Source organism: Mobula birostris, chromosome 16, assembly GCF_030028105.1.
Source record: "Mobula birostris isolate sMobBir1 chromosome 16, sMobBir1.hap1, whole genome shotgun sequence".
NCBI lineage: Eukaryota > Metazoa > Chordata > Chondrichthyes > Myliobatiformes > Myliobatidae > Mobula > Mobula birostris.
The window spans coordinates 13,912,978-13,985,066 of NC_092385.1; the positions used below are offsets into that span (position 1 = coordinate 13,912,978).

Consider the following 72,089-nt stretch of genomic DNA (forward strand, 5'->3'; position numbering starts at 1 on the left):
TTCATAGCAATTGATGTCAGAGCCACAGGTCGATAATCATTCAGGCATGCCACCTTGCTCTTCTTCGGCACTGGGATTATCGTTGCGTTCTTAACACACGAGGGGATCTTAGACTGAAGCAAGGAGCAGTTGAAGATGTCAGCAAATACTCCAGCTAGCTCGCTTGCACAGCCCCGGAGAACCCGTCCCGGGATGCCATCTGGGCCCGTCGCCTTCCTTGGATTTATCTTCATTGATAGCTTTCTTCGCTGTCCACTGTCTTGGTGTTATCCATGTCATCAGTTCATTTGATATTTCTGTGCTTAGCCTTTGAAAAGCTAACTATTGGATGCATAAGAAGGGGTCAATGTAGTCAGTCACATATGCACTGCTTAAAGGAGGTCCAGACCGAGAGGAGCACTCTAGTAAGAAATAAACCTGATTCAGGAAGCAGTGAAGGGTTGCCTGAAGACAAAGAGAGTGGGCTCAAGATATTCAGACGCTGCACCGAGGTCTAACGAGAAAAGTTTAAAACTTGGAAAGATGTGACTAAACAGGGGGTCACTGAAGCCAGACAGAAGGTGTGGATAGATAAGGAGGCAAGATAAAAGTCACACATTCAGGATGTGGAGTAGGGCCTGAGAAATTCAGTGACCTCAGATCTGTAGTCACGATCAATGAAGTCACTTTGAAATGCCACATCAACCCATCTGCAGCTCATTCTCCACCATTCACCCATCATCAGTCAAGAGTACTCGAACCGATATGCTCCATTGCACCTCCACATACTTGGCAATGCTGCAGTCTCACCCCTACGTCTCACAGCTAATCACGTATGTCATCCAAGCTGATGACACACTTCCTTAACTCTTGCAGGGCAGTGAACGTTCAGAAGCTGATGGACTGAGGGCCCCTTTGCTTAATCTCTTGGAGGTAGTTCAAGCCATGACTGGGGAAGCCATTCTGGAGGCTGTAGTTTGGAATGGAGCTGAAACTATTAATAATGATATCCTAAGCCCAATTGTTCTCCTCATGCCTAATTTCCTTTTCATTTCATGCTTTTGTGCTGATTGCAAAAGATAAAAGCCTGATGTAATTTACGTACAATTTATGTTCTGTGCATTACCTGGTGGGTGATGGGGTAGAGATATGTCACTACCAAAGGAGGTGTAAGGCACTCTTTCCCTTCACTAGCCTGCAGATCACCCTTGGGCAAGGTGTAGCACCGACTCAACACCCCAAAGACACTGCCTAGAAGGCAATGGCAAACCACTTCTGCAGAAAAATTTATCAAGAACAATCATGGTCATAGACCACGATCGCCCACATCTTTAGACATGGCACGTAATCATGATGGAGGTCTATTATCCAAATCTGAATACCTGTGACATTGGTGCAATTGTACCGAGACCTCACTGGACTGTGGCATATTATATTAAAGTCAGCTTGAAGCTTGGAGCCTGAATCTCTTCACTGCATCTCTTCCTGTCACCACAATTGTGCTTTCTTCAAATAGCCAAGAACCTCCAACAGATCAGCAGTACAGAAACGCAAAAGGACATTGATGATGCAGGCATACCACAAAATAGTTTCAGACTCTCTGTGCCACTTACTCATCTGGGTGTAATCTATACAATGGATTAGATGGAAATCTTCAAAGCAGCATCTGTGGTGTGAAATTGCTAGCTCTGGAAAGCGTGAAAGCCTTGTAGAATTGTCACAACAGCCACAGGAAATAAACCATTAGCTGATCTCTAAATAGTTGATGATGTGATCGAATTGCTTTGGTAAGATCCTTCCTGCAGTGCGTGTTCAGCCTTGTGAGGTATCTGAGGCTTAGCTGCAGCACACCACTTCAGCATGCCAGTACTGGGATCACGTCATCTGTGCATGCCGGTGAGCTCAGGGTCTCCTGCTCTCATTACTTCCCATGTTGTGCATCAAGCTCGTCTCCCTTTTGCTGACCCTGTTTATAATTCCTGCTGCCTCAGGAAAGAAGCTAACACGATCAAGGACGCCTCCCAACCTAGTCACTTTCACTTCTCCTATCCCCTCACCCCACCCACTTCCATTGGATAGAAGATACAAAACCCTGAAAACACACACCATAATACTCAAGGACAGCTTTTACCCGCTGTTAAAAGACTCTTGAACAGACCACTTCTACAATCAAGATGAAATCTTGATATCTCAGTCTACCTCACTGTGGCCCATTGCCCTGATTTGTCTAACTTCACTGCACCTTTACTGTAAGTGTGTCCGTAACACTATGTTCTACAATCTATTAAGGCTTTGCAACTTTGTTTAGAATGATTTGTACGGATGGCATATGAAAAGAAGTTTTTCACTGTATTGTGCTACGTGTGACAATAATAAAGACCATAAGACTATAAGGCATACAGTAGATGCAGAATTAGGCCCTTCAGTCCATCGAGTCTGCTCTCCCATTCGATCATGGCTAATTTATTATCCCTCTCAACACCATTCTTCTGCCTTCTTCCTGTAACTTTTGATGTTCTTTCTAATTAAAAACCTATCAACTACCGTTTAAAATACACCCAGTGACCTGGCTCCACAGTCATCTGCGGCAATGAATTCCACAGATTTAGCAACCTCTGGGTAAATAAATTCCTCTTCATCTCTGTTCTAAAGGAATGTCCTTGTATTGTAAGGCAGTGCCCATTGGTCCTACACACTCCCACTATTGGAAACCTCCTCTCAATGTCCATTCTGACTAGCCCTTTCAATATTTGGTAGATTTTAATTCTTTTGAATTCTAGAAAGTACAGGCCCAGGGCCATCAAACACTTCACAGGTTAGTATAACTATAAACAAAAGTTTACAAAAGTTTTGTCAAAGTTTTCACGAAACAAAACATACTGGTGCAATTCAGAGGATGGCTGGGTGAGAAAAGAAAAACTGCCTATTCTAACGTGCAAGTCCATGGCCTCATCTACTGCTGTGATGAGGCCACACTCAGGTTGGAGGAACAACACCTTATATTCCATCTGGGTAGCCCCCAACCTGATGGCATGAACATCAACTTCTTGAACTTCTGGGAATTGCCCTCCTCTTCTCCTTCACCATTCCCCATTTCCCATTCCTGTTTTCCTCTCTCACTTTCCTGTCTATCACCTCCCTCTGGTGCTACTCCTCCTCTTTCTGTTTCTTCCATAGTCTTTGATCCTCTCCTATTAGATTCCTCTTTCTTCATCCCTTTATCTCTTTCACCAATCAACTTCATCCTGCTTCCCTCTCCCAATTTCACCTATCACTTGCCACCTCGTACTTCTTCCTCTCTTCCCCCCACCCCCCAATCTTCTTACTCTGACTTCTCATCTTTCTTTCCAGTCCCGATGAAGGGACTTAGCCCAACACATCGACTATTTACCCTTTTCCATAGCTGCTGCCTGATCTGCTGCATTTTGTGTGTGTTGCTTTGGATTTCCAGCATCTACCGATCTCCTCGTGTTTGTGATACATTGCTCAAGTCAGTTCTGAAGATATAGTTAACACATTGCCAATTGATCGATTTTGTTTTTGGTAACACTTTTTCATTGCACTGCCCTTTTACTGTGGAGTAAAATCTACATCAACAAGGATTCAGAAATTGTATGACCTGAATTCTTGATGCTAAGTTGTTGCTGTTTTGAAAACACGCCTTGATACTGTTTTAAAAAATATTCTGTATAAAGGTTGCAACATTCAACAATGCTGCTTAAACAGTGAATTATTAGCTTCCCCACACAAATTCATGCTGTTTCAGAAACATCTGGTGTTACTGTAAAGCTCCAATTGAACCCCTTGCAGCTGTCAGCACTTAAACATGCAACTGGAAGTTCATGAACCAGCTCATAGAGGCACAGAGGTATATCACCCTCAGAACTCTTCCATATAGTGGAGAGTGTTGTTTTACTCTTACTCAATGTCATGAATCTGATTATTGACTTCAGGGAGGAGGAAACCAGAGGTCCATGAGCCACTCCTCATCAGAGGATCAGAGTTAGAGATGGTCAGCAACTTTTAAATTCAATAGGTTCAGTAGGTACATTTAATGTATATACAATATACATCCTGAAATTCTTGTTCTTCTCAAACATCCACGAAAACAGAGGCATGCCTCAAAAGAATAAATGACAGTTAGACGTTAGAACCTCAAAGACACCCCCAACCTCTCCACCAGCAATAAAACATCAGTGCCCTCCACTGAGCACTCAAGCATGCAGCTAAACACCGATGTTCCTCAGTGTTATCATTTCAGAGGACCTGTCCTGGGATCAGCATGTAAGTGCAATGATGAAGAAAGCATGGCAGAGCCTCTACTTCCTTAGGAGTTTGTGAAGATTTGACATGACATCTAAGACTTTGACAAAGTTCTATAGATGTGTGGTGGAAAGTACATTGACAGGCTGCATCACAGCTCGGTATGGTAACACCAATGCCCTTGAATAGAAAATCCTTCAAAAAGTCATGGATGCAGTCCAGTCAGTCACAGGGAAAGCCCTCCTGACCATTGACAGCATCTACATGCAATGTTGTTCCAAGAAAAGCACATCCATTATGAGAGAGAGAGAGAGAGAGAGAGAGAGAGCAATGTGCATGTGCAGACAACAGATCAATACATAGTGCTAAGGAGGGTGGTCATTTCTCTAAAAGAAATAGATCCATACATTACACAGACCATGCTCTCTTGTTGCTGCCTTCAGGAAGAAGGTACAGGAACCTCAGAACTTACACCACTGTATTCAAGAACAGATACATCAGGCTCTTGAACCAAAGGCGATAAAGGCACCTTCACTTGCCCCACCATTGAAATGTTCCCACAACTTATGGACTCACTTTCAAGGACTCTATATCTCATGTTCTCAATATTTATTGCTTATTAATTTATTATTATTATTATTTATTTCTCTTTATGTTTGCACAGGTTGTTGTCTTTTGCACACTGTTTGAATGCCCAAGCTGGTGCGGTCTTTCATTGATTCTATTACTGCTATTACTCTATTTTGTATTTATTGAGTATGCCATAAGAAAATGAATCTCAGGGTTGTATATGATAATATTTATGTACTTTAACTTTTAAACTTGGAGATGGTAGCACCAGTGGGGCAGGCAACATGGTCCGAAGTTTACTGAGAACGAGCTTGGGAGGGTGGTAGACGACATAACTCTAAGGAGACATGTTGATAGGTCAATTGACCATGGCGACCCTCGAATGATAGATAGATAGCGTTGGCAGGAAGATGCCGTGGGGGGGGGGGGGTTCATAGTGCAATGACGACAAATGCCATTGGCCGTAAGGCTGTCTTTGTGGGCTGATTGAGAAATGGGTGAATTCTGGAACAGAGAGTGTCAATACATAATCAGTAAGTAATCAAAATGATTGCACCATAATCATTAGCAAACTGATATATGGGTCACTATTGGGAAATGCATGCTGGAGTGATCCTATCACCAGAGAGTCAGAGATATCTGGACTTAAATTGTAAGAGCATTTAGCCATGCATGTGAACTTGCATTTGTGGTTTTATGAGGTCACTGTTTCAGATTCGGATACAGATTTGTTTATCATAAGTACATCAAAACATACAGTGAAATTCGTCATTTACGTTAATAATCAACACACCCAAAGATGAGCTGAGGGCAGCAGTAAGTGTCACCATGTATTCCAGTGCCAACATATAACACGCCCGCTATATTTGGTACAACAACCCAGAACACAACAAAACAAAGTACACAAAGTGTCAAAGCAACCACAGCAAAATAAAAGCAACACACATCAAAGTTTCTGGTGAACGCAGCAGGCCAGGCAGCATCTCTAGGAAGAGGTACAGTCAACGTTTCAGGCCGAGACCTTTCGTCAGGACTAATTGAAGGAAGAGTTAGTAAGAGATTTGAAAGTGGTCCTCCTTTTTTAAAGAAAGGGGCTTCCCTTCCTCCACTATCAAATCTGCTCTCAAACACATCTCCCCCATTTCACGTACATCTGCTCTCACTCCATCCTCCCGCCACCCCACTAGGAATAGGGTTCCCCTGTTCCTCACCTACCATCCCACCAGCCTCCGGGTCCAACATATTATTCTCCGTAACTTCCGCCACCTCCAACGGGATCCCACAACTAAGCACATCTTTCCCACCACTAAGCACCTTTCCCTCCCTCCTCCCCCCCCCACTTTCCGCAGGGATCGCTCCCTATGCGACTCCCTTGTCCATTCGTCCCCCCCATCCCTCCCCACTGATCTCTCTCCTGGCACTTATCCTTGTAAGCGGAACACGTGCTACACATGCCCTTACACTTCCTCCCTCACCACCATTCAGGGCCCCAGACAGTCCTTCCAGGTGAGGCGACACTTCACCTGTGAGTCGGCTGGGGTGATATACTGTGTCCGGTGCTCCCGATGTGGCCTTCTATATATTGGCGAGACCAGACGCAGACTGGGAGACCGCTTTGCTGAACACCTACGCTCTGTCCGCCAGAGAAAGCAGGGTCTCCCAGTGGCCACACATTTTAAATCCACATCCCATTCCCATTCTGACATGTCTATCCACGGCCTCCTCTACTGTAAAGATGAAGCCACACTCAGGTTGGAGGAACAACACCTTATATTCCGTCTGGGTAGCCTCCAACCTGATGGCATGAACATCGACTTCTCTAACTTCCGCTAATGCCCCGCCTCCCCCTCGTACCCCATCTGTTATTTATTTTTATACACACATTCTTGCTCTCACTCTCCTTTTTCTCCCTCTGTCCCTCTGACTATACCCCTTGCGCATCCTCTGGTTCTGCCCCCCCCTTGTCTTTCTCCCCGGACCTCCTGTCCCATGATCCTCTTGTATCCCCTTTGCCAATCACCTGTCCAGCTCTTGGCTGCATCCCTCCCCCTCCTGTCTTCTCCTATCATTTTGGATCTCCCCCTCCCCCTCCCACTTTCAAATCTCTTACTAACTCTTCCTTCAGTTAGTCCTGACGAAGGGTCTCGGACTGAAACGTCGACTGTACCTCTTCCTAGAGATGCTGCCTGGCCTGCTGCGTTCACCAGCAACTTTGATGTGTGTTGCTTGAATTTCCAGCATCTGCAGAATTCCTGTTGTGTGCGCAGCAAAATAAAGCCTGTTCCTCCCTCCCCGTGCATATCCACATTCCTCTAATCCAGGACAGGCTGCCTTCAGTCAATTTTAGTGAGGGCTGCCTTATAAGGCTGTAAGAGCATAAGATATAGGAGCAGAATTAGGCTATTTGGCTCATCGAGTCTGTTCCATCATTTCATCATGGCTGATCCATTTTCCTTCTATAAGACCACGTGGTAAATCCTCCTTCTCTGAGAAGTAAAGGTGACTTATGTGATGCTAAAACACCAAGAAACATGTGCATTACTCTGCACTAATGCAACATTCAACATCATAACATGTTTATTTTTAACACAGGGCTGACAAATTTCTAGGTGAGATCTATCACCAAATAATCTAAAGTATGTTTACAGTTAGCTTTAACAATTCTTAGGTGATAAGATCCACAGCTCGCATCTTTTCAAAAGTTTCTCAGTTTCTTACACCAGGGATCCGTTGTAATTTTGCCTTTTTTACTCTATTGCTTTGTTGGCCTGGAATCATGTCATTGAATGATAACTCATCTGGATGTGGTATTGCTCATTTGCCAATGGAGGTGGGAAGGAAATAATATATTTGACAATAATTTGACTTCATTTTAGTGGTTTAATTTTAAAGAGGACGTCTTAATCTTTATAAATATATATAACTTTACCTATTAACATGTGAGACGAGTTTATTGCAGAAAGTTTCACAAATACGCAATTCTGTATAGTTCAATGAAAATGGAAGAAAATGACTCAATCTACTAATAAGAGCCATTATTACAAAATAAAATGACTTTTGGCTCAGTTATTAACATTAAAGGTAATCCTGTTTTACATCATATTTTAAAATAAGATCTGATACTGTTTCACTTTGCTGCAGTGAAAGATTAGGAAAGAGGGAGTACTCATTATAGGCGGGGGAAATATGTCTGTCGGCATTAATAGCAAAAACACTTCCTTTTTTTGGTGATTCACTGGCCTCTCCTCAAGTAAGAGCCAAATGTGAACTATTAAACTCATTGTTCCCAAAGGCAAATGAAAACTTGGCTCAACCTCAAGTTGATTTAACCAATCCTTATTTTTAACTTTTTATTTCATCCTATCCGATTACTGCAACATGGTAGCGTAGTGATTGCAACAATGCTCCTGCACCCCTGGGCGTTCTGGAGTTCAGAGTTCAATTCCAGTGCCATTCTGTAAGGAGTCTCTGAACATCCTCCCCATGGAATGTGTGGGTTTTCCCCGGCTGCTCTGGTTTCCTCCCACAGTCCGAAGACCAGGTAGGTTAATTGGTCATTGCAAATTGTCCCGTGATTAGGTTAGGATTATTTGGGTTTGTTGGGGGTTGCTGGGGCAGCATGGCTCGAAGGACTGGAAGGCCCTACTCCGTGCAATATCGCTAAATAAATAAATTTAAAAATCTGAGTAGACTGCGAAGAGGATTCTTACTTTGTTTGAAAAGAAACTTGAAAATCAATTTGTGGTTTTGATGTCTGTGGATATCTCATCTGTACCATGAGATAATGTAATCAGGAAGCTTTTTACTTCAAGATCAACTGTGTGTATCTCATCAGGAAGTAGGAATGGATACAGCCATTGTTCTTGATACAAATAACAAAGCACTAAGAATGTTTGGAACTTCACATGGACAGATTTTCAAAACAGGTGATGTTACGTTGATTGACTGGTACAAATATGATCTGATATTCAGTCAAAACTCTTCGTCGACGATGCCACATAGAGGACAGCAAATGTGCACCTGCCTGTGTTGTGACCTTGGGCATTTCCAATATCACTCCCACTGGTTCTCTTATATCCCTTATCCATTACAACATATCAACACTTTAGTTTTAGTGCTTCTCTGGTCTGTTTGTTCTACATATTCTTCCTGCTCCCCACCCCCACACACTCTTTTATTCTGGCTTCTGTCCTCAGCCTTTCCTGTCCTGATGAAGGGTCTCAGCCCGAAACATCGGCTGTTCATTTCCTTTTATACTCTAGATGCTTCCTGCATTCCTCCAGCACTTTTTTCTCGTGTGTTGCTCCAGATTTCCAACAATTGTGATCTATTTTGGAGCCCATCGTTAGAAAGACTTAGCTCCACCAAATATCAAGCAGTAGTAAATCAAGGCAAATGGATTCACTGTGCTGTCTAGAAGACATTTCACCCCTCATCTGAGAGGCTTCTTCAGTTCCATTTTGAGGGTGATCTCCCCAAAGTGCATAGCACTATGTCTACGAAGGTCCTCAGTCATCCTAGTCATTGTATATTGAAGAAGCCTCTCAGGTGAGTGGCGAAACGGCTTCTAGACAACACACCAAGTCCAGTTGCCTTGATTTACTACTGCTTGATATACAATGACCTGGATGACTGAGAGCCTTCACAGACAAATTAACTCCACCAAGTTGGTCAGTAAACTTTAGATTTTAGACAACACACACGAGATGCCTGAGGAACTCAGCAGACCAGGCAACATCTATGGGAAAAAAGTAAGTGGCTGACATTTTGGGCTCAGACCCTTCATCAGGACTGTACTCACCTGGACGGTTCACACCAGCTGTGTGGCAAAAAAAAAGCACAACAGTGTCTCTTCCGCCTCAGGTGACTGAAGAAATTCGGCATGAGACCCCAAATCCTCAAGGCCTTCTACAGGGTCACCATTGAGAGCATCCTGACTGGCTTTATCACCGCCTCTTATGGGAACTGCATCAACCTTGATCGTTGGGCACTGCCAAGAGGGGTATGGACAGCCCAGTGCTTCTGTGGACGTGAACTTCCCTCCACTGAGGACATTTACAGCAGCGAGTGCGTAAAGAAGGCCTGGAAGATCATCAGGGACACCAGTCACCCCAACCATAACTGCTTCAGCTGCTTCCATCTGGCAAATGGTACCGCAGCATTAAAGCCAGAACCAACAGGCTACAGGACAGCTTCTTTCTACAAGCCATTAAACTTTTAAATTCACGTGTCTGTACACTGCAACAGAGCCATAACACAAAGATTTTTACTCCCTCATGTTGCGGGACGGATGTAAGATTTAAATAAATTCAAATTTCAGAACTAGGTTGGAGAGGCACAGCAGCCTGATACTGTTACACAGAGTGCCAGGGACATGTGTTCAATTTCCTGCCACTGTCTGTAAAAAGTTTGTATGTTCTCCATGTGACCACATTCCAAAGACGTATGGGTTAGGAGGCTAACTGGTCACATGGGTGTAATTGCATTGTGCGGGCTCGCGAGCTGGAAGGACCTGTTACCGTGCAGTGTATCTACATAGAACCATGTCCCAAGTTTTATTGCACAAATATCAAAACTCATTTCAAGATGGACACTTCTAAGCTGAGGTTATATTACACCAGGACTTGATGGCAGTAAATGACCATGTCTATCAACTGCTGGCTTCACAGGATTCAGTGTATTCCTGCATTCATCCTGAGCTAGGATAATGAAGCTTTGTGTACTATAGTGCTGTGTGTGGTTGAACCAGAACAAACCCCGAGTTATTGCATTACTAAGACTGCACCCAGCATAGCTGTCATGAATATTCAAGATAGTTTACTGTCATTTCCAGTAGGCAAGTGCATAGGGGAACAAAATAATTGTTACTCCAGATCAAAAGAAAAACACAATAAGGTAAATAACACAATAATAAAATAACACAATAAATATAATTGCATAAGATAGTTTATACACAGATTGTCTCACAAATTTCTACAAATGTACCATGGAGAGCATGCTAATTGGTTGCATTATTGTTTGCTCTGGGGGGCGGGGAGTGGAGGTGGCTACTGCACAGGATTAAAAAAAGCTGCAGAGAGTTGTAAACTTAGTCAGCTCCATCACAGGCACTAGCCTCCGTAGGATCCAGGAGCAGTGTCTCAAAAAGGTGGCAACCATCATTAAGGACCTCCATTACCTAGGACATGCCTTGTTCTCTTTGCCACCATCAGGAAGGAGGTACAGAAGCCTGAAGGCACACACTCAACGTTTCAGGAACAGCCTCTTCCCCTCTGCCATCTGATTTCTGAATGGACATTGAGCCCATGAACACTACCTCATTACTTATTTAAATTGTTTGCACTATTTATTGAACTATACATATATACTTACTATAAGTCATAGCTTTTATCTCGCTATCATTTTGCATTGCATTGCATTGTACCGTTGCCGCAAAGTCAGCAAATTTCATGACAAATGCTGGTAATATTAAAACCGATTCCAATTCTGATTGTATGTTCATAAAGTGATGCCAGGCACAGGACAGTCTGTACACAAGGTGACTGACAAGAAATGACAAAGTAGTGATGTAGTGGTGGTGGGGGCTGTGGAAGACTGGATTACTGGGTGGAGGTGTTGATCAGCCTTACTGCTCGTGAAAAGTAACAGATTTTGAGTCTGGAGGTCTTGGTGTGAATGCTCTGTAGCCTTCTCCCCGAAGGGAGTGAGGCAAACAGTCCATGAGCAGGGTGGGTGGGAGCCTTCATGATGCCATGCATACTTTTAATTTAAAGTACTTAGAGTTTGTTACTCAGCATTTGATAGCAAGATCAAGCTGGAAATACACAGGGGAGCTTGATATTTACACTGAGTAGGAATATATTTTTCTGCTTCATTTTCAACCTCTAAAAGTGATGAATATTAAATCACTTGTGCACTAGTGTGATGAATAATATTTTTAGAACAGTCCTAGTGTGGGTTTTAAGTGTTCCTTGTCATCGCCATCTTTAGTTAGGGAATGTGCTTGCTATGTGTCATTCAGGAAGTCTTCCTAAAGTTGATTGCCTTGTGTTTTTGCCCAGTAATCAATAGGCCTTTTGATCCATCAACCGTATATTTGTTTTCTTGTAATACATCCAGTGTGAGTGAAAAGATCTGTGACTCTATTTCAAGATCAGAGCAAATTTTAAATGACACTGATCTAAAGGAAGTCAGTTTCTGATTTATATATTCCACAAGAACCCTAAATGTCATTTTCAAAGTGATTTTCAGTCATCTGTGTACTTGCTGTTTATGTAGACTCATTGTGGACTGACTAAGAGATTTCTCACCAAGAACAAATAGTTATAAAAGTTCTTTCCATTAAATTACATATCCAATCATTTTCCAAACTATAATAAAAGTTGGAAAATAATTGCAACTCAATGCCAATGGTGAAATATTGCTCTGTGGTCTTGTATCACTGGGCAAAATTAACCATGTATTGAAAGTGAGAATGAATCCCGTCGAATGGGCGACATGTCAGTGTAGTGGTTGTTACAATGCTTTACCATACCAGCAACCTGGGGTCAATTCCCGCCACTGCCTGCAAGGAGTTTGTATGTTCTCCTCATGAATGTGTGGGTTTCCTCTGAGTGCTCCAGTTTCCTCCCACAGTCCAAAGACAAACTGGTTGGTAGGCTAATTGGGTCATTGTAAATTATCCTGTGATTAGGCAAGGGTTAAATTGGGAATTGCTGGGTGGTATGCCTTGAAGGGCAATAGGGCCTACTCTGTGCTTTATCTCAATATCTAACTAAACAAAATAAATAATTCTACACCTGAATGTTGTCTGGCATTTCCATCATTCTTTAGTACCATGTTCAGAAACTGTGGGCTCATGGTAACCAAATTGAAAATACTTTGATTTTGGCTACAAGATTTTCATAAAAGGTCACCGGATCACGGAAAACTAGAGATAATGCAAATGCTACTGGTGTGTTTCAGACAATTATTGAAAAGCATGAAAGCCAGTGGTATATTTTCCATCCGTGAACTCACTTTACACTGCGCGCTGTCGGAGCAGTGTTGCCAGGATAATCAAGGACACAACCCACCCAGCCAACACACTTTTCATCCCTCTTCCCTCCGGGAGAAGGCTCAGGAGCTTGAAGACTCGTATGGCCAGATTTGGGAACAGCTTCTTTCCAACTGTGATAAGACTGCTGAACGGATTCTGACCTGGATCTGGGCCGTACCCTCCAAATATCCGGACCTGCCTCTCGGTTTTTTTTTGGCACTACCTTACTTCTCATTTTTCTATTTTCTATTTATGATTTGTAATTTAAATTTTTAATATTTACTTATTTTAACTATTTTTAATATTTTTAGTATTTAATATTTGTAATCCAGGGAGTGTGAAGTGCAGAATCAAATATCGCTGTGATGATTGTACGTTCTAGTACCAATTGTTTGGCGACAATAAAGTATAAAGTATTTAAGATTGCTTCTCTTTACTGAAGTCTTTTGAACATGCATTTTTCAAATTGTGTTTCTCCATGGATGTCACTTGCAATGCCATCAATTTCTTCGACATTCCAAAGATGTATGTGCTGCATTTCCTAATAAATAAAAAAAACTTCACTTTAGTGAACCAAATGGTTTTTTTATGACAATCCGATCATTTCATGACCATAATTACTGCTACTAAAGCAAAAGTAAAACAATACCGGAAACACCCAACTGACCAGGTAATATCTGTGGAAAGAGAAACAGAGCTAATGGTTCGGGCTAATGACACTTCTTCAGCTTTCCAGCATCTGCAGCTTTATTTAATTTTAAATTGCTGGTACTAATCAGTAGATGACTTGAATTAAAAGAACCCAGCTACCATTGTGGTATTCAAACATATGTCGGTACTCAGCTCATGCACTACTGGGCAGCAGTATCCACACCCTCCTGAACATCTTAGGGACATGAACTATTTACAGTTGGCATCAGCAGACACTGGAGGGATACCACTAATGGTATCGCTGCAATATTAGCACCAGCCTACCTGCCGTCACAGACACATATACAGATAAGTGCAGGAAAAAGGCCTGCAATGTCATAAATGATTCCAACCCACCCAGCTCAAAAGTCCAAACTTCAGAGCAAATTTATTATCAAAGTACATCTGTGTCACCATATACAGCCCTGAGATTCATTTTCTTGGGGGCATACGCAATAATTCAAATAATCGTAATGGAATCAATGAAAGTCCGCACCCCCAGGACAGACAACCAGTGTGCGGTAGGCGACGAACTGTACAAGTACAAAAAGAAAGAGAAAAAAAAAGACTGTCCTACTCCATCAGGAAGGAGGCTACACAACATCCACGCCAGGGCCACCAGACTGAAAAACAGTTACTTCCTCCAAGCTGTCAGGCTGATCAACACCTCCACCATAAACCCACCCCACCACCCCTACTTTATCATTTTCTCACTTCATGCACAGATCACCTGGTGTCACTTTAGATACAAACAATGTGTCTATGTATATAAGTTTTAAAAATATTAAGTTCTGTGCATTTATGCCATGTCTATGTCACAATACCATATCTAAAAATGGACAGGAAGTACCAGAAGATTACAAATGAAGCAGTAATTGTATGTTGTAAAACCAATTCTTTTTTGGTACCTCTAACAAAAGAATTAAACCTGTTTAAGATGGTGCTGGTGAAGCTTGGTGTCTGCATGCTGATCGCAAATAAAACAAAGAAAACAATTAAATACTTCATTTGAATCACACTTCTTCTGCTAAATGATCATTGCAAACAATAGACTGTAACTTCCCAGTTGGAGTTGAGCTTGTGAGCCGCCTGTACAACTTGGCATTTTTGCAGAAAGAAATGAAGTTTCAAAGGTGCAGGACGGCTACGGTGTGGTGTGTACTGGCTGAATCAAGGCGGTGATATCTGGGCCGGAGAGCGGGGAATGAGCAAATGTTTGGCCATTCCTGGAGCAAACGTGGAGGCAATTTGATTCAGCAGAACTGAGGTGAAGAGGACGGAGGCAATGCTTAGTTGAGGTGGCAGGGCCCGGACCTGGGCCTGAGAGTGAGGAAAAGCCCAAGGTTTGATCAATTTCTGCGCCAGGTTGAATTGGAAAAGTTGGTTACTGGCTGAATTGAGGTGGCAGGGCACCGGCCCAGGAAAGTATCGAATTGACAAGGTCCAGGTCTGAAAGCAAGGTCTGAATGATTTAAGCACCAGGCCAGATTGAAAAGGATAGGGTGTCGGGGCCGGTTCAAATCGCTGCTCCGCGAGGATTACCCATCTCTGCGCCGAACTCTCACTGTGGTCTGCAACTATCACAGTGTGAACTCACTTTTGTGAACTTCAGTTCTGAATGTTATTTGCTTACTTTTATTGTTTGCACTTTTTTTCTTTCTTTTTTTTCTCTCTGCACATTGGGTGTTTGACAGTCTTTTGTTTTAATGTGTTCTATTGGATTTCTTTGTTTAATAGCTGCCTGTATGGAGACGAGTCTCAAGGTTGTATAAAGTACACACACTTTGATAATAAATATAATTTGACTTGACTTTGCCTTGAAACCTAAATGAATACTAAAATCAAAAAATGGATCTGCAGCTATTAGGCAGCTCTATCTCCCTTTAGGAAATGACACAGCTCTAGAGAGGAATTACGTGTTCTTCAGGAAGGCTAGTGCTGAGTTTGCTGTCTCCACCCTGGTCCCACTTGCACTCCGATCACATTTCAAATGCTGTGAAGTGGATCGCCTTTCCCTAAGCCTTGAATGTCAATTCTGAAACGACTCAATCCTCTATAATAAATTTAAAATGTTGTGATGGTCAGTCTCTGCAAATGCAATCCGAAATTGATGCATCTAAAACCGTCCAAAATACTGGAGGAACTTAGCAGGCCAGGCAGCATCTATGGGAAAAAGGTGCAGTTGACGTTTCAGGCCGAGACCTTTTGGCAGGAAGTTGTATGTGTTACAGATTGTTTGTATCTAAAACCATCTATTATTTTTATACCTTCAGGTTAAGGGAAAACCGTAGGTGGTTACCTCCTCTATTTCAGATAGTTTAACCCCTGCTCAACAAGCCTCTCACCTCCAATAACGTTTTCTCCATACCCTCTCTTCCCACAGACTTCCTACCTATCCCAATTGATTCCCTTCCTGGGACAAAGTAGAAATCTATGGAAAACTTGGAAATTCTCAGAATCAAGTCTTCTCTGCTATCTCACAGTATTTTTCTGGCAAGGGTCAACTATAGATTTTCCTTGAGAGATTCTTTATCTTTCAGGTGAAGAACTTTTTTCATTTTCTAAAGTTCTATTCACCTTCCTTCTTCGGACTATGAAACGTTTATTCCATACTTCTTGTTCTAAAGATGTCCAAATTAAGGGATTACAAATCCATTATCACTTTCAGCCCTCAAGTGCCCAGTACAATCTTTGCTGATTTGATTAGGCACAAACAACACATTTCACAGTATGTTTCAATGTTTCAATATACATTTGACAAATAAAGCTAACCTAATTTCATCAATTGTATGATGCCTGTGTCTTTAATGATTAGTAGCATCATTACTTTCTTTTTAAGCCTCTGTCTTCTCATTGAAGACCTGGCTGGTGGCGTATGGGCATTAGCGCCAGACTTCGGGATGGAAAGTCCTGAGTTTGAATCCAGCTCCAGCCGGCTCCCTTGCACGCTTTCCATCCGTGCTGGGTTACGAGCTGGTGATCTCTTTGGAAACTCACCCGGCAGAAGGCGATGGCAAACCACTGATGTAACTTGCCTCGTACGCAGTTCCCCACTACGTCAGAGAGACGTGGAGGGAAATCGTCCACTAACCGGAGAAACTCCAGATGTGATGATCTTCCTCTCTGAATAGTCTCAATACCCTACCATTTTCCTTCTCGTTGAAAACACATTATATTTTGGGGTGAGGTTACTGCACTAGTTCAAAAGTCATAAAGATTTTGATGACGTAGGGTTGTGGAAGAGAGGGTAAAAAACTTCAAAAAGTAGTGGATATGGCCCATTCAGCAAGGGTAAACATTGAGCACATCTACATGAAACAGTGCAGGAAAGTAACATCCATCATCAGGGACCTCCACCACCCAGGCCATGCTCTCTTCTTACTGCTACCTTCAGGAAGGAGGTACAGGAGCCTCAGGACCCACATCATTAGGTTCAGGAACAGTTACTACCCCTGAATCATCAGGGTCTTGCTCCCAAGTGGGATAACTGCACTCAACCTCCCACAACGATCCCACAACCTACGTACTCACCTGCAAGGACTCGACATCTCATGTCCTCGATATTTATTGCTAATTTATTTATTATTATTATTATTTATTTCTTTTTGTATTTGCACATTTTATTGTCTTTTGCAATCCAGATGAGCAGATCATGCAGCCTTTTATTAATTCTGGTATGGTTACTAGTCTATAGATTTGCTAAGTATGCCTGCAAGACAATGAATCTCAAGCTTGTATATGATGACATACATGTACTTTGATTATTTAACCCCTGAAGGGCTTGTTTGGGATGAGAAGCAAAAATGAAAAGATATACTGAACCCAGACTGCCCTATTCCTTCCAGTTTCCAGAGATGGGGCAAGGAATGTGAGACCAATTTCAGAAACTTGGGATACTTTGAGAATTTTTGCCTTCATAGGTCCAATTATTTTGTTTTTTCACTTTTGTTGCCTTAGTTTTCACAGTTAGAGTGGCAAGGAGCCAAAGAGGGCTGGATTGAAGAAAAATAGTTTTACTGACATATTTGATAGATATGGATGGAGTATTTCCTCCAAGCCCAAATAACAAATTCTTGCTGCACCAGTTCACCCCCTATTTGCCCTGCGAGCACACTGGCACCCTGGCTTTCTGACCTTTCCATGATCAACAACACATGCAGAAAGCTTGATCCAAACTCATCCCCTCTCTTCGGTGGGATCACTGACCACATCTCCTTTGCAATCGGTCAGTTTCGTCTAGAATCTCTGGAATTGTACATTCCTATGGGTTTTCAATGGTAAGGTATTGAGAATATTCAGAGAGGAAGAACACACACTTTTGAAAGGTTGGGGCACGGAGAGCCCGGAGGAGCTGGGAAAGGAGAGGAGATGTGGCCTGAAGCACATCACCCATGATCATATTGAATGGTGAAACAGGCCCAAAGTGCTGAATGGCTGAATTCTGTTTGTATGTTTTCTTATTCATTTGCTATGATCACCACCAATGATCAATCAATCAATCCTGACTACATCTGTGGAACACCCATAAATTTCAGATCCCGAGTCTCTTGTAAGGCTTTATTCCATGCTGGCTGGTTTTTGCTGGCTTCTCTGCTCATCGCATACATTGCATTCACCCTTGATTCCTCAACAGCCTCCATGATCTCTGCTTTCCTTACCACTAGTCCTCAGCATCACCCCTAAAATTACTTCTAGTCTGTAGAATTTTACGAACATTCTCTGGCCAATAGACAGTTCATTTTTCCAATGGGGCTCAGATCTTATTGTGGAATCCTAGAGAGAAAAATAAGTTGTATCATTCCTGGAATGATAACCCCAGGGCATTAGGAAAAATCTGGAAGTCTGGGTTTGCTAACCATCACTTCATCACCCTTCTCTGTAACTACATTTCAGCACAGATTAGGGCCAAGCAATGAAATGGCAGTAAAGAATTTTTGATCAAGAAAGAAACAGGAAAGCACAAAATGTCAAAACTTTTTTTTTAATACAAATAACAAAACCTGGCATAATGCAGCTTCTTTGGTATACTAATATGACCCAAGACAGCTCACAGGGACGCGACAAAAATTGACCAAATCTCATTAAACTTAATGAAGAGGCTCCAATATGTCTTGCCAAGAAAAGCTTGGCTACACTTACTCTGTGATATGTTTCTCCACTTATTTAGATGTTGTTTAGTGTGATTTACAGTCCTGTGTTTAACGAAAAGCTGGAGAGCTTTAAGGTAAGCGTTCCCCTGCTTATTTCAACAGTCACTGGGCTTTTGTCCCGTGCACTCTGTGGAGATTCTTTGCCTCAAGGTTCATCTGTGTGCTGCCCATGGTTGACTACTATGAATACAAAGTGGACTCAGTTTGGCAATCTATGTATTCAGTTACATGCACACTTAAGGGCTGAGTTATGAAGTTCAAAAAGTTCATTAAGCCCAAAGTGCAAAGTACATTTTATTATCGAAGTATGTACACTTTGTATGTACATCAGATATGCTGATGACATTGTACTAATAGCTGACTCAGAAACAAAACTTCAAGAACTACTCACTATAGTGGCAGCAGAGAATAATCGCAGAGGCCTCTCAATCAACACCAAGAAGACAGAAAGCATGGTCATCTCCAGAAAGACAAACATCCCACAATGCGTGATCAAGATCAAACATCAAACAAGTCAACAAGTTCAGATATCTTGGCAGCGTAATAACAAGTGATGGCAGGTGCGATATCAAATACAGAATAGCAATGGCGAAAGAAGCTTTCCAAAAAATGAAGACCATATTAGCAGACAGAAAGATGAGCACGTACACTAAAAACAGAATACTGCAGTGCTACATTTGTTCTATCCTGACTTATGGAAGTGAATGCTGGACCATTTCTCCAGCAATGGAAAAGAGACTAGAAGCAGCTGAATTATGGTTCTACAGGAGAATGTTAAAAATATCATGGACCACACACACATCAAATGAAGAAGTTCTCAGAAGAGCCCAAGCAGTTCAATCACTCATACCAACAATAAGAGAAAGACAACTCAGATTCCTAGTACACATCATGCAGAAAGATGAACTAGAAAAACTCATACTCTCTGGAAAGATGGAGGGGAGTAAACCTAGAGGAAGACCTCGGCTTATGTACGTCAAAAGCCTAGCCAGGTGGCTACACATCAAGGAAATGGAAGTCATCCAAAAAACGATCTATATGGAAAACCATGGTCACCAAAGTCCGCATCGGATATGGTTCCTAGACAGACAGACAGACATGTACACTTTATACTTGAGATTCATCTCCTAACAGGCAGCCACGAAACAAACCCAAAAGAACGTATTAAAAACAAAAGTAGGCTGTCAAACACGCAGTGTGAAGAGAGAGAAAAGACACAAATCATGCAAATGATAAAAGCAAGCAAGCAGCATTCAGAACTGACGTTCACAACACCGGGCATCAGAGCAGCTGATCCAGATGTCCACTAGTTGCAGGCCACAGCCTCAGTCCAGCACAGAGTTGAGCAAACGCCACAGAGTAAAGAGCAGAACTGGCCCGTCTCCGACCCCAATCATTTCAATCTTGCCTGGCTACTGTTTACTGAGGGTGCTTAAGCAAACCAGAAGTATGAAAAGCAGGCAAATGATGAGATTAAATAGAGAGTAGTGTTGATATGATGTCAGGATGACCAACCACTAACTCCCATTGTTAACTGTGACCAGCTGACCAAACACTCGGCTGCCTGGAGGCAGCACAACACCCTCGCCGGGGCCTTGAATGAGATTGACAAACTACTTGCAAACAACTTGCTAATCGATTTCATTGATGTTTCTAAATTGCGCAAAGGGTTGATACTTACTAGAGTTCCATAATTTTACTGAAGTGTTACATATCTTTGGCCCTGAAATTTATCTACACAGAGCCCAAAAACACATTTCTGTGCAGACAAATCTTGTGTTTATGCAGCATTAACCAATTGTGCACACACTCAATACCAGCTGTTAATGAAGTTGGTCTATCTGAGCCCAGTGGTGCTTATCTGGCATCTAATGTTCTCAAGGGATATTAATATCAACGTAAACCTAAATGTAATTTCTGACAAAATTTTAAGCACATTGACCCAATTCTTTGATGGGATAATACAAGTTTTTCCAACTCTAATCGTCAAAGTAAGCATTATTTAAAGGATCAAGCAGATATAGGTGGGGCACTGCATTATTCTCAGCACCCGACACCCATCACCACATTTAGTGGAGGTTGATAGGCTCTTCAAAGTTTAAGTTCAAAATTCAAAGTACATTTATTATCATAGTATGTATACATTATACAACTTTAAGATTTGTCACCTAACAGGTAGTCACGAAACAAAGAAATCCTAACAAAAACATTAAGAAAGAAGATCATCAAACACTCTACGTGCAAATCATGCAAGCATTAAACATAAGCAAATAGTTTTCTGAATTGAAGTCCACAAAGAGTTTGTCCACGAACCCTTAGTTCAGTGCAGAGCTGAGTAGATGTCGTGGAGCAGTAAGGTGAACCGGCCCGATTCCGGGCTCTGGCCTCGACACCCTGACTTTTACAATCTGGCCCGGTGCCTAAATCATTGTCCAAACATTGGGTTTTGTTGCTTTGGTACACTGTGGGGCCTGGACCCTACTGCGTCAATTCAGAGTGGCTCTTGATTAGTACTAATGTCAATAGCAGAAGAATGGCATTGAGATGGATAATAAATCAGCCATGATGGAATGACAGAGCAGTACCGATGGGCAGAATGACATAATTCTGCTCCGATGCCTTATGATTTTATGGTCTTATGGTATCAAGCATTTATAGACCATAGTAAGACCATAAGATATACGAGCTGAATTAGGCCATTTGGCCCATCGATTCTGCTGCATCATTTCACCATGGCTGATCCAATTATCCAATTTTTCACTCAGCCTCAATCGTCTGCCTTCTCCCTTTATCCTTCATGCCCTGAGCAATCAAGAATCTATCAACCTGTGCCTTAAGTATACATAAAGACTTGACCTCCACAGTTGCCTTTGGTAAGGAATTCCACAAATTCGCCACTCTCTGGCTAAAGAACTTCCTCGTCATCTCTGTCCTAAAAAGATGCCCCTCTATTCTGAGGCTGCCCTCTGGTCTTATACTCTCCCAGCACAGGAATCATCCTCTCCACATCCACTCTATCAAGGCCTTTCACCGTTCGATAGAGTCCAATGTAGTTACCCTTCATTCTTCAAAATTCCAGTGAGTACAGGCCCAGAGCCATCAAGCGTTCTTCATATGACTAGCCAATCAATCCTGAAATCATTTTCGCGAACCTCCTTTGACACCTCTCCGGTTTCAGCACACCCTTTCTAAGATTTAAGTATGACATACATCAGCAGAGCTAGCCCGCAGTGATCCTGAGGCAAGAATAACTGAGAATGGAATGGGGATGTGCTTGATGCTGGACTTTGGTGGACCTAGGGAAAGGATTGAGTAGGGTACCAAGGTCAATAGGTCCGAATCCTCACCAAAGCCCACTATGGTTATTGCAGTCATATGGGCGTCACCAGTGGTTAGCTGTTGCTATCAATGACAATACATCACTTTGCCCTGCAAGAGAACTGTAATCACTTTGCTGAGTCATACTCTCCTGTTCAATTTTTAAATGAGTTCACAGGATGGGAATATTGTTGTCAGGTCTGACATTGAATTGTCCCTGAGTGGGAGAGACAGCTAAGAGTCAACAGCAGTGGCAGATCATATACAGAGCAGAATGTGTAAGGATTGGTAATTGAACTGAATTGAATTGAATCGACTTTATTTCTTACATCCTTCACATACAAGAGGGGTAAAAATCTTTACGTTATGTCTCTGTCCGAATGTGCAATGTGCAAATTATAATAATTTGTAATAAATAGTCTGTACGGTAAGATATACAACAGAACAGTCAATATAGCTTAGAAGTACAATAGTGGCAGTGTGAATTAATCAACCTGATGGCCTGGTGGAAGAAGCTGTCCTGGAGCCTGTTGATCCTGGCTTTAATGCTACGGTACCGTTTCCCGGATGGTAGCACCTGGAACATGAGGTAGTTGGGGTGACTCGGGACTCCAATGATCCTTTGGGCCCTTTTTATGCACCTGTCTCTGTAAGTGTCCTGAATAGTGGGAAGTTCACATCCACAGATGCACTGGGCTGTCCAGACCACTCTCTGCAGAGTCCTGTGATTGAGGGAAGTACAGTCCCCATACCAGGCAGTGATGCAGCCAGTCAGGATGCTCTCAATTGTGCCCGTGTAGAAAGTCCTTAGGATTTAGGGACTCATGCCGAACTTCTTCAACTGTCTGAGGTGAAAGAGGTGCTGTTGTGCTTTTTTCACCGCACAGCTGGTATGTACAGACCAAGTGAGGTCCTCGGTGATGTGTACGGGGAACTTGAAGCTGTTCACCCTCTCAACCCCAGATCTATTGATGTCAATAGGGGTTAGTCTGTCTCTATTCCTCCTGCAGTCCACAACCAGCTCTTTTGTTTTTGCAACACTGAGGGAGAGGTTGTTTTTTTGACACTAGTGTGTCAGGGGGATGATTTCTCTGTAGGCTCCCAAATGTCAACTCCCAAAGGACCTTAGTGATCTAAAGGATTATTATGACAGTACAACAGTTCCATGGTGATGGTTACTGAAACTATAAATTTTTCCAATTTCACATTTATCTAATAACTTGAATTTTAATTTCCAAGCTGACGTGGTGGCCATTGAACTCACACCTTGGGATCAATGGTCCAGGACTTCATTCTAGGCCACTGCCTCTTCATGAAGCCATATTGGTGGATTGTCTTGCTGTTGGTGGCTTTAGTTTTGGGAAATGCATCGGCTGACTTTGTATGAGTTCACTAAATTTAATGTGGTATTGCATTTGGGCGCCCAGAGCTTGACTGCTGACTTCAGCTGGCTTTGTCCCACCCCTCCTCTTCTCTAGACCCGAGGGAAACAGAATATTTGTCCTCCTCCCATCGTCTGCAGCAAACCACCCCTAACCTTTGTGAAGGTTGGAACGTTGGGAACAGTGTTTCCGAGCCAAGGCTGAATATTTCTCTGACTAGCTTCAGGTGTAGAAGCCAAGTCAATATCTGCTGCAGTCACAGTGCCTGCCTTTCAGGAAGCGATGCAGCTAGCTTTAAACAGCACCGTCCCGATGTGAAACTGGGCCTCCAGCGGAGCTGTTAAGCAGCTGTACAGTGTGCTACGCACTGACTGGGCACTGAAACAAGTTTAATAAATCAGCAACATGAATGTTGCATATGGTCTAGATCAGGAGCAATGGTACTTTGTTAGGTGTTAAGAGATTTAAGGTATATGGGTTTAGCTCAAGGATCAGTCACATTGAATACTTTACTTGCTAACTTGGGCTCTTAGCTCCCAGTGGAGAATAGGCCATTGATGACCTCTCCTCCGCATTGTCCTCTGAAATCGGTGGTAGGGATGGAGTTCATCAATGTTTCTGCAATCCATTGTATTCACTGCACAGGGGATTGGCCTGTACAGCTTCAGCAGAGCCTGGTTGGCCGGCCTTACCCATTTCCACCTCTCACAACAGGGACGTAGAGCTGGACTTTGACAGGCCATCACATTGAATGGCAGAAGCCTAATTGTCCACTTCGGTTTTCATTTCTTATGTCAGAGTCATAGCGTCATACTGCATGTGTCCTTCAACAAAACTGGTCCGTGCTAACCAAAATTCCCATCTAAACTAGTTCCATTTACACTCATTTGGTCCATATTTCTCTAAATCTTTCTTATCTATATCCCTGTCCAAGTATCTTTTAAGTTCCTGCCCTCCAAGTTTTCCCAAGGCCTGGACTCCTTGCGACAGATTCATCATAAGGATTTGTGAGCAGTTTGGGCCCTTTGCATTGGCATTGGAGAGAATCCAAAGGAGGTACATTCTGGGAACGAAAGGGGTAATGCGTAAGGAATGTTTTAATGGCGCTGGGCCTGTACTCACTTCAGTTTAGAAGAATGAGGAGGGATCTCATTGAAAGCTATTGAATATTGAAAGGCCTAGTAGAGAGGATGTTTCCTAAAGTGGAGGAGTCCAGGACCAGAGGTCATGGCCTCAGAATAGAGTGACACTCCTTTAACACAGATATGTGGAGGAATTCTTAGCCAAAGGGTGGTGAATCTGTGGAATTCATTGCCACTGACATCAGTGGAGGCCACTTCATTGTGTGCGTTTAAGGTGGAAATTGATAGGCTCTTGATTAGAAAGGGCATCAACAGTTACAGGGAGAAGCCAGGAGAATGGGGTTGAGAGGGACAATAAATCAGCCATGATGGATTGTTGAAGCAGCATCAATGGCCCAATTCTCCTACTATGGCTTGTGGTCTTAAAAGCAAACATATATCATTGCCCTCTTGCCAGCCATTTCACATCATTAAGGCCCAAGGTACATTCATTCAGACACAATAGGTAAGCTAAGTCATCCACATTCTCAACACTAGGTTCACAGAACATACCATTTGGAGAGAGGTTACTAGGCCAACAGAAAAAAAGGTTAGAATGATGTGCCAAAAGCCTCCTTAAGAAAATTCCATTGACTCATAAGAATCTCTGCGCTATGACTCCTCCACATAGAGAAAGAGCGTTAAGGATGGTATTTGAGAACCTGAGTGCAAGTGTATAGCTAGAAGAGTCCAAGGGAGTGGTAGAATCTGGAGACATTAATGTGACGGAGGACTGATTGGGTTACAGGGCCAATAGGCTGAAACGGACTTTGCCTAAAACAGAAACAATAGAGCATAAACGTGTTTTGGGATGTTCTTGTGTTCATTATGATCCCCATATGTTATTCAATTTAAACCCATCCTGCTCCACTGATTATAGGAATGCTTATTTCTATATATATATTCCCTTTCAGCTGAATAAAATTGCTCTTTGTTCTTTCCAGTTGTGACTATAGAATGACCTCATCAGTATGACCGGAGGTAATCAATGGACAATCTCTCTCAGGGAACATGAGGATGTTCTTATTTACAAACTGCATTAACCACAGGAGCCTATGTACTATATAAGGTGCAGTATTCCTAGCCAATCTCCAAAGGTGTTGTACACTCTGAAGTTCAATTTCAGATTTACCAATGATGATAACAACTTGGCAGCACTTCCTGAATTCTTGTTCTCTTAATTTGTCAGAGATATCAAGGAATCAATGACTTCTAAATGACCTAAAAAGGTAACTCAATTATACTTTTGAATTACAAACATTTGTATATCTTGGTGCCTAAAGAGGGAGTCACCAGATTGGAGATTCATCCATGGACATAACAAATTGTAAGTAGATCTATTTTATAATCAACTTTCTGCTGATCAATTTCCCTTCAAGTTTCATTGGAATAGCTCCAAGCGTAAACTGAAGAGAACTGAGCAAGCATTCGAGAGAGTAGGCGAGTGTCGGACAAATTTCGTTTACTCTCCCGCGATGTTTACTCCTCTCTCTGTGACGCTGAGGCTGTGAGACTGCCCCGGCTGCTGTGCTTCACGTCTGCGAGATTCACAGTGATTTACCCTGCTATATGACGAACTGAGACTGAGGCTTTGGGCCTACTTTGGGCTGCTCCGGGGATTCGGATCTAAGGACCCAATTTGATTCGGAATGCTGTGCTCACTTCTGTTGTTTGCATCATTTGTGCTTTCTTCTCTTTCTCTGTGTGTTGGGCGTGGATTTATTTTTTTTTAATTGGGTTCTTTCAGGATTCTTGCCTGTAAGCAGACAAGTCTCATGGCTCTATAATTTATACATTTTTTGATAATAAGTGTACTTGAATCTTGAATACATGTCTCTCCTCTAAATGTTTTACCATGCAAGTTTCAGTTTTTTAGCTCTCCATTCTTCAGCAGTCAGGCAGAGCATGTTAAAGAAGCAGTAGTGGGAAAACATTCCAATTATTAAGGCAAAAATGCCAATGCCATGAAAATGCATTCGAAGAAGCAGAAAGATAATTGTTTACTAAATGCTCAAAAGCTGGCATCAATGTGCCAAAAAATTACTTGTTTATATGTAAGAAGTGCAATTGCTCGAGGCGCTTTAGTACCTGGAGCGATTGGACCAGGCTAATGAGAGGTGTGACCACTCTGAATAATTTTGCACTAAAATAGACTTTTTTGTTCTAATTGTGCTTTATTTTTGTAAAATTTCTGTGTAATTTGTGTTTTATGGTGAACAGTTCTTAAGGATGCTCTGTTCCTACAGCAAGTAAGATTTACATTGCATCTGTGCTTATGGGAATAAGATCAACTTTGTCTTTCCATTCAAGCGGGGAATTGACAATTAACCATTATATATTAAGAAAGTGCAGATAAAAAATTGTAGTAGTACCTGTAACATACCTCAGGCTCAAATGTCGTTAATCTTTTGGCTGTATATTTGATTTGAGGCTCTGATCTGTGCATAAGTTCATGGCCTCTATGTTATATACTGAAATGTGCTAGTGACAGAACAATGCATGCTATAATGATCTCAGAAATTGTTGTGTTACTTTTGAGTGGGAGAGCTTTTGAGCATGAATACTACATTATATTTCATTGGGCGGTGGATTGGAGATTTGTCTGTACTGAAGGAGGTGTAAGACGCTTCTTCCCTCATTAGCCTGGCAGGTCATCCTTGGGCCTGGTCTAGCGCCTGCTTAGCACCCCACTCCCCCAATCAGGGTCACATGAAGCCATAGGAGCAGTGGTGGATGGTCATATGAGCAGTTGGTGCGTATCATAAGACCTGGTTATGTGACCACTGACACCAGGCAGACAATCTCTGAAGAGTATTGGTAATGGCTGGGGTCACCCATCTTTGTGTCCTTACAATGGCAAACCACTTCTGTAGAAAAATTTGTCAAGAACAATCATGATCATGGAAAGACCGTGATTACCCATGTCATATGACACGGCACATAACAAATGAATGATTATATTATAAATTAACATGTATCATCATTGATTAAGAATGTTAAATAGCTTGTGAGACGTGGTTGACAAAAGGACAATCAGAATTGAACTTTAGCATTAACACAGAATGTTTAAATTGCATTAGAAGGATAAAGGCAATTGTGTTAGCACAATTTGACATGCAAATCATAAACGCCACAGATCCTGCAAGATCAAACAAGAGAAAATCTGCAGAAGCTGGAAATACAAACAACACATATAAAATGCTGGAGGAACTCACCAGGCCAAGCAGCATCTATAGAAAAGTGTACAGTCGACGTCTCGGGCCAAGACCCTTCATCAGATCCGGCAGCAGGCCAGGCAGCAACCATGGATGATGTCTGACCGGCTGAGTTCCTCCATGGATGCTGTCTGATCCGTTGAGTATTCTATAAGGATTTTTACAACCTCTTTTCATAATCCATCTGCAAGCAATGACAAAGCACTGAATTTCTGACAATGTTAAACCATTTTGTGGGAATTATGTACAGTGGCTTTACACTAAAGGCTGATATATACTTCTGCATCAACTCGACGCCAAACGTACGGTGTTGCCGCGAATCCTATGCAGAGCCTATGCCATAGCATGACGTGCACCCCTCCCAAAATGTAACTGCGCGTTGCGACAACGCAGACCACAACACCTGTGATTGGTCCGCTTGGTAGCATCACATTTCCTCCTACGCTGCAGCAGCTTCCCACTGGGTGACTGAAGGGCAGGGAAGGAACTCTGGCTGCGATGCTTTCCATAAAGCTTGACAGACCTCTGAAATTATGGAGGACACACTTTGCTTTTATGAAAAAAGACGCTGGCTTTAAACTTGTTTACCCCAAGAAAGACTACTATGACCATGAATCCTTGTGTGGGCAGGTGTGTGCGAATGCGCGACGTGCCCGAATTGCAAAGGGACGCAGACACACCAACGCACAAGTATAAATGCTCACAACGCGCGTAGGCCACTTGCGTAGGTTACGGCATCGAGTTGACGCACAAGTATAAATTAGCCTTTACAAAACAGGTAGTTACAACCAGCAGCTAAGAAGCATAATCAGAATCAGAATCAGGTTTAATATCATCGGCATATGTTGGGAAATTTGTTGTCTTTGCAGCAGCAGCACAATGCAATAGATAATAATACAGAAGAATACAGTGAATTTCAGTAAACATATATACATATATATATATATGTAGTTAAATTAAATAAGTAGTGTAAAATTTAGAATAAAAAAGTAATAAAGTTGTGTTCAATATCCATTCAGAAATTGGATGACAGAGGAGAAGAAGCCATTGCTGAATTATTGAGTATGTGCCTTCAGGCTTCTGTACTTCCTTCCTTATGATATCAATGAGAAGAATAAATATTCTCTTTCATACTCACACTTTTTACAATACCTTCAAGTTAGACATTTCTTACAAAAATATTTAAGTAATTTTCCTTACGTATTGGATGCGGACCTGTTAGATACTATTATGAGTATGAACCCTTTGATGGAGGGTTCCATTGGAAGAACTTATAATTTACTATTACAATGGGATAAGTGTCCTTTATTTAAGATTGAACAAGATTGGGAAAAGGAACTTAATTTGACTTTTATGACGGAGGACTGGACGCGGATTCTGAAGCTGGTTAACTCTTCTTCGATCTGTGCTAGTCATTCACTGATTCAATTTAAAATTGTACATCGTTACTATTTGACGAAGGAGAGATTGTCTAAAATATTTCCTAATGTTGATCGTTATTGTGATAGATGTAAAACTGAGACAGCTACACTGACACACATGCTTTTGTCCTGTTCTATACTGGAACAGTTCTGGAAGTCAGTTTTTTCTACAATTTCTAAAGCACTTAAAATTAATTTACAACCTAACAAATTAACTGTGCTTTTTGGAATAATTCCTCAAAATATCCATGGTATCTCTTTGTCTGACCAGCATGTTATTGCATTTGTTGCATTGATAGCTAAGGGGGCCATTTTGTTGAAGTGGAAGGAAATGTTGGCTCCCATTTTGTCACAATGGTTCTCTCAAGTGATGCTATGTCTTAGTTTGGAGAAAATTAGAAGTCGAACCTTTGAACCTATGTTTGGTTTTGAGAAAAGATGGGGTTTATTTGCTCATTGCTATCATTTGAGTTAATTGATAGGTTTCCTCCACAATCTAATTGTAAATTTTTGGTACTTTTTTTTCTTGCTGGCGGTTTGATGTTTATCTTTAGAAGCTTTTTGTATGACGCATGGCTCCAGGGTTGAACACCTAATGTTTTTTTTCTCACTTTTCTTTGCTTTAGTATGGGTTTTTTTTCTCTTTTTTTTGTCACCAAAATTTTTTCAATCTTTAAAAACAATGCTTTTTTCCTTGAGACTTTGTAAGTGTTGCCTACTTCAATGTACTGTTGTTAATTTTGGATAATAATTTTGGACTCAGAGTCAGACTGTGGTCAGGTGCTTCCAGGATGCTGCATCGGCAAGTTTGCGGTGCTGGAAGCTCATGGCAGGGAGAGTTTCTCCCTTCTACCATCTGCATGAGATGTTGGGGCTATCAGGACTTTGAGACTTCTTTTTACCATGCCCATGGTCTGCTCTTACCAAATTACGGTATTGCTTTGCACTGTTGTAACTATATGTTATAATTATGTGTTTTTTGTCAGTTTTAGTCTTGGTCTGTCTTGTGTTTCTGTGATATCATACTGGAGGAACATTGTATCATTTTTTAATGCATGCATTTCTAAATGACAATAAATGAGGACTGAGTGTCCTCATAATCTAATCTAATCTAATAATAATAAAAGAAGATTTGAAAAGAAAGAGAAGAGGGCATGTCCTTGGTAATGGGGGACCTTAATGATGGACGCCACCTTTTTGAGGCATGACCCTTGAAGATGTCCTGGATACTACGGAGGCCTGTGCTGACTAATTTTACAACTCACTGCATCTTACTTCGATCCTGTGCAGTAACAGTAGCCACCCCTTCCCCATACCAGACAGTGATTTAGTCAGTTAAAATGCACCAGGGTACATCTGTAGAAATCTGTGAGTGTCTTTGACGACATACAAAATCTCCTCAAACTCCTGATGAAATATGGCCGCTGTTGTGCCTCCTTTGTAGCTGCATCAATATGTTGGGCCCAGGGTAGATCCTCAGAGAGGTTGACACCCGGAAACTTGAAATTGTTCACTCTTTCCATTTCTGATTCCTCGATGAGGACTGGTGCGTGTTCCATTGTCTTACCCTTTCCGAAGTCCACAATCAGTTCTTTGGTCTTACTGACGTTGAGTGCAAGGTTATTGCTGCGACACCACTCATCTTGCTGATGTATGTCACTGAATGGTTAGGACCATTAACACTGTGTTTTTGATTGTATCCTGCAATTTGCTATTCACTTCAGTGTTGTTATTTATCAGAATGCATGAGTCTAGTACAGAAATAATTCTCTCATACACTCAGTGGCCATTTTATTACGTACACCTGTACAGCTGCTCATTATTAGAAGTACCTAATCCACCAATTATGTGACAGCAATTGAATACATGGTCAAGAGGGTCAAACCAAATATCAGAATGGAGAAGAAATATGATCTAAATGATTGGTTGATTTAGATCATGGAATGATTGATTGTTGGTGCCAGACAGAAAGGTTTGAGTATTTCAGAAACTGCTAATGCCCTAGGATGTTCATGCACAGCCATCTCTAGAGTTTACAGAGAATGGTGCGGGGAACAAAAATGTATGCTGTGAGTGGCAGTTCTGTGGGTGAAAGCGCCTTGATACTGAGAGGTCAGAGGAGAATGGCCAGACTTGGTTCAAACTGACAGGAAGGCAACAGTAACACAAATAACCATGCAGTAGAACAGTAGAAGAGCATGTCTGAAAGCACAACATGTTGAACCTTGAAGTGGATGGCCTACAGCAGAAGAAGACCACAAATATACACTCAGTGACTACTTCCTTAGGTACAAGGCGTACCAAATAAAGTGCCACTGAGTGTATGCATTTAATACAGCTGACCAAAGGTAAACTTCTCCTCTAAACATGCTTATCCGATTTCCTTCTTTCATTTCCAACATCTAGGTTTCCATTTTGCGTTGGACCTTCTCGCTGTGATGGGCAATTTGCTTGGATCAACTCTGTTTCCATTTTAAAAACTTGAATCAGATCTTTTTACAGCCTTGCCCTTCATAAATAAAGCAAGCTTGGCTTACCTCCTTCCTTTTTCCTCAAATGTAATCCTTGACAGCCACAGTTATATTTATTCCTGATGGTTGTAAGCTTTCAAGGTCAATAATACCCTTTCTAAGAATAGCTGAGTGGAGCTTGCCATAGCTTTTCTTGGAGCTATATTACAATCTCTTCCTAATATGGTTCCATCAATTTCATTAGAATTGTTTGAAAGAAGGAAGTCACTACATAGTCCTGAAAGAACAGGGCATCTAATGAGTTTCATGCCATTTTATTTTAAAATGTTTTTCTTTGCTGTGGAGTTCAAAGCTAACTTTATCAATGCAACTAAATTTGACATTGCTATGATAAAGAGAATGCTTAGTGTGTTGTTATGCATGGACTATATCTGTAATCACTGTTAACGCTGGTGTAAACTGCATAAGCAAATTTGATTCCTATTGTGCATGAGTTTAAATGAAATCTGACCACTTTGCATTGCTGTCTTATGCTGTAGTATGGTAAATTGATTCCTTGTTTCCTTAGTGTCATACTGATGTTGCGGTAATCCTTTCTGCTATTGGTATCAGGTTCTTGAATTCTCTCTAAAAATAGAAACATCATTAAAATTCAAGATGTCAACACGCCATTTCCTACCAGTGAAACCCTTAATGCTGTGCTGCAGCAGCTGACTCTCCTAGGGAGACTTGGCAGCACCACATACTTTTAATGGGTTACAAATCCCGTTATCACTCACTCCTAGTGAGTTGCAAACAGTGCTTTATTAGATTCTATCCAATGTCAACTGACTTAGTACTTTTTCCTACATTTATTAACGGCTATTTCTAATTTAATCAGAGTTAACTTTTGCACTGATTTCTCAGCAGTGAATGGCTCAATTATTAATATAGCGTACAGGGATTTGATATAGAATAACAGTGGATGACCTATTGAAGTAATGTGCATGATTTATACTACAGAGGGCTAATTTCTTTCTCAAGGTAATGGATGCCCATTTGGCTGTGTATGAAATTCATTTTCTGAGTCATTCACCATGACTATCAATAAATAATGATACCTTAAGTGGGGATGAGTGCACAGCTCACTGCAGTTACTGGGTTAATTGGAAATGCAATAATTCTGCTAACTTCGTAAAAATGCAGGCATTTTCTTCTCAAACAATAAGACCATTAGGAGCAGAATGAGCCTATTCAGCCCATCGAATCTGCTCTGCCATCCCATCATGGCCAATTTATTATCTCTCTCAACCCCATTCTCCTGGCTTCTCCTTGCAACCTTTGACATCCTTACTAAACAGAACCGATCATCCCCTGCTTTAAGTACACCCATTGAGCTGGTCTCCACAGCCGCCTGTGGCAATGAATTCCACAGATTCGCCACCCTCTGAGTGAAGAACCAGAGCTCCACAAATAAAGTATTTGGGATGGTCTCCAGTGGAAACTTCTAATTTCCTTCAAAAGTTGAAACAGATTGGGAGGGCCAGCTTGTGCGAAGTATATCTGAGATCCGAGGAAGTCAGAGTCCTGACCTGAAGTTCATTGGCTTTTAGAAGGGTGGGCGTGTGACTAGAGCTTAGAATTTTGTCTAAAATTAATTGCAAGATCCCTTTTGAATCAGGTTTATCGCATTGTGTAGGCGAGAGATTTTGTGAATAACTGCCAAATCTATTTTTGTATGGGGTCCTATGATGCAGTGATCTGAATCACGGGGAATCAAACCACACATTAAAAGTGAATGATGCTTCCTGATTAATCTTTAGAGGATTTGTTTCTGTAACTCAATTCTAAAGGTATACTCGGCACTAGGTGCTGGTGGGAAATAGCTAACTTGAATTTTAATGATATTGCATGACATCATTGTGATGAAATTGATGGATAACACTTCTGCTGAACCAAAAAAAACACAAAGCTTTGATGGGAAGGCATGCAATTACCAAATGTGAATCAGCCCGATTATTCTCTTCAAATATGAATCTGCCATGTGTTCACAGAATTCCATGTCTTGCAGTGGGTTTTAATTCCACCTACCACAAATGTGGTCTGTAAGGAGTTTGTATGTTCTTTCCGTGACTGCGTGGTTTCCTCCGGGTGCTCCGGTTTCCTCCCACAGTCCGATGATGTACCGGTTGGTAGGTTAACTCATGATTGTAAATTGTCCTGCGATAAGGCTAGGATTAAAGCAGGGAATTTCTAGGCAGAGTGGCTAGAAGGGCCTATTCCATGCTGTACCTGTAATGAAGGCTTGTGAGTTTGCTCAAAGGTCCCCGAAACCAAGCTTATGTGCCTTGAAAGCCTTGAAAAAGAAATCTAAAAAAAAAGACGTTTTAATATATTACTATCATCTAGGATCCAAGGTTACATCAGCCTTAACACATTCCAAAAATCTCAAGCAACACACGCAAAATGCTGGAGGAAATCAGAAGGCCAGGAAGCATCTATGGAAAGAAATTACAGTCGATGTTTTGGGCTGAAACCCTTAGGCAGGACAGTACAAAAATCTCATTTTATATTTGACTGTACATTCTAGGTTAAAGATGCTATATGTTATTTTTATGCACATTGGAGTGTCATTTATGCAAATTATTTATCTAAATTTAAACAATGAAAATGAATAAAGAATCAACACCCTGCATCCTGCTTGAACTTATTTGCTTCAAGCATTTCAAAATTGTAAAGTCACCTCAGCTCCTTGGTTTTCTCTCCTGAGTCCAAACCATTGGAGCATTCAGATCAAAACATGATGAAAACTATTGAATATTTTTGGCCTCTTATCTTATTTCGCTGGCCAGTTGTGCATTGGCATCTGCACCGGACTTCAAGATGAGTCGTCCCGGGTTTGAATCTCGCCATCTCCTTACACCCTTTCCATCCGCGCTGGGTTGTGCATCGAGCTAGCCACTCGGCCTCAGATAAAACAAACAATTGCCACTAGGCTCGGAGAGAAACTCAACAACAACAACTCAGCTTGTCGTATTTGAGTGGACTTTCCTGGTAGCTTCTATCTCAAGTTGTTGCCATTAAGATTAAGATAGCATTAAGCCATGATCCTGCCAGCTTAATGGAAAATGGTAAAGAAAGCAAGAGGTCGAACATGGAAATGAGATTCGGTGTCAGTCTTGGCTCATTGGTACATCTTGCACTAAAGAGTCACCCCATCTGACATCTTAAACATTGACTTCTGTAGTGAGGAGATGCTATTCCCTTCAGTGGATGTTCCTTCAAGCATTCCACTCAGAGAAAATAATGTGGGTCAATAAATATAAAGACATTGTCACTAGTAAATAATTTAATTCCATAAAAACAAGTGCACTTTCTGAAGCAAGAAGAATAGTTGAGGTCATCCATATCTGTCTTCACTTTAATGAGTGCATGGAATATTTGGAGAATGGATGAAAAATATCCATGATCAGTCTTATTCATCTTTCTCCTTTATGTTTAGATGAGTGGTGAGAGGATGCGAACAATGCTGTAAACGGCATAAGTTTTGTTTCAATTATTTCTGTTCACATTAATCTCCTATTTTAGAGTAGTTTGAAAGAGCCTTGTTTTCACCAACAGCAGCAGAATAAAAAGTCAGTACTTATTTTCAGATGCACCGCTTCTTTACAAATTACTTTTCACAGCTCGTTTCCGGGGCTAATTTTTAACTTGCTTCATGTCCATATTAAGTAATCGGGAGATCATTGTTGCATCAGTTATTAGGTAGATTTTCCCTTCTGTTTGTAAAGGGCAGTGCAATTAAGTTACTTGCATCAGAAAGTAGATAGAGCATTACTTGTAAGTAGAGTGAAATAAGCATATTGATCTTTAGTCCTCATTCTGATCCCAAGAGATAGCAAAGTAAACCAACTGTTAATGGGTGTTTGAGATTGTCAGTATGCTTTAAGATTATTTAGACAGAATTATCCCTCAAGTCAAGTCAAGTTTATTGTCATTTAACTATGTGCATGTATACTGTCAAATCCTCACCACCCAGCGCACGCTCGTTTCTCGCTGCTGCCAAGAGGTAGAAGGTACAAGAGCCTCAGGACGTGCACCATCAGTTTCAAGAACAGTTATTACCTCTCAACCATTAGGCTCTTGAACAAAAGGGTAAACACACTCATCTATTGAGACGTTCCCACAACCAATAACTCTTTATCTTGTTATTTTATGCTCTTGGCATTTATTGCTATTTATTTAACTTTGCATTTGCACAGTTTGTTGCCTTTTATGCTCTACTTGATCTTCCGTTGATCCTGTTATAGTTACTACTCTAAAGATTTGATGAGTATGCCAGCAGGAAAAAGAACCTTAGAGTTATATAATGGTGACAGATATGCACTCTGATAAGAAAACTTACTTTGAAACTTTGAAATGAGACAACATTTCTCTGAACCAGGGTGTAAAGCACAGTAGTGCATACAAACACATATAACGCACAATAATTTAGGATAAAATCTACTGATGAATTAAGCATAAATAAATAAAGTAAAATGCATAAATCAAATATTGTTGGGTACAGAACAGATTAACCGCTGATACGCCGAATGAGATGTGGCATGGAGCTCAGAAGCTTAATGCTCTAGGGAAGAAACTTTTTCCCATCCTGACCATACTTGTTCTTATGTATTGGATTCTCTTGCCTGATGGTAGAAAGTCGAAGAGGATGCTGGATGAATGGGTGGGATCCTTGATAATACTAAGGGTCCTGCGTATGCAGTGCTTCTAATAAATGCCCCACTGTATGGTAGGGAGATATCTATGATCCTCTCAGCCATTCTTATAGCACTTTGTAGGGTCTTCCGATCTGATGCTCAACTGCTCCCACACCAGAAGGAGATAACTTATGACACATTGAACTTACTTATGATCCATGATCTCAGATTCATTTTCTCAGATGGTAATGAGGAGGTGTAAAGCAGTGAGATAGATTGCCAATTATATGATATCCCAAAACGACCTTGCAATCAATGTCAGCAAGACCAATGAAGTGATTGTGGACACTCTCAAATGTCTACAGAGGTACTGTGGAGAGCATTCAAACTGGTATGGTGGGAGGAGGGGAGGCATTGAACAGGATTGAAATAAGCTGCAGGAAGTTGTAAACTTTGCCAGCTCCATCATGGACACTAGCCTCCCCAGCATTCAGGATATCTTTAAGGAGCCTCAAAGAGAAGCATTCTTTACCCAGGGTGTGCCCTCTTCTCATTGCTATCATTAGGAAGGAGGTACAGGAGCCTGAAGGCTCACCAGTTCAGCAACAGCTTCTTCCCCTCTGCCATCAGATTTCTGAATGGACACTGAACCCATGAGCAGTTCTTATTATTATGTATTGCAATGTACTGCTGCCACTAAACAACACATTTCACAACATACGCCAGTGATATAAGCCTGATTCCGATTCTGACTTCAGTGAGAGAAAGTCAGGAGAGCACAAACACCAGTCCTCGTGAGGGGTCAACAGTGGAATGGGTGCAGAACTTTAAGTTCCTGGCATCAATACCTCAGAGGATCCATCCTGGGCCCAACATATTGATGCAAGCATAAAGAAGGCATGCCGGCCACTATATGTACTTCATTAGCAGTTTGAGAAGAATTGATGCCAAAAACTCTGGCAAATTTCTACAGATGTGCTACGGAAAGCATCCTAACTGTTTGCACCTCTGCCTGGTATGGCGGCTTCAATGCACGGGATCACAAGAAGCTGAAGAGGGTTGTAGACTCCGCCAGTTCTATCACGGGGGCTCTAGCCTCCCCACTATCAAAGACATTTTCAAAAGGTGTCCTCAAGTCGGTGGAATCCTTCATTCAGGATGAATGGTCTTATGGTATTATGATCATCATTCAGGACATGCCCTCTTCTCATTTCTACCATTAGGGAGGAGAATCAGGAACCTGAAGATGCACACTCAATGTTTTAGGAACAATTTCTTCCCCACGTCCCCAACCCCACCATCAAATTTCTGAATGGTCTATGAACTCATGAACACTATCATTCCCTTTTGCACTAATTATGTACTTAGTGCAGCAGCTCTCTGGTGAAATGATATCATATTTGTAAGTAGGATGCCATACACAATTCTGATTTGATGGAGACAGACGTGAGAAGCACAGAGGAACATCTGGAGAAATTTCTGAAATGCCTGGTTCGCAGCCGCTGCTACTGTGCGATCGAGAATCTTCCGGAGGAAAGGCCTCAAAATCCCCGGCTTTGCCTGTTGCTGGCGACCGAGGCTTGGGTGGAAGCGTTCGGCAGAGATGGTGCTCGGTACTCGGTGTCGGAGGGCTGATCGGAGCTCAAAGTTTTCGGATGACTCAGAGTCGGACTGTGGTCGGGCATGGCAAGGAGAGTTTTCTTCCTTCTCCCGTCTGCGTGAGATGTGGGACTTTCGAGAGACTTTGAACTTTTTTACTGTGCTCATGGCCTGTTCTTCATCAAGTTATGGTATTGTTGCACTGTTGTAACTATATGTTATAATTATGTGGTTTTTGTTAGTTTTTCAGTCTTGGTCTGTCCTGTGTTTCTGTGATATCACACCAGTGGAATATTGTATTGTTTCTTAATGCATGCATTACTAAATGACAATAAAAGGGGACTGCGTGTCCTCATAATCTAATATTTCTTATTGTAAGTTATAGTAGTTTTTATGACTTGCACTGTACAACTACAAAAAAAAAATCCATGATATATGTCAGTGATAATAAACTTGATTCTGAATTCTGCCCTTTTAGTGATAAGTCGGACAGAGGTAAGAGACCAAAGTGTAGGATCAGAATACTTCAATGATTCTCTATTTTGACTCTCTGCAATGCCATCTTGCAATGCCTTTCACACTCATTCTAGCCTTTCAGGATTGTTTGCAACTGTTCCTAAATGGATGATCGATCTCTCTTGTGCTCTCCTGAGTGAGATCAAAGGCAAGTATTTCTGCAATATGATGGACCAAACTTAAGATATGCATAAAGTCTATAGAACGGAGTTATTGGCTGCCTATTCTTGTGTCCTGATGCTGGGAAGCATGCAGTCAATAGTTGAAATTACGCTTGTTCCTCACTTGAGTCAGAGTTGATAAAATTATTTTTTAATTATTATGTAATGTCTGGATAACCTCCCCATGCTACAGAGAACAGTGCTGTGAGACATTGATGAGATTTGCTTCAGCCTATAAGGAGACCTTTTGGCAATGAATTTCTGAGTTAAGATTCAAAGTTCAGTGTTCAAGGTAAATTTGTCGTCAAAGCATGTATGTCACCATATATAACCCGGAGGTTCACTTTCTTGCAGACATTCACAGCAGAACAAATAAACACAATAGAATGAATGAAAAACTACGCACAAACAAAAACTGACAACCAATGTGCAAAAGAAGACGAACTGTGTAAATACAAAAAAAATTACTACAATGGATTCCGGTTAATTGGGACACATTGGGACCAATACACTTTGGCCCAGTTGAGTAGCTGCCACCAATTAGCCAAATTTTCATGGAAATAGTTAACCTATAAAATGACAAACTATGGTTTAAATGAGTACCACATTATGTATTCATATGAAACACAAAACAAATTTGACACTACCAATACTACTACAGTACTATAAAATTGTGTATTAGTTTCTAATATTTATTGATGGAGGAATTCATTCACAGGGTACGCTACCATGTTCTTTTGATTGACTGTAAATGAACAAAATCAGCGCAGACACCTAGTGAAGATAATGGACTGCCTTCATTCAATTAATCTTCCAAATCTTCATTTTCATTGTAACATTCAGGATAATTGTCAATAGCTTCAAATCCTTCCTAATTTGGCCTGTCCCCTAAAACCCTCACTAATTTTTATAGATGCACTGGAGAAAACATTCTTCTAGGGTGCATCACAACTTGGTATGGAAGTTGTCCTATCCAAGACCAGAAGAAGCTGCAGAAGATCGTGAACACGGCCCAGCACATCACACAAACCAATCTTCCATCCTTGGACTCACTTTACACCGCACACTGTCGGAGCAGTGCTACCAGGATAATCAAGGACACGACCCACCCAGCCAACACACTTTTCGTCCCTTTTCCCTCCAGGAGAAGGCTCAGGAGCTTGAAGACTCGTACGGCCAGATTTGGGAACAGCTTCTTTCCAACTGTGATAAGACTGCTGAACGGATCCTGACCCGGATCTGGGCCGTACCCTCCAAATATCTGGACCCGCCTCGGTTTTTTTGCACTATCTTACTTTCCCTTTTCGATTTTCTATTTATGATTTATAATTTAAATTTTTACTATTTACTATCGATTTGTACTCCAGGGAATGCGAAGCGCAGAATCAAGTATCGCTATGATGATTGTACGATCTAGTATCAATTGTTTGGCGACAATAAAGTATAAAGTACAGTACTTAATTCCTAATTTGCTGATGTAGTGAAATAATTAGATTTTCACTCCTGACAGTTCCTGGCATTTCCAAGCCTGAATCCTTGAAACCGCAGTGAGCATAAGAAACCATTCTGAATTGTCCTACTGCTTATTTCTTGCTGACTACCAGTGACATTACTCACTGCTTTTTGAACACAAACACACGCAACTGATGCGATTTAAGCTGTTCACTCTAAGCACGGTGTCGTGTCTAGCAGCCACACAAGGGCACTCGGCTGACACTAGTTAGAAACTGTTCTGCAGCAGTCTCCTGCTCGAACTACGTAGGTGGCAGATAAATGAAGGGAATCCTGACTTTTTTTCTTGATTAGTTTTTATTCTTTAAGAGTTGTCCCAAGTAAGCAGCTGTCCTGATTAAGTGATGACTCAACTAACAAGAATCCACTGTATTGAGATCACGAGTAGTTATGGAATCTGTTCAAGTGTTGAGCTGAGTGAAGTTATCCATGCTGGTTCATAAGCCTGTTGGTTGAAGGGTAATAACTGTTCCTGAACTTGGTGGTGTAGGATCTGAGGCTCCTGTATTCATTTGCGATGGTAGCAGTGAGAAGAGAGCATGGCCTGGATGGTGGAGGTCCTTGATGATGGTTGCTGTTTTCTTGTGACAGCGCTCCTTGTTCAATGGTAAGGTAATAGTGACTTCCACACCGAGAACAGTCTGGCAATGAGAGTGTGGCTGACAATCCTCCTGCAGAACGTCGCATACCTAAGTAATGATAGGTGTGCAAAGCCTGAAGTTGCAAACACATCAATCAAAAGAGAACTCTCAATGGGAATGAATACCTTGGAAGAATCTCAGGGACTTACTTCTTTGTGGGTGGGCATACCTTGCTTCCTTTGCCAAGGTTCCCAACTCACCCTTAGTGGATAACCATGCCCACAACACTCCCGGTAACTGGGTCACGACTGTGGCACCCATGGAATAAATAAGTGCTAGGAAGGGAAACTACTTCTTGCTAATCGTAATTCAAAGGTGTTTGACCACCTTACAATGAGTCCTAAAGGCTTCCGGGCACATCTCACAAACCTGGCATTAAATAGTGAAAAAGAAACAAACTAATGGGGGATAGTTCTCACTTTATGAAGACGGTTCTATGATGGCTGCCCAATTCATGTTGGTGTGGTCCAGGGGATCTCCACCCGGGGTCCACAGACCCCTCTGTTAATGGTAGGGGTGCATAGCACAAAAAATTGGGGATCCCTGGTGTGGGCAGAAATGGGTGTTATGTAGATAAATGACATGTAGGGCAGCAGAGAGGTGCTACTCGTTCAGCTGCTGCCTTAGGTTCAATCCTGACCTCTGCTGCTCTGTGTGTGGAGTTTGGACATTTCCTTTCAGAGCACGGGGCTCCCCAGGTGCTCTGTTTTCCTCCCATATCACCCCCCCCCTGGAAAAATGTGCAATTTGGTAGGTTAACATTGCAGAACCATCTTCCTGGTCTTTGGATCTCATCTGCCCAGTTGGCCGGAGCTGGCTGTGCATGCTGGGACGACAGGCATGTCCCTACTTCACTGGGGCATGAGGCATACCGGCGACCCACATCGGGTTCAGCCCGCCTGTCGAAGCGGTGTACCGGGGCGTGGCTGCCGTCACATGCAAACAGCTACCTGGAACCACAGGTGAGAGCTGAGTGTCTGGTGGGGACCAAAGGCGAGTGAGCTGCCCCCGAATGCACACAACAAACCCCTCCACCAGAAGTGCTACGCCTCCCTGGGCACCTCATTCACCCTATGGTAGAATTAGTGTAAAAAAAATGGATTCTTGATGGAGTCACTGAGGACTTGTTGGGCAAAACAAAAAACCTGTTTTTGTGCTGTATCTGTCTAAGACTTTATGACTCTATTTAGTGAGTGTCTGAGACTGTCAAGCTTTAGATAAATATTGACTGCAAGTGCCCATTCCAGTTTTCTGTTAGCCTGTTTTCATCCAGTAATTATCTTCAGCACGATTTACACCAAGTAAAATTGAACTCGGACACTGTAGCACCCAAAAGTGGGTGTTACGTGATGCTAATTCTAGGCTCGTATGTTTAATTTTGTCTTATAAAAGCAGAAAAAACTTCCTCTTTCCTGACATGACTTATCCTGGAATAAAATAGAAACTTGCAATGTGGGCGTACATAAAATAAACTAAATATTGGAGCAATTAACTTATTTCTTTGCACTGCCGAGACATTAACCACTTTCAAGAACTTTCTGAGTATAATATGACTTATATTCTACCTCCATTCTTCATAAACATCTTTTATAATATTTCATACAAATTAATAAAATTGATTCATAACCTGCAAATGTAATGTGATATCACATTTAAGGAAGACAGCAGCACTGACCCTGCTGTTCAAGGAAGGATTGAGTACATAATGGAGTTGAATACCGTTTACTAGCATGTAGTCTGCTCGACTCTTATTATGAGAGGAGTGGTTATACAAGAAATTGCAACAGAGGAAAATGGTGTTTGACTAATCGGCTAAAGTTTTTATGAGATTGTAACCAATAGGAGAGCTGGGACAGGATATGATAGCTGGTATTGTGTCATATGAGGGAGGGAGGAGAAGATGGCGGTGCGACGGCAGAGCGTACGGCCACTTCGGTGATGATGTCTGTTATCTGTCAAGTAGGGGACTGTGCACAATTCTTATTTGATGGAGACAGACGTGAGAGTACGGAAGAACATCTGGAAAACTTCTGAAATGACCGCTTCGCTGCCGCTGCTACTGTGTGGTAACCGGAATCTCCGGAGCTGAAGGCCCCGAAATCCTCGGCTTTGCGTGTTTCAGCGGCCGGGGTGAGGTCGAAGGCGCTCGGCAGAGGATGGCGCTCGGGAGGCTGTATCGGAGGGCTGGTCAGAAGCTTGAAGTTTTCGGATGGACGGACTCAGTGTCGGCTGTGGTCGGCTGCTTCCAAGGCATCGGCAAGTTGACGGTGCCTGGAGGTTTATGGCAGGGAGTTTCTCCCTTTGGCCGCCGCTATCAGGGACTTGGGAGTCGATCGACTCGGGGACTTTTGAGACTTTATTTACCGTGCCCATGGTTTGTTCTTCATCAAATTATGGTATTGCTTTGCACTGCTGTAACTATATGTTATAATTATGTGGTTCTGTCAGTGTTAGTCTTTGGTCTGTCCTGTTTTCTGCGATATCACTCTGGAGGAACATTTTATCATTTCTTAATGCATGTATGCATTTCTAAATGACAATAAAAGAGGACTGAGTGTTGTCATAATCTAAAAAAAAATGTTTTTAAATATTTGATAGATGCCGTAAAATTGGGGCTCGTGGAATTTTTATTTACACAATGTATTGAAGAATACAGGAGTGAAAATGGAATGGAAATTATATTGGGCATCTTATTAAACAATGGAGCAGGCTTATAGAACATAGACTAGTGCAGCACAGGACAGGCCCTTCAGCCCATAATGTTGTGCCGACCTTTGAATGATGGTTGGATGATAATTTAAGTGCCAGGCCGAATCGGAAAGGTCGGGATCAGGCTCAATTGTGGTGGCAGGGTCCAGGCCCCAGAGGTTGAGCATACCGAAGTGATTGAACTCTATGTTTGGATGACGTTTTGGGCACCGGGCCAGACTGAAAAGATCAGGATGTCGGGGCCAAGGGTGAGGAATGGGCCGGCTCACTTCTTTGCTGAATTAAGGGTCTGAGGACAGACTCTCTGTGCACTTCAGTTCAGAACGCTATTTGCTTGCACTCATTGGTTGCATGATTTCTTTCTTCTTCCTGCGCATTAGGTGTTTTATGGTCTTTTTTTAGGGGTTCCATTGGGTTTCTTTGTTTCGTGGCTGCCTGTTAGGAAATGAATCTCAGGATTGTATAATGTATACATTACTTTGATAAGAAATGTACTTTGAACTTTGAACTTTGTACCCTAAGGTCAATCTGACTCTTCCCTCCCACATTGCCCTGTTACCTGTAGCTCTTAAACCTGACTAATAAAAGCCAACACACCATACGTCTTCTTAACCATCCTACAGCAACCTTTGAAGGGGCTATGGATCCAAGCTCCCTCTCTTTCTCCACACTGCTAAGAATCCTGCCACTAACCCTGCATTTTGATTTCAAGTTTGACCTTCCAAAGTGAATCACTTCACACTTCTCCAGACTGGGCTCCATCTGTCTCTTCTCAGCCCCGTTACGCATCCTATCAATGCTCCATTGTAGCATACAGCAGCCTTCTACACTATCCACAACACCACCAACCTTTGTATTATCTGCAAACTCACTAATCCACCCTTCCACTTCTTCATGGAGGTCAATTACAACATCCCCAAAGAGCAGGGGCCACAGCGAGATCCTTATGTAGCACCACTGGTCACCAACTTCCAAGCAGAGCATGCTAACACCCTCTGCCTTCTGTGGGTAGGGTTTGAGGTGACGACTAGCCTAATCTTGCTCCTAATTATTCTAATGAAGGTTAGCAACCTGTTCACATGATTGTGGTCATGAGGGATGTGGCAGCCAAAGCTAACATAAGGCTAAAAGTCTAGATGCCATGTGTTCTCACCAAGTTCTAAATAGCTCTGGGATCGATAGAATTTACCCTCAGAATGTATGAATCAAATAATTCCTTGTAGAACCACTGGATAGACATCAGTGTTCTTTGGCTCAGTGGTGTATGAAGGAGTAAGAGGACCTGATGTAATGCATCCACAAACAACCCGATGAAACTACGCTGGGCGGGTAAGGAAGAATTTCACTTTTATCCCAATGAAATAAGCATGTTTATTAAAAGAAAAACAAGAAATTTAGAAAAAAACAGTTTCAGTAGAGTAATTGCCAAAGTGACAAATGTCTTAGATAAAATAATGTTTCTAGTTTATAGCCGTTATTACAGAGGGGTATAAATAGATTAAATGAATGCAACAAGAACATAGCAGGTAGTATTTATTATAGCTAAATCTGACAGGAAATGTACTAAAGAGAAGCCAGATATATTTTAAGTAGAGAGAGACTGAAAAATGCTGACTTTCAGATGGACATAGTTATATGAAATTAATGTACTCTTATAGACCATAAGACTATAAGAGATAGGAGCAGAATTAGGCCATTCAGTTAATCAGGTTTGCACCACTATTCCATAATGACAGATTTATTACCCCTCTCAACCCCATTCTCCCTGTAATCTTTGACTCCTTTACTAATCAAGAAAATATCTATAGTAAATATACCCAATGACTTGGTCTCCACAGGTGTCTGTGGCAATGAACTCCACATACTCAACATTCTGTGGCTAAAAAAATTCCTCCTCATCTCTGTTCTTCAATTTTGAGTCTGTGCCCTCCTGTCCTAGACTCCTCCACTACAGGAAACATCCTCAACACATCCACTCTATTTGGTCCTTTCAATATTCAATAGGTTTCAATGAGATCACCCTCCCCCCCCCATTCTTCTAAACTCCTGCGAGTACAGGCCTAGAGCCATCAAAGGCTTCTCATACTTTAATTAAATTATGTACAAAAGATAAATAACTTCTAACACAAGAACAAATATAAGAAGGCAAACACTGCGTTGGGCTTTGTTGCAAGTGGTTTAAGTGGAAATGTAAACATGTATTCCTACATCTGTATGTAGCCTTGTCAAGACCATACCTAAATTGATAGAATACACACAACACACACAAAAAGCTGGAGGAACTCAGCAGGCCAGGCAGGATCTATGGAAAAGAGGACTGTCAATGTTTGAGGCTGAGAGCCTTCAGCAGGCCTCAATTGATAAATTGGTTTATCATTGTCACATACTGAGTTGCTGTCCTGTGAAAAACTTGTGCGTATTGTTCATTCGGGTCAATTCAATTCAGTGTGCATTGAGGTAGTACAAAATGCAGAATAAAGTGTTGCAGTTACAGAGAAAGCGCAGTGCAGGTAGACAATAAAGTGCAAGGTCATAATAAGGTAGATTGGGAGAACAAGAGTCCATCTTACTATACAGGGGGGCATACGATAGTTTTATAACAGTGGGATAGAAGCTGTCCTTGAGCCTGGTGCAAGTGCTTTCAGGCTTTTGTACCCTCTGACCATTGGAAGGGGATAGAAAAGAAAATGTTTGGGGTGACAATGTCTTTAATTGATGCTGTGTGCTGTGCCAAAGCAATGAGAAGTGTAGACAGTGTCAAAGGAAATGCAACTGGTTTCCGTGATGTGCTGAGCTGAGTCCACAACCCTCTAGAGTTTCTTGTAGTCATGACCGGAGTAGTTACCATACCAAGCGGTGATGCATCCAGGTAGGATGGTTGCTATGGTGCATTGATAAAAATTAGTGAGGGTCAAAGGGGCCATGCCAAATTTCTTTTGCCTCCTGAGTTAGTAGAGACTATGATGAGCTTCCTTAGCTATGGCTTTGTGGTGGTTTAGAGGCTTGTGTGCTTCAGTGACCTGGAGAGCTATGTTGGCTGCAGTCGGGGCTTTATGCTTTGGCTCTTGGTATAGTCACCCATACCAACAGGTCAAAGGGCAGAGGCCGGACTAAGAGTGGTCCACTGGGCCTCCAGGTTTGGGGTTCAACTCAGGGGTAATAACCCTGACTGATAAAACAAAATTGTTATGGAAATAGCAATGAAGAATCCTTCTACACCTGAGTGTGATGGTTCTCCTGAGTCCCCACCTGGAACTTGCATGACTGACGGTAGTGAAAACCGAGAGGAAGCTACTGACATGACGAAGGAAACCCTGAACACCACTAAAGATGGAAGACCTTCATTGCTGCCCTAAGTGCCAGCAGGGTTAACAGGCAGTAAGTAAGGCAATCTTAGGAGCTTGAAGCTCTCTATCCTCCCAACCTCAGCACTGTTGACGTATGTGCACCACCTCCCTTCCTGAAGCAAATGCCCAGCACCTTTGGTTTGCTGACTCTGAGGAAAAGGCTGTTGTCATGACATCAAGTCACTCGGCTCTCCACCTCCTTCCTGTACTCTGACTCGCCGTTGTCTGGTTTACAGCCCACTACTGTGGTATCTTCTGCAAACTTGTAGATGGATTTAGAACAGAATCTGGTCACATCATCATGAGTGTACAGGGAGTACGACAGGAAGCTGAGTACGTAACATTGTGGGGCATCACTGTTAAGAATAATCATGGTGGACATGTTGCCTGTCCTTACTGAAGGCATTTTATTTTGGGCAGGAAATAAAAGATTCAGATGCAAGAGGAGGTGTTGAGTTCCATGTCTAGGAACTTGAGATGTGTTTGTTTGGAATTATAGTGTTGAAGGCAGAGCTGTAGCCTGATGTAGGTTTCCTCGCTGTCAGATGCTCCAAGGATAAATGTAGGGCTAAGGAGATGGCATCTGCTGTAGATGGCAGCAGGCAAATTGCAATGGGTCAAGTCTTAGTATTTCTTTATTGAGGTACAGTGTGGAATAAACTTTTCTGATCCTTCAAGCTGTGCCAACTACCAAACGCTGATTTAACCCTAGCTTAATCACAGGACAATTTATAATGACCAATTAACCTAGCAACCAGTAGCCCTTTGGACTGTGAAGCACCTGGAGGAAACCCACACAGAACGTAGACTCCTAAAAGGCAGTGGTGGGACTTGAACCTGTCGCCTGTACAGGTAGTCCTGACGAAGAGTCTCGGCCTGAAACGTCGACTGTACCTCCTCCTAGAGATGCTGCCTGGCCTGCTGCGTTCACCAGCAACTTTGATTTGTGTTGCCTGTACAGTAAGGTGTTATGCTAACCACTATGCTACTGTGTTACCCCACAGTTGTCTGGGAGGCTGGAGTTAATACAATCCATGACTAGCCTCTTGAAACACTCATGATGGTAGATGTCAGAGCTGCCGGGCAGTAGCCATTAATGCACTTCACCTTGTTTTTCTTGGATACTGAGATGATAGCTTGGGTGGTGGGATGGACTTACATCTCTACCAAGGGAAGAATAAGGCGTTCCTTCCTTCCGCTAGCCCACAGGTCACCCTTGGGCAAGGTATAGGACCTGCTTAGCCCCCGATCAGGGTCTTGTGAAGTCATGGGAGCAGGTGGTGGATGGTCGTATGAGCAGCTGGTGCATATCACAAGACTTGGTTATGAGACCCTGAGTGCCAGGCGGACAATCTCTGAAGAGTATTGATAATGGCTGGGGTCACCCAGCTTGTAAAGACACTGCCCAGAAGAAGGCAATGGAAAAATGCTTCTGTAGAAAAATTTCCTAAGAAAATCATGGTCATGGAAAGGCCCTGATCACCTACATCATACAACAGGGTACATACTGAATGTGAGAGATGAAAGTGGTCTTCTTAAAGCGGATGGAAGCCTTAGCCTGAAACAGGGAGAGGCTAACAATGTTTGCAAGGATTCTTGTCAACTGATCTACACAGGATCTAAGGACACAACCAGCAACACCATCTGGGCCAGAGGCTTCCTGCTGGTTCACTCTCCAGAAGAGGGATCTTACCTCTGCAATGGTGTCTGTGGGTTCAGGTGCATCGGAGGCTGTTAACACTGGAGGTGACATTACCATCCCCATCTGTTTCAGTCATCCATTGAATGCACTAAGCTCATCACAGTTATTGGTGATGCTACCCACCTTTGTTACATGTCCTCATATACCGTGTAAGCCCTGCCACAGCTGATGCCTGGTCTGGGACTTAGTTATGGACCAGATTTGGAATTTTAACTTATTTACATTTGGAAAGGTGCTCTTGCCATAGGTACAATGTAACTAAGGATTACTGAACTGTGTTCACCAGGATGACAGGTTCTTAAAGTTTATAAAACCGTAATAAAACCATAAGATATAGGAGCAGAATTAGGTCATTTGGCCCATCGAGTCTGCTCTGTCATTCAATGATCTAAATCATTTGTTCTTATGTCCAAGGTTGCATTTAGGAATTTGCAAGAATTTCGATTATGTTATCATTTCACAAAGAGTGTTGACACTGATCCCATTATAACCCTTGTGGATGAGGATGCCAGAGATAGGCCCAGTCCTGTTAAATTTCCTATCTCTATCATCCTTAATTCTCGACAATGCCTTATCTGACAATTGCTACTGTTCATGCCAGAAATGCAACATTTGTTAGAGTTGTTGTCAATCAAATAATCCTGGTTGCCAGCTAACCACTGGAAGGTCTCTATAGTTGCTTCATTTGTCTTACATGTTGTCAGACTCAAGACTGATTAAGCTTGACTTGAGATGAGCTGCACAATATGAAGCCCCACCAACAGATAACATAATTAGTATGTCTTATTTTAGAAATCAGTGATCCACTCTCACCACATCTTTCTATCTATCTAATTTATTATTATAATAGTGCCATCAATATATAGTTTAATCAAACAGTTCATAGGCAATGAATGTTGTATGTCATCTATATTTTAGTAGATAAGAAATTCACATAATTAAACTAAATGAGGATTAATTGTCATTGTGGATTTATGTGGACAAATGTGGCCCTGGTCCATTTGGTTGAAACAAGTCGTTTCTGCTATAACACTGTTAGCAGGTTATTGTATGGTTTTATGCTTACGGTTCTCCATCTGCAGCAATGCACACAAAATGATGGAGGAAATTAGCAGGTCAGGGAGCATCTGTGAAAATAAACAGTCAATGTTTTGGGCCTAGACCTTTTTTCAGGACTGAGAATGAAGGGAGAAGATACTAGATTAAAAAGCAGGGGGAGAGGGGAGGGAGGCAAGCTAGAAGGTGATAGGTGAATCCAGGTGGTTGGGAAAGGTCAACGGCTGGAGAAGAAAGAATCTAATAGGAGAGGAGAGCGGTAAGGGAAGAAGGAGGAGACCCAGTGGGAATTTATAGGCAGGTGAGAAGAATGAGGAATAGAGGAAGGAGAGGGGTGAATTTGTTTACCGGAAGGAGAAATCGATATTCACGCCATTAGGTTGGAAGATACCCTGATGGAATATAAGAAGCATCTGGTAATTATTATGGGAGTTTCTAAACAGTGAGGAAAAACCAGATGAACAACCTTAAACATTAGAAAGTCTGCAGATGCTGGAAATCCAAAGCAACATACACAAAGTACTGGAGGAAGTCAGCAGGTCAGGTAGCATCTGTAGAAATGGATAAACGATTGAAGTTTCAAGCCAAGACCCTTCTTCCAGCAGAAGGAAGGGGGAAGATGCCAGAAGAATGCAAAACAGGCAAAAATCACCTCTGCAAATTCTAGGGGATGTTGGCAATATTGGACTGTTAACCCTACTGCAAAGTGAAAATTTTGAACTTTAACACTCATTTAAATATTGCACAAAATCTGTTTTCCAATTATATATTACAGTTAGAAGTCACTGGGAATTAATTAATTCAACAAAACATCTGCTGGAGGAAAACAGCGAGTCGAACAGCATCTGCGGGAGAAGAGAAACTGCCAATAACTTTTTTCTTCCACAGATACTGCTCAATCTGTGGAGCTCTTCCCACAGATTGTTTGTTGGTCTAGACTCCAAAATCTGCAGACTTCTGTGTCAACAATTAGTGAAATGCTGGTGCCCAGGTTCCTGGCTTTTGGAGGCCAAACAATTTTCAATAGGTACTCGTGGTATTGTGTGTTATTTGCTTATTTATTTATTGAGATACAGTGCAGAGTAGCCCTTTTCAGCTCTTCCAGTATTACCCCGATATACTCCTAACCCAACCACAGGATAATTTATGATGACCTATTAACCTTTAACTGGTACGTCTTTGAACTGTGGGAGGAAACTGGAGCACCCGGGGGACACCCATCTGATCATGAGGAGAACGTACAAAGTCCTTACAGGCAGCGACGGGAATTGAACCCGGGTTGCTGGTACTGTAATGCGTTATGCTAACCAATGCGCTAATGTTATGGTGGAATAGTTTAACATAAGACAAGACAAAGGAGCAGAAGTCAACCATTCGGCCCATCGAGTCTGCTCCGCCATTTTACCATGAGCTGATCCATTCTCCCATTTAGTCCCACTCCCCCGCCTTCTCACCATAACCTTTGATGCCCTGGCTACTCAGATATCTATCAATCTCTGCCTTAAGTACACCCAATGACTTGGACTCCACTGCCGCCCGTGGCAACATATGGGATGAAATACTAGTATTACAAAATAACATTTGAATTAATCTCAATACTGTCTGTTTCCTATAGAACCTCTACTACCCAGGTTGTCAGTATTATGCATTTACTTATTATTATTACTATTATTTTTTCTCTGCTCAAGCTAGTAAAGCCTGAGGTGCGGGCATAGCCAAGCACACTCATTTCTCATTTGCTAGGAACATTCAAGTGGTGTTTGGTATTGTGGCTTTCTGAAGCTTTACAAAGACATTGCTGTGTAGCCCTAATTGTTTAATGCTATTGTGTACTGGCTTTGAGGTGACACCACTTGTACATAATATTATCAGGACAATGTATACCCTGTTCATGTTCCATAGCCTTTCACTTTTCACATTGATCTCTGTATATTATGTGTGTTTGGAATTGCTTTATCGATTAAGTAAGTTGTTCTTGCTTGTTTGTCAGTCTTTGTCTACAGTTTTTCATTGATCCTATTATATTTCTTTTTTCCACTGTGAATGCCTGCAAGAAAATGGATCTCAGGGTAATATACGGTGACTTTGATAAAAAATTTACTTTGAATTTTGAACCTGCCTGAGTGTGACGCTTGTATGAGAGTAATGCATATAGGCCACTTTGAATTATGCTACGAATGGGGCCAATTCAAAATAAAATCCAAATTGACAAATGAAGTGTGATTTTGTATTTTGCCTTCTACTTTATTTACTATTAGGTAGAAAAGTTGCTCTGACTCCTCAGTAGGTGGGACACCTGTGACGACGCTCTGGTCTATTTTAGAAAGCGAGCTTTGATTACCTGTGTTTACAACACAGCACTTTTTGCAAAGGTCTGCAGTTGTGGAGGGCTGATCTATTCGCTCTGGCATGATTAGATAATGTCTGTTTTTCCATTCTGCATCATAGAGTTTAGAGGCTAGAGAATAAAGAGCCTTAGAACAGGTTACTGAATTAAATAATTTTCATGATTACATTTTACCTCAAAGCACTAAACTCCAGGTTCTCTTTCAGAGAACTAAGAAACTTCGTCACCCAAAGCTGAAATAAATCTTGGATTAATATGAGTGTTCACTGGGTTAAATAAAATTGCTGCTTTGTAATGAACATCAGTGAATCAGTTCATGATGAAAAATTTAATAAAACCATGCCCTATCGATGTTTAGACCTGTCATCTTCAGCTCCTGATGACCACAACCTTTAGGGCAGCAAACCTAAAAGTGAAAGAAACTGGAGTCTCCAGTGAAAATGATTTCATTGCACATGTGGGAAATAGTAGATGCACCACGTTTAAATTGAAGTTAAACTGTTGGTTGCCATGCAGTGGAAATTATTAAGCAATGATGCAAAATTGGCGGTATTGTTGAGGGCTAGTGGAGAGCACACTAGCACGCCAGTCTTGCAGGATATTCAACTGAACATTATTGATAACGCGGCTTGTACAATATGTGAACTCCTCTCATGTGGGAGTGGTTGAGTAGCACAGGAATACCGTTATTGACTATTATAACATCACCCCTTCTTGGAAAAAAACCAAGAAAACAGCAAAAAAGAAAGCTTGGTATGTACTTCTGTTTATAGAACTGCATTGACATTACAGTCACTGAAATTGTGCGATTCAGTTCCTTACATAAACATAAAAATGAATTTCCAACATTGTAACTGTCTCTCTCTTTGCTTTAATGGTCTCTTGCTCTTTTTGTATAAAAAATTGCCAACATTGTAATTGTCTTTTTCTTTGTTTTTAAAGGCCTCTCTCTGTTTTCCTCTTTTTTCACTGATTCCTTTTATTTTTAAGAACTAATTTTTTCCTTGTTGGGGATCTCACTTGGTTTGTAGTGTTAGAGTGAGTTTTTTGGGTAGATGATTTGTTTACACTTAAGTGACTGGCCACCAGACCTCTGTTTGACAATGCACTTCCTAAAAGGTGTGAATACCAGATGCTTCCGGTTCCCAATGCTGTAGTTACAAAGACAGTATTATCTATACATTATAAATATTAATTGTCTTCTACGTTAGCACGGGAAATGCCAAATGAATGTATCATAGACTTAACTTACATTCCTAAAGGCTGTGGATACCAACCCCGACATGTTGGCGTCGGGAGGAAAGGATGGTGGGATATTTTGTATGTAGCTTCAATAAAAAGCATTGTCTATGCATTGTCTATAACTTTTAAGTAGCGATTGCCTTTGTGTTTAGCATATAAATATCGAGCCCACATTGAGCTAGGAGCCCTTTCTGCTGAAAGCGTCTCCATTGGAAAGATGCCTGCTGTACCTTGTTGTGTCAAATAAAGAAACTGCTTTGTATCTACCAGTGACTCTGTCTCTCCAGTGATTTCATCCACGCTACAACACGTAGCACCAGTTCATTGATAATCAACCACTTTGACTCCACTTTGTGGTTGTTACTGAGGGAAGGTGCAGAACACACCAACACACCAGCATGCAGGATGTTCAACTGAACTTTACTGATAACCCTGCTTGTACAATAGGTGAAATCCTCCTATGTGGGAATGGCCAACTGAATGACATAGGAACTATCACAACAGTCTTGTGATCAGACTGTATAACAAATTATGATTGAAGCAGTAAGGTCTTCAAAATCTTCTGGTATGAAAAGATACAAAATCAAATTCCACATGGAGGGTTTGCGCAATTCTGATGTGGTTTAAGAAGAAACGTAAACTTGCTGTGCAAGTAGTATTTTCCTCGCCTCATTTAAAACTGAGTTTTATGAGTTGACTAAAATCCTCTTAATTCTGTTTTCACTTTCACTTTTGTTGCTTGTACTTAGTGTGATGAACACAGGCTCGCGTTAAAATATTAAAGTTCTCAGTCTCTCTGCAGTCCTCAAGGAGCAGAGAATTCCCGCCGTTGTATGTAAGGGTGGTGAGGTAACATAACGGTTAGCATATCTCCTTATAGCACCAGCTGTAAGATCAGGATTCAATTCTTGCCACCGTCTGTAAAGAGTTTGTACATTCTCCCCACGACTCTGTGGGTTTCCTCCAGGTGCTCTGGTTTTCTCCCACACTCCGAAGACGTTGTCGTCATGGCTATCTCTCGAGGTCGAGGATGATGGTCTTTGTTCTGAAGAAGTGGCCCACAGAGCAAAAACTCTTGTGTGTGTATTTGTTTAATGTGTACTTGATGTTGCACTCCAAGAAGCCCACGATATTTCACAAATCAACCAGCTGATTCGAATGGCATGGAAACCATGACGATTGGAGCTGATGGATTTGTTGCAGCTTCATTTGCCTTCACAGCCGTTGAGTTCGAAGTAACTTCGTCCGCCTGTTCCACTGTTGAGGTCTTGGTTGGATTGTTCTTTGTCAGGGACCTGACCCTCAACCTTACCGCCATGAGTGACCCTACCAGGAGCATAGCTCCAGAAGGCATTGCTCTCGGGATCACAGGACCACACAAGCTTCTCCACCACGACAAGGTGACAATCCACAGAGAAGATGTATGAGTTAGAGTTAGCATGTTGTGGCCATGCAATATTTGTGCCAGAAGTGTGGGGATACAGGGGGCTATTCCCAGCACTTCCTCTGACAGTGTTGGTCGTTGATGCAAATGATTCACAGCACGTTTCAATGTTTCAATGTTTCAATGTATATGTGACAAATAAACCTAATCTTTAAAAAAAAATCTTTAAAATACCAGTGGGAATGCTGAAATAATTAAATCTCTGAGCACCCGTGAAGTTCAGGACTCCATGACTGGCAATGCACATTTCTTTGCTAATTTATTCATATGAGATTGCCATCCCTTAAACTTCTCCTTGAGCTAAACTGTTTGCTTGTACCCTTCAGAGCCCAGATAGGAGTCAACCATATTGGTGTGTTTTGATTCATATTTGGACCAAACTGGGTAAGAACAGAATGTTTCCACCTATTGAGAGATCAATGATCCCAAAGGATTTTTCCAACTATCCGATAGTTTCATGGTAGGGCATAGATAAGGACATAAAATAGGAAAAAAATGAAAAGTCAGGCCTCTTCTTGCTGCCTGGTATATCCTCCAGGAGGTTAGTAGATGGAATGTAGCTGCATCACTGCCTGGTATGGGAACTGTACTTCCCTTAATCGCAGGACTCTGCAGAGAGTGGTGCGGACAGCCCAGGCAATCTGTGGATGTGAACTTCCACTGTTCAAGACATTTACAGCGACAGGTGCATAAAAAGGGCCCAAAGGATCATTGGGGTCCCAAGTCATCCCAACCACAAACTGTTCCAGCTGATACCAACTAGAAAACGGTATCACAGTATGAAAACCAAGACCAACAGGCTCCGGGACAGTTCCTTCCACCAGGCTATCAGACTGATTAATTCATGCCGAAACAATTGTATTTCTATGTTATATTGACTGTCCTGTTGTACATACTAATATTATAAATTACTGTAAATTGCACATTGCACATTTAGATGGAGATGTAATGTAAAGATTTTTACTCATCATGTGCATGAAGAATGTAAGTAATAAAGTCAATTCAATTCAATTCAACTGACATCTAAAACTTTGACAAACTTCTATAGATACAGTACTGTATGTGTTGGACTGTACGTGTTGCATCACAGCCTGGTATGGAAACGTCAATACCCTTGAATAAAAAATCTTACAAGAAGTAATGGATATGGCCTAGTCCATCACGGGTAAAGCCCTTCCCACCGTTGAGCATATCTACATGAAACAGGGTTGCAGAAAAGCAGCATCCATGATCAGGGACCTCCACCACACAGGACATGCTCTCTTCTTGCTGCTGCAATAAGGAAGAAGGTAAAGGAGCCTCAGAACTCATACCAGTGGTTCAGGAACAGTTATCACCCCTCAACCATTAGTCTCTTGAATGAAAGGGAGTGACTTCACTCAGCTTCATTTGCCTCATCATTGAAATGTTCCCACAATCTGTGGACTCACTTGCAAGAACTTTTCATCTCATGTTCTCAGTATTTATTGCTTACTTATTATTATTATTTCTTTCTTTTTCTACTTGCACAGTCTGTTGTCTTTTGCATGTTGGTTGGATGCCCAAGTTGGTGTGGTCCTTCATTGATTTTATTATGGTTAATATTTTATGGATTTATTAAGTATGTCTGCAAAAAAATGAATCTCAGAGTTGTATATGTTAGCATATATGTACTTTAATTATAAATTTACTTTGAATTTTGAAGTTCCTCTTGGCCAATCAGTGTCAGGTTGTAGGATTTTCAGATAGTATAGATAGCGTGGGCTGGGTTTGTAAGGTAATTGGTGATTTGGGAGTGTTCAAGGCCATCTTAAAGCTCTCACTGCTGCAATTAGAGGTTTCTACTTGCTTCTGAAGGGTGACAATCTTAACAGTGCCCAAAAAGAGCAGGGTGAACTGCCTCAATGACTATTGTGTTAGGTGCTTTAAGAGATTGGTCATGGCCAGAATCTGCTGCTACTGAGGTAAGGATCTGGAGCCACTGCAATTTGCCTGTCTCCATAGTAGGTCTACAGCAGATGCAATCTCCCTAGCTCTCCACTTGGCTTTGCATCACTTGGACAATAGCAATAGCTACATCAAGCTGCTGGTTGTTGATCAGCATTCAACACCGTCGTACTCACAGTACCAACCAACAAGTCCCAAATACTGACCTGTGTACTCCCCTCTACAACTAGCTCCTTGACTCCTTCACTGGGAGACCACGGCCAGTGTGCATCAGAAATAACACTTTCTCCTCACTGAGAAATCAAAACTGGCTTACATCAAGGATACGTGTTTAGCCCACTGCTCTACTCTACGCTCGTGACCGTGTGGCTAGACACAGCTCAAACACCATCTATAAATTTGTTGATGAATCAACTACTGGTGACAGAATTTCAAATGGCGACGAGGAGATATTCAAGAGTGAGATAAATCAGCTGGTTGAGTGGTATCGCAACTACCGCCTTGCACTCAACGCCAGTAAGGCCAAGAAATTGGTTGTAGACTTTGGGAAGGGGAGGTCGAGGGAAGACACTCCAGTCCTCATTGAGGGACCAGCAGTGGATACGTTGAGCTGTTTGCGGGATCAGCACCTCTGAAGAACTAACCTGGGCCTAGCATATTGAAGCAATTACAGAGAAGGCATGTCAGTGGCTACATTTCATTAAAAGTTTGAGGAGACTTGGTATGACAGCAAAGCCTCTCACAACTTTTTACAGATGCACCATGGAGAGCATCCCAACCGGTTGCATCACCATCTGGTATTGCGGGAAGACAGCACAGGATCTGAAAGAGCTACAGAAATTTGTGAACTCAGCTAGGTACATCAAGGCCACTAGCCTTTGCAGCTTTGAGAACACCTTCAAAAGGCGATCCGTCAAAAAGAGCGCACCCATCAGTAATATTCCCTTCACTTAAGATATGCCCTCTTCTCATTGCTGTCATTAAGGAGAAGGTACAGGAGCCTGAAGACACACGCTCAATGTCTTAGTAGCAGCTTCTTCCCCTCTGCCATCATATTTCCGAATGAACAATGAACCCATGTACAGTACCTCAATATTTTTTCCGTTGTTTTCAAAGTTTCAAAGTATTTATTATCTAAGTATGTATAAATTATACAAGCTTGAGATTCATCTGCTTATAGACAGCCACAGAGCAAGAAACTTGAAAAAAAAAACCCTATTTTTAAAACAAGACCAACACTCAATGTGCAGAGAGGGAAAAAAACACAAACCTCGCAAACAATAGAAGCAAGCAACAGCATTCTGAACCAGACTGAGTCCTTAGACATAGAGCCTGGGGTAGCTGGAGTGGGCCCATAGCCTCAGTCCCAGTTCATCACACAGTGGGCCAAATCACCGTGAAGCTCGCAGACATGAAGCACGGAGCAACTGGAGCGATTTCGCAGCCTCCGCCTCAGCGCCGTGGAGAGAGAAGTGCTTCTTGCACTACTCACTTTTTAAATATACTGTATTGCTTATTGCAATTTATCGATTTTTAAATTATGTGCTGCAATGTACTGCTGCCGCAAAACAAAGAGAAAAGTTATGACATATTGTCTGGCAGTGATATTACATCTGATCCAGATTCTGAGATCAGGTTGGAGACATGAGGGGTTGCTCAGTAATTCTTGCTGGCCAGAGCTCCTGTCTAAGCTAGTCAAGAATCTTCTCCAAGTCCAGCTTGTGTGGCACTGACATGGCTCTTAAAGTTGTTGTAGGCACTTCCAGCTGCTTGCCTCAAAACACTTCATTTCCAAAGGGGCATTCTGCTGTTGCAGTGGTAAACACACTGGAGTATTCAAATTGATTTTTCTGGCTCTGGATTGCAGAGTTTGGTCCTTCCCATTTTTTATGAAGTGATTTCAATCATTATCGTGTGCTCTGAGCTGTTGAATAGTTTAAGGATTTATTTCTTTGTGATGGGTATTCTGGCGATCCCACACCAAGAGAAGAGTAGGGCAGGAGTGGGGGAGGGGGGGCAGGGAATGAAGGGTTGTAAAGAGCCTTAAGGCCAATTTATACTTGTGCGTCAAATGTACCCTACGCTGTACTCTACGCCGAACCTTACGCCACAGCCTAACACCCAAAATGTAACTACGCGTCGCGGTGACGCAGACCGCAACACTGTGATTGGTCCGCTCGGTAGCATCGCATTTCCTCCTATGCTGCAATAGCTTCCCATTGGGCGACTGAAGGGCAGGGAAGGAACTCTGGCTGCAATGCTTTCCATAAAGCTTTACAGACTTCCAAATTATGGAGGACTCTGTGCTTGACGCCAGTTTGTAGCTGGCTGCTACAGCGTGTTGACTTCCACCTGAAGGTAAAACTCGAATGGTGATTGCCAGTCTCTGAGTATACTGTGCGTACACTGATGCAAAATAAATGGTTGGAGACGATGAACCAAATCATCAAATCTACCTGCCGACATCCAAAAATATTTGAAATGCATTTCCTCGTCCATGTCTCTCAGTGGCCAGACAAGCACAGAAAATTTACCCTCCTTCAGTTTCAGTCGCCATTGTTTGAAGTTTGAGTTTCTTCGTGTTGAGTTTCAACACGAAGAAACTCAACACAGTGGCATAGAAACCCCACCGCCAATTAGCGTTTTGGCGGTGAATTGCAGAGAGACGCAGACACACCAAAGCACAAGTATAAATGCTCACAACGGCGTAGCCCACTTGTGTAGGCTACGGCATAAGCTAGTATGCACAGGTATAAATCAGCCTTCAGCTGGAGGAAAGGAAAGTAATAATTTTGTCTACTCAGATTTTTTGCATGATCAGAGCTTCTTTTTCACTCTGTCAAAAGTAAATATAAACCCAGATCGATAAGGTCAAAATGGAAGGAGGACTCTCTTCTCCAGGGAGATACAGAATTCTGTTCTCCTGCGCAGAAGGATGGCTATTAATTGCTCCAGCTCATACTGTGTTGTCTGTTGTGGCAAAGGTCACTAAAGTTCTGAACTTCTTTGCCTTCAGCTCTTTCCAGGCTGTACAGCCACAGTGTTCAGCTTGAATGCTTTTTCAAACCAGAGCATCCATCACTTTGCCCACTTATCCCCGAGTGCAGTAAGACGGGCTCTGAGTTTCGCACTGACTCCCGAGTCAATGAAGTCCAATGTTTCATTGGTTGCCCAGCAGAGAGTGAAAAGAGGGAGAATTTCTTTGTGAGGGGTATCCTGGCTGCTGTGACTGTGAACAAAGTCACCGGAGAGACTCTGAAGCTGGTGGATTATCGAGGTCTTTATTCGACCAAACAAGCAGGAATCATACAGGAGGCATTCTTGGAATAAGAGGCCTCCTAAGCTCAAAGGACATCACATTTTTATACCCTTAAGGTCAATGCTAACTCAAAGCAGTTTCAATGGTTGCAATGACATTGTTTACTTCAATACTTTGTGTTGACAAGGCTGCATCACTGTCTGGTATGAAGGGGGGAGAGGGAGAGGGCTACTGCATAGGATCTAAAGAAGCTACAGAAATTTGTAAAATTAGTCAGCTCCATCTTGGGTACTAGCCTCCATAGTATCCAAGGCATCTTCAAGGAGCAGTGCCTCAGGAAGGCTGCGTCCATTATAAAAGGCCCCAGCACCCAGGACATGCCCTCTTCTCATTGCTACCATCAGGAAGGAGGTACAGAAGCCTGAAGGCATACACTCAGCGATTCAGGACCAGTTTCTTCCTCTCTGCCATCCGAATTCCAAATAGACATTGAACCTATGAACACTGCCTCACTTCTATTATTTCTGGTTTTGCACTATTCAATATACATATATATCCTGCTGTCCCATCCAGGATATATATGTATACTGAATAGTGCAAAACCAGAAATAATAGAAGTGAGGTAGTGTTCATAGGTTCACAGTAGGATGGGGCTGACTGTCAGTACCACCAAGACAGAAGTGGTTTGCCAATGGAGTACCAGTGTCCCACCCACTCTACCTGCCTTCACTGTTGGTGATGAAAAGCTGTCAGTAGTGCCATCTTTCAAATATCTGGGGAGCATTCTCTCTGAGGATAGCGGCATTGACAACGACATCCAGAGCGGCATTAAACAGGCATCAGCTGCCTTTGGGAGACTTCGGCGTAGAGTCTTTCAGAACAGGAGCCTTCATCCCTCCATAAAGGTCGCCGTATACCAAGCGGTCTGTGTCACCACCCTCCTTTATAGCTGTGAAGCTTGGGTAACCTACAGCCATCACATCAAGTCCTTGGAGCGCTTCCACATAAGCTGCCTCCAGCACATCCTGGGAATTACCTGGCGTGAGTGGGTGCTTCACACTGAAATACGCGTAAAGACCAACTGCAGGAGTATTGAGGCCATGATCACCCAGCGTCAGCTGCAGTGGCTGGGGCACGTGATGAGGATGCCCCCATGTCGGCTACCCCGCAGAGTGTTATACGGCCAGCTACATCATGGTCAACGCTCAGCTGGAGGGCTGAAGACGCGCTATAAGGATCAGATGAAGAATGCTTTAAGGAAGTGCAAGATCAGACCTGAGGACCTGGAGGATGTTGCTGCTGACCGTACCACTTGGTGACAACTGTGTAGGGACGGGGTTCGTATCCTGGAGATGAAAAGAACAATCAGAAGACAGCAGAAGAGAGCCAGGAGAAATGCAGCCATGTTTGCCACCACTACCACATATACATGTCCCACCTGCAATAGAGCTTGTGGGTCCAGGATAGGACTGCATAGTCATCAAAGATCTCACTGTTAAAGGAGTGGACGTCGTCATCAGATTTTGAAGGACAACCGAAGAAGATACATATATGTATTTGCTGTCATGTATTTAATTATTACTTTTTCTGATATTTTCATGTATTGCATTGTACTGCTCCACTAAATTAACAAATTTCATGGTATAAGCCGTTGATATCAAACCTGATTCTAATTTATGTTACATATAATTTTCAAACACCTAATCTTCACACCAACACTGCAGACACCCTAGATTGAATGTTAATCACCATTGTCTGAATAGCTGTGTTCATGCATATGGAGACATATCAAGTGAATGGGTGTTTCCTGGTTTGCAATCAACCCCAGTCCACAGCTCCAGAAAGACCATTGCTCTGGGCTGCATTTTAAAATCAATTCACAACCCACATTCAAATCTCAATGCTGGTTGCTGTTGACATTAATATTTGCTGTATACCATAACTCCAGAATACGCCCTAACACTGGCAATCACACAGTAGGGAAAGACAAGTCATGCCAGAAAGGAAATGAAAAGATGACTTCCATATTTCACAACCAGTTTGCACAACCCAGAGTGGCTCCTCCCTCCACCTCGGCAAGTCCACGCCAGCCCTTAGCACCTTAAACCATAAGCCAGTTATGTTTTAGTTCAGTGCACACAGGGGAAAAGGAACAGAAAGCCAGGTTGGTAGTGTTGGATGAAGAAAGGCAGTGGACATCAGTTTGGAGCTGAAACAATGGTCTGACCAGATGTGCTGAATGGCAGTCGTTCTATGTAATTTCACAAAGGGTGCAGCAGGCAACTGAGCGGAACTGGTGCTTAACTCCACACAAGGCTCGCTGCATTTAATACCACATTAAAAGCAGTGAGATGAAGAATTAAAGCAAAATTGAATGTGTTCTTATTGCAGATGAATTTTAAGAAAGATCCATAGTCTATGTGTGAGTTATGCGTAAATGCAGATATCAATGTTTAGTCAGCAATTAACTCATGGCATTGGTAAAGAAAATGATAGGATATCGGTTACTCAAGGATGACAAAGTCTGTGGTTAATTCATGCTAGGATTAGCCTGGTTATGTGGGTGTTCCTTGGTGTCTGAAATAAATCTGAAGTGTGTGCATCAGCAATTAACACTTGGAGGTTCATATTAAGTGCTGGAGTTATAAATTTCCTCCTTCACCACCTTTAGTTGAGCAAAATAGAAGCTTCAAAACTACGAGCTTTCCCCCTGCCACCCGCATTCACCTGGTACGTTAACAATTGTTTCACAGCCAGAATTGAAATAGGTAGGCACAGAGGTACGGTGGGTCAAACTGCAGTCTCCTGGAGCCAGAGATTCAATCCTGAACTAAGAAGTTGTGTTCAAGTGGAGTTTGCATGTTCTGCCTGAGGCCATATCAATTTTCCTAAGCATCCCAGTTTCCTCTCATATTCCAAAGACATTCAATCTGGTAGGTTAGCAGACCAGGGTGTAAACTGCACCTTGCTGGAGAGAGGTAGAATCTGGGGGAATTGTTCCTTAGATAGAAAATCTCCTGCCTTCTGATGGGAAAATATTGCTAAAACTATTATTTATAAGTGAATGCAAGTGAGATTTAGATTCCTTGTTGTTCAATTCGTGTCATGATCATTAATTTAGCTAGAAAAGTCCAGTTAAGTATATAAGACCATAAGACATGGGCCATTTGTCCCACTAAGTCTGCTCCGTCATTCAATCATGGCTGATTTATTTTCCCTCTCAACTATGTTCGCTTACTTAGCTTTGACACTTTATTAATCAAGAACCTATCAATATCCCTGCTAAATATAACCCATGATTTGGCCTCCACCGAGTCTGTGGCAATGAATTCCACAGATTTACCACCCGTTGGTGAAAGAATTTCCTTTTCATCTCTATACTACATGGACATCCCTGTATTCTGAGACTGGGCCATTTGGTCCTTGACTCCCCCACTACAGGAAACATCTTCTCCAGGTCCACTGTAGAATTTCAATAGTTTCAATGAGATGCTCCCTCATTCTTCTAAACTCTGTGAGGACAGTCCCAGAGATGTCAACTGCTCCTCATACATTAACCCTTTCATCCCCGAGGTGATTCTTGCATATCATTTCTGGACCTTCTCCAATGCCAGCACATCCTTTCTTAGATACAGGGCCCAAAACTGCTCATAATACTCCAAAAGTGGTCTGATCTCCGCCTTATAAATCCTCAGCTTTCCGTCCTGCTGTGGATTACAATTGTTAAGTGTCTACCAATAAAAGGGAAATATATTTTGCAAGTAAGTAAATCTAGTCATGTCATGCTTTGGAAGAAAGAAGTTAGTATTTTGTATTCATTTTCATACAGGAGCACATAAGAAAATGGAATGAGGAGTATGTTGCCTGGACCCTTACACCTGCCCTATCATTCAACATTCTGAATTACCTCATACTACGACTCCTTCTGTGTCTCAGCTCTCCAAAGCTTCCAGTCTCCTGATTTTTCAAAAATATTGTTAACGTCAGAGATTAAATGCACTCAATGAGAAGAACTATCTAAGAAATTTGGTTTTAATTGACTTGTCCATTATCTTGATCAACATCATCCACCCTAAGCAAATCAATAAGCTTCAAAACCTAGGCCTCAATGCCTCCTTGGCAACTGGATCCTGGGTTTCCTCACTTGCAGGCCCCAGTTAGTTCAGATTAGCAATGACATCTCCTCCACAATCTCCATCACCACAGGTGCACCACAAGTCTGTGAGAAGATGGAATTTGATAGGAGTGGAGAGTGGACCATGGGAGAATGAGAAAGAGGAGGTGAGACAGGTGAGGCAAAGTAGGCAGGTGAGGAGAAGAGAAGAGGTAAGAGGGTTACCAAAGTGGGGAATTTAAAAAGAGGGAAGGGGGAGGAGGGAAAAATTACCAGAAGTTGGAGAAATTGATGTTGTGTCATCAAGTTGGAGGCAACCTGATGGAATATGAAGTTTTTCTCCCTCAACCTGAGTGTTGCCTCATTGTGGCAGTAGAGGAGGCCATGGACTGACAGAATTTGCCAGAATGGGAATGGGGAATGGAATTAAAATGGTTGGCCACCAGGAAATGCTACTTTTTGTGGATGGAACAAAGGTGCTCGACAAAGCATCCCCCCAATCTACACCGGGTCTCGCTAATGTAGAGCAGGCCAGATACGGTATACTAGCCCAAAGGGTTTACAGTTGAATTGTTGCCTCACTTGGTAGGGCTGTTTTGGAGCATTGAATCTCCCATCAACTATTTCCTGAGGAGACTGAGGTCCATTAACATCTGCCGGACGATGCTGAGGATGTTCTACGAGTCTGTGGAGCTCAGTGCGATCATGTTTGCTGTTGTGTGCTGGGGCTGCAGGCTGAGGGTAGCAGACACCAACAGAATCAACAAACTCATTCGTAAGGCCAGTGATGTTGTGGGCATGGAACTGGACTCTCTGACGGTGGTGTCTGAAAAGAGGATGCTGTCCAAGTTGCATGCCATCTTGGACAATGTCTCCCATCCACTACATAATGTACTGGTTGGGCACAGGAGTACATTCAGCCAGAGACTCATTCCACCGAGATGCAACACTGAGCATCATAGGAAGTCATTCCTGCCTGTGGCCATCAAACTTTACAACTCCTCCCTTGGAGGGTCAGACACCCTGAGCCAATAGGCTGGTCCTGGACTTATTTCCTGGCATAATTTACATATTGCTATTTAATTATTTGTGGTTTTATTACTATTTAATTATTTATGGTGCAACTGTAACGAAAACCAATTTCCCCCGTGATCAATAAAGTACGACTATGACTATAACTATGAATGGGGGTGAGGGAGGAGGTGAGTGGGCAGGTGTAGCACTTCTTCCACTTGCAGAGATAATTGCCAGGAGGGAGATTAGTGGGGATGGACGAATGGAGAAGGGAACCCCATGGAAAGTGGAGAGATGGGGAGGGAGTTTAAGGTGTGCTTGGTGGTATGGTCCTTCTGAAGGTGGCAGAAATTGTGCAGAATGCTGTGTTGGATGTGGAGGCTCATGGAGTGGTAGATGAGAACAAGAGGAGTCCTATCCCTATTAAGGTGGCAGGAAAATGGAAAAGATACTTCACTTACATTGTCATTATGTAAATCAAAGCTTTGAAGGGTTTATAACAGCCACTATTTGTACCTGTATATTACATTTAACAGAACATATCCCAATAGAGTTGAATTTGCTACTGAGCCACATGATTGCTGAAGATGAGTGAAAGATTGGCCAATGTAGTAAATTTTAAAGACCATCTTGAAGGGTGGTGGAAATGATTTGAATTGACTTTATTTCTTACATGCTTCACATACATGAGGAGTAAAGATCTTTACGTTACGTCTCCGTCTAAATGAGCAATATGCAGTCAGTAATTTATAATAATTTATAATAAATAGAACAGTCAGTGTAATATGGAGCACAATCAAATCAGCGTGAGTTCATCAGTCTGATGGCCTGGTGGAAGAAACTGTCCTGGAGCCTGTTGGTCTTGGCTTTTATGCTGTGGTACCGCTTCCCGGATGGCAGCAGCTGGAGTTGATTGTGGTTGGGGTGACGTGGGTCCCCAATGATCCTATGTGCCCTTTTTACACAGCTGTCCTTGTAAATGTCCTGAATCATGGGAAGTTCACAACTACAGATGCACTGGGCTGTCCACACCACCCTCTGCAGAGTCCTGCGATTAAGGGAGGTACAGTTCCCATACCAGGCAGTGATGCAGCCAGTCAGGATGCTCTCAATTGTGCCCTTGTAGAAAGTTCTTGGGATTTGGGGGCCCATACCAAACTTCCTCAACTGTCTGAGGTGAAAGAGGAGCTGTTGTGCCTTTTTCACCAGACAGCTGGTGTGTATAGACCACGTGAGGTCCTCAGTGATGTGGATGCCGAGGAACCTGAAGCTGTTTACCCTCTCAACCCCAAATCCACTGATGGAACATTTTAGGAAGTGAATTTCAGTGCTTACCTCCATGACAACTGAGGACCATTGCCAATGGATGTGTGAGAGCTAGAATTGGACAATGACAAAGAACTCAGATACTTTTAGATTTGGACATCCTTTGTGGACGTATAGAATCTTATGCAGTTAGGTTTATGTGGGTGTGTAGATGAGAAATAAGAGAGGGAGCAAGAAAGACATCTTGGGGCAAACTCAAGACTTAAGAGCAAGCAATCAGGAAGAGAAACTCTTGCAGCTGATTTTCTGGCACTATCTGGACAGATGAGAATGGAAACTGACAAAGGCTGGGCATCCAGTGGCTGATGAAGGAGAGGTCAGAGAGAAGTGGTGTTGGGTATGAATGCTGTATTAGGAGTCTTCCCCCCCAACCCCGCCCAATGAAAATTCTATTTGAAAAGTAGTGAGAAACTGGTCCTGAAAACAAACATTCTCCTACTTCTCCTACTTTTGCTCTATTTTTGTTTTGCTTTGCTATTGGAAAGAAAGAGAGAATGTGTATGTGTGTGTGTGTGTGTGTGTGTATGTGTGAGAAAGAGCAAGTGTGTGTTTGTGTGTGACAGAGAGCAAGAAAATCTTTTGACTGAAAACATAGGTTAACTCATGAGATGGAATAACTGTTACCCTGTATCTTGAATTACTATAGACAAAGTCAGCCAATTCATGTCCTCTTTTTATATTAATAGTTGCCTAGTAAGCATCCTTGAAATATGGCACAAATTTCTATTATTGAACAAATAAAATGACTTTTATGAGCAATAATCTCAGATCCCTTTCTAAATAACCAATTATTTTTAGTTTGGAGAAACTCAGCTTCTCCTTTTAAAGGTTCTGATCATTTTTGTTTGATATTGGTAAGAAAATACAAATTCTATTTCTAGTTGGTTCTACATTTGGGTGTCTTTTCCATTAAGCATCAAAAACGTTGCTGTCAAGGCATTTTTGTAATATTTTATCATGCAGCATTACAATATGTTTTAAAAGTCATCTAAAATTGGAAGCAACACAGGATAAAGCAACACTAATAAATGCTGTTAGTTTATTCTGTTTTTGGTGAACAATGGAGATAAGGAAAGGAGAATCCGATATTTATGCTATTTGAGAAAGTCCTTTCCATCATTTGTTCCTGTTTTTATTTTCGAAGAGGAACATGCCCCAATGTTTCACAATAGGGCTGTCTCCCTTTTTAGATAGCTAACATCTGCTAGTAGGAGGGAATGATTCATTGTAGTGCAGGGAATTGCTGGGAATAATTGCATTTGCAAACTACATTTGTGTTCTCAAAGACATTCCTGCAAGTTTCAACGAAAACAGACTTGACTTGAAATGCCAGGGAGCAGCGTCTTAAGGACGCGTTGGGCTAGCTAGGACGAGACCCATCACCCTGTCATTTTAATGTGTGTTTGAGCGTTGTTGTATTTCTTTATCTCAGAATCAGGTTTAATATCACCGGCATATGTTGTGAAATTTCAAATGAGTAGATTTGCAGATACTGGAAATCCGAGCAACACAACACGAAATGCTGGAGGCCAGGCCTGCTGAGTTCCTCCAGCATTTTGTGTGTGTTGTTATGAAATTTGTTGTTTTTGTGGCAGCAGCATTATTATTATGCAATACATGATAATAAAAAACTGTGAATTACAGCAAATTATATATATATGTTGAATTAACTAAATGGTACTAAAAAGGTAGTGAGGTAGTGTTCATGGGTTCAACGTCCATTCAGAAATCAGAAGGCAGTGAGGAAGAAGCGGCTCCTGAATCACTGAGTGTGTGCCTTCAGACTCCTGTTCCTCCTCCCTGATGGTAACAAGGAGAAGAAGGCATGTGCTGGATGCCACGGAGGTTAGTGCCCATGATGGAGCTGGCTAAGTACATTATTTTCTGCAGCTTATTTTGATCCTGTGCTGTAGCCCCCCTCTCCACTACCCCCTTCCCCCACAATACCAGGCAGTGACGCAGCCACTTAGAATGCTCTCCATGCTAAACCTGTAGATATCTGTGGGTGTATTTGGTGATATACCAAATCTCCTCAAACTCCAAATGATTTTGGAGTTAAGATTGCAATTTCTAAATTTGTAGATGATGCCAAATTGCTAAGGGTGGAGGTGGTGATCGTGGTGGGGCTTCTGGGGAGATTACATGATTTGCTTGCTGTCATTACTGAGGTGCATAAGGGGCTGTTAATAAACACTGAATGGGCAAGTAATGTATTTTGGTGGGAAATATGGGGAGGTCAATTTTTACTTAGAGGATGTGAGTCATATTTTACCTATCAGTAAAAGTTATACTATAAGCTAGCAAGGCCAAAAAAAAAGGCAAATAGTAGGGTTTATTCCTAGATGAAGGAATTGAAAAGTAGGGACCTGTATGAAACTTCATTTGGGCCACATTAGGAGTAGTATGATGCAGGAAAGGATAAGCAAGCTAAGCCTCTTTCCTCCTGAGGAATGAATGCTAAGGGGTGACCTAACGATGAAAGGTTTAGATCAAGTATCCCTAACATTTTTTATGCCATGGACCGATACCAGTAAGCAAGAGGTCCCTGGACCCCAGGTTGCGAACCCTTGTTTCAGATGAAATGGATGCTGTAAGAACTTCTTCAGTTCCCATACATGGAGCTCATCAATTCAAAGTCATTACCAAGCAATCTGAGATAAGAATGCCATTTGGTCAATGAGTGGTGAGAATGTGGGAGCCACTGCCACAAGGAGTCGTCGTAACAAATCACCTAGATGCATTTCAGGAGAGGCTTGACAAGCACACGAGGGAGAAGGAAACCAGAGGCTAGGATAATGGACTTCGAAAAAGAAAGGAATTGGTTTATCAGAGCCTAAAGGGCTGCCTGGACTATTGAGCTGAAAACCCTGTTTCTGTGGCACTTATTCCTTAAGGTCCTTTGAGGAATTGTATTGATTAGATAGCCAAAAAATGTATTGGTAGACTGGTATATGCCCCTCAAAAGGGGAAAAAAAGTACAAAGGAAAACCTGCATTTATAGAGAAAATTAATGACATTCCAAAATACTATACAATAAAAGGAGACCCTTCAAAATGAATTAACTATTTCCAAAGTGTATTCACAAATGACCTGACTTGGTCCAAACAAGCAGAGTTCACTGTCAAGAAGGCCCACCAGCGCCTTTACTTCCTGAGAAAACTAAGGAAATTTGGCCTGTCCCCTAAAACCTTCACTAATTTTTATAGATGCACTGTAGAAAGCATTCTTCTAGGGTGCATCACAACCTGGTATGGAAGTTGTCCTGTCCAAGACCGAAAGAAGCTGCAGAAGATCGTGAACACGGCGCAGCACATCACACAAACCAATCTTCCATCTGTGGACTCACTTTACACCGCACGCTGTCGGAGCAGTGCTGCCAGGATAATCAAGGACATGATCCACCCAGCCAACACACTTTTCGTCCTTCTTCCTTCCGGGAGAAGGCTCAGGAGCTCGAAGACTCGTATGGCCAGATTTGGGAACAGCTTCTTTCCATCTGTAATAAGACTGCTGAACAGATCCTGACCCGGATCTGGGCCGTACCCTCCAAATATCCGGACCTGCCTCTCGGTTTTTTTGCACTACCTTACTTTCCATTTTTCTATTTTCTACTTATGATTTATAACTTAAATTTTTAATATTTACTATTGATTTTTAATCCAGGGAGCGGGAAGCGCAGAATCAAATATCGCTGTGATGATTATACGTTCTAGTATCAATTGTTTGGCGACAATAAAGTATAAAGTATGAATCTCAGCAAGGGAGATGAGGTTGAGTACAGGGCTACAGTAGGAAACTTTGTCACATGGTGTGAGCAGAATTATCTGCAGCTTAATGTGAAAAAGCTGGTGGTAGACCTGAGGAGAGCTAAGGTACCGGTGACCCCTGTTTCCATCCAAGGGGTCAGTGTGGACATGGTGGAGGATTACAAATACTTGGGGATACAAATTGACAATAAACTGGACTGGTCTAAGAACACTGAGGCTGTCTACAAGAAGGGTCAGAGCCGTCTCTATTTCCTGAGGAGACTGAAGTCCTTTAACATCTGCCAGACGATGCTGAGGATGTTCTACGAGTCCGTGGTGGCCAGTGCTATCATGTTTGCTGTTGTGTGCTGGGGCAGCAGGCTGAGGGTAGCAGACACCAGCAGAATCAACAAACTCATTCGTAAGGCCAGTGATGTTGTGGGCATGGAACTGGACTCTCTCACGGTGGTGTCTGAAAAGAGGATGCTGTCTAAGTTGCATGCCATCTTGAACAATGTCTCCCATCCGCTACATAATGTACTGGTTGGGCACAGGAGTACATTCAGCCAGAGACTCATTCCTCTGAGATGCAGCACAGAGCGTCATAGGAAGTCATTCCTGCCTGTGGCCATCAAACTTTACAACTCCTCCCTTGGAGGGTCAGACATCCTGAGCTGATAGGCTGGTCCTGGACTTATTTCCTGGCATAATTTACATATTACTATTTAACTATTCATGGTTCTATTACTATTTATTATTTATGGTGCAACTGTAACGAAAACCAATTTCCCCCGGGATCAATAAAGTATGACTACTACCATTACTAAAGTATTCCAACAGAGAACAACTTCTTTCGGAAACTTGCAGTGACATTATTGGCACTATGGCAAAATATAGGCTTCATTCAACAAATCTGTACAACATAATCTAGCTACACCTCACATAAGCAACTGTAGAATGAGCTTATTGTCCAACAATCTCACTACTCTAACTCACATCTGTAGGTATTTCTCTGTTCAGTCGACTAGCTGTTACAGTGTACACAGGAACAAACCCAAACTGGAAGAGAAACTCTCAGAAGGTCACATTTTAGTATCTTTGGCCTAGAAATTAGTCTTCAATCAAGAGAGTCGAATGTGCAATTCAATATCGCATGTTTTTTTTATCCTTTCTAAAGTCAAGGTTCAAATTTCCAAGCAGACTTATTACCAAAGTACATATATGTAACAATATACAGCCCTGAGATTAATTTTCTTGCAGGCATACTCAATAAATCCATAATAGAATAATAACCATAATAGAATCAATTAAAGAGTACACCAACTTGGGCATTCAACCAGTGTGGAGAAGACAACAAATTGTGTAGATACAAAAAATAAAATAAATAATAATAATATGTAACTAAGCAATATATATAGAGAACATGAAATGAAGAGTTCTTGACAGTGAGTTCAAAGGTTGTGGAACATTTCAGTGATGGGTTTAAGTGAAGTTAAGTGAACCCTTTGGTTCAAGGATCTGATGGATGAGGGCTAAGAACTGTTGCTGAACCTAGTGGTGTGAGCCTTGAGTCTCCTGTACTTCAGGCAGTCATGAGAAGAGGGCATGTCCTGGGTGATGGGCGTTCCCTGAAGGTGTATGCTGCTTTTCCTGCGACAACGCTCTGTGTTGATGTGCTCAGTGGTGGAGTGGGCCAGAAGTGAGGTGGGGATAGGGTGTGGGTAGACTCCGTGCCAGGCTGAAACACAGGAAAATAACAATAGACCCTAACGAGTTTGCAGATGCTGGAAATCCAAAGGAGGAGGGGACCTTCTAACTTCCGTTAATGCCCCACCTCCCCTTCGCACCCCATCCCCTATTTATTTATTTATTTATTTATTTATTTATTTATTTATTTATTATTATAATTCCCCCCCTTTTTTTCTCTCTCTCTTTTCACCCTCTCACTATAACTCCTTGCCCATCCTCTGGGCTCCCCTCCCCCTTTCTTTCTCCCTGGGCCTCCCATCCCATGATCCTCTCCCTTCTCCAGCCTCGTATCCCTTTTGCCAATCACCTGTCCAGCTCTTGGCTCCATCCCTCCCCCTCCTGTCTTCTCCTATCATTTCGGATCTCCCCCTCCCCCTCCCAC

At 42.1% G+C, this 72,089-nt stretch overlaps 1 long non-coding RNA gene across 1 annotated transcript; it reads right to left on the reverse strand.

Annotated features, from left to right (window-relative positions):
* Positions 1-13,282: 13,282 nt before the first annotated feature.
* On the reverse strand, positions 13,283-31,734 carry LOC140210833 (uncharacterized). Its single transcript, XR_011889304.1, has 3 exons — positions 31,685-31,734; positions 27,727-27,910; positions 13,283-13,391 (listed from the first exon to the last, which is right to left on the reverse strand). It is a non-coding gene; the product is annotated as an uncharacterized lncRNA (long non-coding RNA).
* Positions 31,735-72,089: the final 40,355 nt, after the last annotated feature.